Source organism: Sorex araneus, chromosome 2, assembly GCF_027595985.1.
Source record: "Sorex araneus isolate mSorAra2 chromosome 2, mSorAra2.pri, whole genome shotgun sequence".
NCBI lineage: Eukaryota > Metazoa > Chordata > Mammalia > Eulipotyphla > Soricidae > Sorex > Sorex araneus.
Window position 1 is genome coordinate 365,332,490 of NC_073303.1, and position 70,394 is coordinate 365,402,883.

General features: G+C 53.1%; 1 protein-coding gene across 1 annotated transcript; it reads left to right on the forward strand.

The window, feature by feature from the left end:
* The first annotated feature begins 7,607 nt into the window (after positions 1-7,607).
* Positions 7,608-50,451, forward strand: ONECUT2 (one cut homeobox 2). Its single transcript, XM_004601999.3, has 2 exons — positions 7,608-8,838; positions 49,489-50,451. Exons 1-2 carry the CDS (start codon positions 7,608-7,610, stop codon positions 49,773-49,775), a joined length of 1,518 nt encoding a protein of 505 aa, XP_004602056.2. The 3' UTR covers positions 49,776-50,451.
* The last annotated feature ends 19,943 nt before the right edge of the window (positions 50,452-70,394 follow it).

A 70,394-nucleotide genomic window follows, 5' to 3' on the forward strand; every position in this document is an offset into this window, starting at 1 on the left:
GTCCAGCCCCGGCCCAGGCCACCGCGGGCGTCGTTGGCCGCTTCGAGGGCGGGACGGGGCCAGGCTTCGCCCCGGCTCGGGGCTTGGGGACCCGTCCGCGCCCCGGAGCTCTTCGGGGTGTTTGGGGGCGCGGGGGGAGCCAGAAGCCAGGAGGTGGGCGAGCGTGGGGGCGGCTTGGGGCCTAAAGGAGGACAGCGGGAGAGGGTCCAGCAGGGCCACCCAGTCCCCCGTTTCCCGCCAGCCGGGCGCTGCGTCCTGCTGCCCCTTGTCCCGGGTACCCCGCGTGGGGCGCGTTGCCCCCCGTGGGGCCCGCTCGGGCCTCGCTCTGAGCACGCAAAGGGAAGAGGAAGCCCCCCACGGCCCCCCTCGGGAGGCGATTTGCCTTTGAGGAAGATGGAGAGGGACCGAGAGAAGCGCCTAGAAACGGCATTGATTTAGACATCAATCCTGCCGGGCTCCCTCCGCCTGCCGAGCCCGCGGGGCCGCGCAGCCCCCTCCCGCCGACGCTGCTGGGCCCGGGACCCCAGGGCCGGCGGGGACGCGGGCAGCGCGAGGGTGCGGGCGGCCCCCCGCATCCGCGGCCAGGACGCCGGCGTCGCCGGATCCCGCTTTCCCGAGCCAACAGGTCGCCCCAGCGCCCCGCGCGTCCGCAGCGACGGCCGCCAGGCTCCCGGTGGCCGGCGGCTGGACGCTGGCCCCAGCCCCGGGGCCCTGGAAGCGGCCCGACCACCTGTACCCGCCGCGGCCGGGCCCCGCGCGAGCTCCCGCGGGCCGCGGAGACGGGGGTCCACGGCCCCCACGGTCCCCAAAGTCCCCACACGGCCGCCTGGGCACCCTGCGGTCAGCCACACTTGCTTCTTTCTTACACGTTTGGAAGCCACATAATTTCAAATTCCTAAAAAGTGGCACCGAGACCGCTTTTCCAAGGATAAACCGCCCTTGAAATGCTTAATCGGAATGAGCTGTGTTACTTTTGATTAAGTTCAAGCAACGCTCAGCTCGAATTCACTTGATCATTTATTTGGGGACTGATAATTCGAGGAATATTTTGAAAATGTCCTTTTTCTTTTTCTTTACAAGAAAGGCTCTGTTTCGCATGAATATTTGTAAGCCTCTCGGTTAGTTTTGTTCGTTTTCAAAGAGAAATGTCATTGGAAATCGAAAATATTTCTCGACTTTAAAATCTGACCCATTTCCTTTAAAAACTGTTCTTTCTTTCAAAACAAAAAACCATTTCATGGGAGAGAGACAATTGAAATGGTACAAACTGGGATTAAATCCTCCTCGTTTTCATAGAGAGGGTAAGTGTCAGTTAATTGTATTTAATGCCTAAACAATATTGAATCCTCAATCAAAAATGGTTATGTCCAGAGCAAATAAATGATCGTTTCAAGACGGTAATAAATAAAAGGCGGCGTCGTGCTTCAGTGTCTTGGGGCAACTTGAAAACAGCCCCACTTTCAGAGAGTTAAATTTGTCCCTTTTACAATCAACTGCAACTTTTGCCTCCCCTTTGAGAGGACAACAAAAAGATTTCACGCACAACTTGGCCAGAACAAAAGGACCTCACGCCAGTTTTCCTTTTGTGGGACGACAACTGGAGGAGAGGAAAACTTTATTTGAGGCGCACTTGGATGGCACTCTTTTGAAAACGCAGCCCTCTGGGCCACCCCGCTTACAGCCAAGGCCGCTCTAGTTTGGGGGCAACAGAACAGCTTTCTGCAAGTGCAACGGTTTGGGGGCGAGGAAAAGCGTAGTTCTCGCGATAGGCGCGTTTCCTGCTCCCCATACACCGCCCCCATACACACACCCCCAAATAAGAGAAGTCCTCTCATCTTTCTGCAGCTTGAATCTTCCATCCCCTTTGACTATTTCTTTAAAAAATGTAAACCGCCCCCCACCAAGAGTAAAATTATTTCACCCACTGTTTCCGCACTGGCATCCCTCCCAAAACAGCTGAACTAAAGTGGGGGTCCCCCAAAAGGGGTCTGCAGTAGACCACGAATTCGGGGTGGGGGCGTTCTGGGGGGGGGGGAGAACCTGCCGACTCAGCACCCAGATCTTCTCCCATCCTGTCCGACCAAGAGGCCCAATTAGGTCCAAACTGCCTCTGGATAGGGGCCAGCAGGAACGGAGAAGAAGGTGGGTGGGGGGGCGTGTGTGTGTGTGTCTGTGTGTGTCTGTGTGTGTGTGTACAACCTCCCCAGTCCAGTTGGCTCTCCCCTCCAGTGCTGGGGACCAGTCAAGGTGTCCCCGCCATCCCCGGCTTTCTTTAAAATCAAACGCAAGAGTTTTGGCGGAGCTGAGGCCTCACGTGCAGCGGCCAGTGCAAACTCGCCCCCGTGGAGCAGGTGCCCGCACTCCCGGGCTGGGGGCTCCGCCCCTCCCCCAAGCCCGCCCACTCCCGTTTCCGCACCACTGAGGCTGCGGTGTGAGTGGACGCGGGTGTGGGGGTGCAGCCGGCTCTGGGGCGCAGCGCTTCTGCCCACCTGCGAATCCAGACCGTGCTTGGGGGATGGGGGCTCCCCCGGAGGTCGGGTTTCGGCTGCACCATTTTCTTGGCACTAAGAGGTTTGCACGAGGGTGGGGGAGAGACCAGCCGAGCCCAACTCCACCGCCCCCCGCGGCGCTGAGCGCCGTTTTCTCAACCCAAAAGTTAGGGGCCGGCCCCGCCGGTCCTGCACACTGACCCGCATTTTCGATTTCTCTCCACACCGAGGCGGAGCGAGGCGCAGAAGCACCCGTCGGCCTCATCCCCGAGAAAAACTTTTTCTTCTTCCCCTCTTTTTTTTTTTTAAACTTTCCTGGAATCTGTAAAGTGTCCGTGGATTTCCCAGCCGCGAGGCCGAAGGGAGCTCGTGGAGGGTGCGCTTTTGCGCGTCGTTTTCTTGCCCCCCGAGCTCAAGTAGCCCGAGATTTTGGGGCAGAAGAAAACCGAAGCTGATGGAGATATCAAATAGCCACGATTGCTAAGACTCCTATGTCCACCCCGAGCAGCCACCCGGCTCTGCAAAGCAAACCCACACGTGCGGGGTCCCCAGCACCCGGGCCGCGGAGATCTGGGGAGCCAGTGACACACTGTTAAGAGGAATCCTCGATGACCATGATTATTATTTGTATACAGCAACAGAAGAATGTCCCCCCCAACCCCCCTCTCAAAAATTCCCCACAATCCTGCACCAGCTTTGGTTGTCTGATTCATACAAACGCTTGAGGCCTTTCTAGAAAACCATTACCATTCAATGGCTAGAAAATTGCTCTCCTTCCTCTTAAAAAAAAAAAGGGATTGGGGGGGTGGGGGCACGCGCGGCTGTTGCAGCCTCAGCCGCGACAAAAACTTTCTTCCGAATAATCCTCGCTCCTAGAATGACAAAGAAATGATATTGACTTACCCCTGCACGGATGATGCGTTTGATAAGGGGGGGACTTTTTTTTTTTTTTTGAAGATTTCTGTTCGGGAGCAGCCGAGACAGCTGCGATTCATAGGCGACGCTGATTGCCAGAGACGCTATGGATTGGCATGGTGTCCTGGAGCTCACGGATCCTGATCAATACCCCTACACTCACACGCCAGATGGTTTGGGGAAGGACAAAAATAAAATCGCCCAAATCAACCCACCATTATGTCTTTTTTGTATTGCTCTGATAAACGTAGTTGTGGCACAAAAGTGTTCAGTCCAACACAAAACCTTCAGGATTTCGAACACTTGGGTGGAAAGAAGCAATCTCCCCTTGCTGGGCTCTGGCCTGTGGTTACTGTTGTTTAGTAAAAACAAAGATCGGGGACTCCTTATCCACATCGGGTTTACTTGTGGTCTGTTTATTTTTTTTTCTTGAATAATTTATAGGGTTTCTGTTTTAATTGAACACTCACCTCTCTCTCTCTCTTTCTCTCTCTCTTTCTCTCTCTTTGAGCCTCGAAAAAATTTAAAGCATGAAAAACATTTAAAGCTCTGCTTATAAATATTTTCAATATGTCCTTTGCAACTGCTAATTCAAGTTCATATTTTTTCTTTCACGATGCAATAGCCCTCAGAGCCTACTCTGAATAGCAGGTTTCTTTACAGATGTCTTTTGATGCATTTCAATCTTGGATCTTAAAGAAAGTAGCAGCTGCAGCTCTAAGATCCTAAGAAATGAGTATCCTGCTTCTGATAGAATGACTTGTGCAACTGTTTGTCCAGATTCTGATAGTCATGAGCCAGCATTTTCACCACCACATTTCTATACAGTGAACCAAATGCTGAGGGGAAGGAAAAATGGGAGTATGACTACGTATTACACGGAAAAATTCTCGGCTGCAGAACTTCAGAAGGTTGAGATATGGTCGCTAAATAGAGGACAGAAAGAAATCAGCTCCTGCTTTAATTTCCCTAACTATGGAGAAAGAAACACCAAAGATGATTTCGAAACATATTTGAAAATCTAATTAGTACTGGTATTCTTTAAAATTATCTTGAAGTAGAAAATAAATATTTTTTCATTATCAGAAAGAAAGGGGACAGGGCACGGCAAACCTAATTCAGTAAATAATAATAATTTAAATAAATAAGGATGTTGCCTAAATAAGCACATTCATTTTCCATTTAAAGGGGCTCTGGATGGAATAGAAAACCTCAAACCACCATTAGAAAAACAACATGAAAAATCTGCTTTAATCTAGCCCAATGAAATTATACACAAAGAAGCCAATACGATTTCATGATTTCCCTGAGATCGCCAATATTGATCGAGGAAGGAGGGGGGATGGCGGGAGTAAGGGAGAGGGAGGGAGGCAGACAGAATATGCAACTCACCTTTCAACTCCCCAGCACGTGACTGCTCCCAGCACACCGAAATGCAATTCCCAGGAGCAGATTTATCTTGGTGGCCTGGTAAATGACTTTATTATTTTGAAAATGTATTTAAATGACCATTTATGTACTGAAGTTTCTGCATGGGGACAGTGCCTACTAGTTGTGGTCAGCTTGATGTTAGCGGCTACTGCTTGGTCCTGAAACGAGGGCCGAGGAGACTGAGTTCTCAGCCCACCAGACTGATCTTTTCCTTGGCCTTCCTCCTCTCCGGCCCTCTTCCAGTCTCTGAGTACACCTGCCCTATCAGAAGGTTGTAATCTGGGGAACTTTTGCTTAACTTGATGTATATTTCAAACATTAACTAATCCAAATTCTCCCACGTTTCCTTCCAGCCTAAGATGCAGAGGGGAGAGAGAGAGTACAGGTGAAGGGCCCGCATGGGGAGCACAGGGAACCAGAAAATGGAATTATTTCACTTGTCAAGTGCTGCAGCATTAAAGATATGAGCAGCTAGAAACGTAGTTCTTGTAAAGCAAGGCTTCTGCCACTTTCTTGTTTAGGCTTTGATAGTGCAGAGAAGAAGCTATTTGGAAGAATAATTGGCAAGGTATTGGCCAGAGCTCAATAAAGTTGATCTATGAATAACGTCACCGTACATTCCTGCCACAGGATGGTGTGTGTAAGGGGTGGTGTGGGGGCTGCCCTGTAGCTGGAACAGAGAGGAGGGCAGCTGTAAAAGGTCACAGCGAGGAAGAACAGTTTTCCAAATGAATTAAACCTTTCTCTGGAGCCAGGAAAACACACACATGCAGTGTTTCAGGCTATGTCCTTGTTTTCTTATCAAGTTTTCTCTAACAGCTGGAAGTGGTTGGAGGGGGCTGTCTTAAGAAGACCCCCTGCTCTTCTTTTGACAGCTGATCAAAAGAAAATAGGTCACGCTTCTCAAACTTATGTCCACCCTGTCTTTAATTACTGTCTCTTTAAACAAAGGCAACATCTGCGCAACCTCAGCTAGCTTGAATCTTCGGAGGCAAACCGAGCACAACCTGCTTGAGAAGAATCTGTTACTTTTAAGGCTTTCAGGACCGGGCGGCTCTCGCTCTCCCACCACCCCTCCACCCCCACGGCCGGCCGGCCGTTGCCAACGTCTCCACCTCCTCCTTCTACACTCCCAGTCCCGGACCTGGGACTCCCAAAGCCCAAAACACCGAGATCCTGGAAGACGAAGGTGCACTTTTAAAAGCACTCGCGGCTAGGCTAGCGAGGAGTGTTCTAGAACCCGCCATGGCTCTGGTCTTTTCAGAAACAAGGTTTGAATAGACAGATGTCAGCCAAGGTTTCATGTCAGCTGCCCACTGCCAACCCAGAGTGATCTCTCTCTCTCTCTCTCTTCTCTCTCTCTCTCTCTCTTTCTCTTTCTCTCTCTTTCTCTCTCTCCCTCTTTTTTCTTTTTCTTTCTCCATTGAAATTCCCATGTGTGTATGTGTATGAGTATGTGTGAGTATGTGTGTGTGTGTGTGTGTGTGTGTGTGTGTGTGTGTGTGTGTGTAAGGCAAAATCCCCGGGTATTATCCCAGGAGGTTTCCTTACACTGCCTCCCCAGAAGTTTGCTCACTATAGGCATCTGCACCTGCAATCCTCCTGCTGCACGGCCGCCCCCCACTCCAGCCCCCCACTTCTTTGCCAATGGGACAGACACACTTTTGGTCACCTTGAAACCGCAGTTCCAGGATTTCTAGTTCGGTTTTGCAATCTAGCAGGGCCCTTCTGAAGTCTCATAACTGGGAGATTTATGGGCTTGCCGTGTAATTAAACGATGTTATTGTGTTAACTTTGCATGCATTACGGAGGCTGTAGTCTTCCCTGAGCTCTTCCTCCGCGGCGAGGGCGCTGGAGTTCCTCGCGCCGCCGGGTAGATTATGCACGTCCCAGGCTCGGGAATTTACCCTGCATCCGAATACATTAGCGCCAGCATCTTAAAAGGCTCAACTACGGGCTCGGAGCTCGGGACGGCGGGGAAGTGGCACGCCTGCAGATGCGTGTTTGTTTTCTTTTTTACACCAGCCCGTAGAGGAGTCCTTCACTCTTACTACTGTGGACAAAACCTCGGGGCGAGGCGAAGGGAACTGAAGCAATGTCCTTTTCCCCAGATCGCGGCTGCCCAGAGGGACACTGCGCGGCATCTTTAACATAATTTCTCTCCCTCGCTCTCCTCTCTCTGCCCGACTCCCTCCTTCCCCTCCCTCCTTCTCCTTGACGTTTGATTCCAGTGGCAGAGCAGGGAGGGGGGGGAGAGCACAGAGCCGTCAGCCAAACATGAAACGCGCGGCCCCGCCCTCCCCCCAACCATTGGTCGACACGCGCCTCAGGCCCGCCCCCCAGGGCAGCTGCGGCTCCGGAGTGGCCGCTTGCGGAGCCCGTCGGGCGCCGCCCCGCCCCGGGCCCGGGAGGGTAGGTTGGCTGCCCCGGCGAGCGGCAGAGCCCTTCTGGACAGCTCCCGCTCACCCAAACAGAAGACGTCGGCGCCGGAGCGGGCTCGGACATGGCCAGGCAGCGCGCCGGCCCGAGCGGCGGGGCCCGGTGATCCCTCCCTCCCTCCCCGCCCCCTCCCCCTCTCCCGCCCGCACGCCCCGTCCGCCCCCTCCCCGCCCCCACTCGGGGCGCGCCCGCCCGCCCGAGCCCGGGGCGCACACCCGCGCGCACACACTCCCGCACTCGCGCGCCCGCCCCCGCGGCCGCGGCTCCGCTCCGCCACGCGCGCCTCGCCAGCCGGCCGGCCGCCCCCGCCGCCCCCGGGCCCCGATGGACTGAATGAAGGCTGCCTACACCGCTTATCGATGCCTCACCAAAGACCTAGAAGGCTGCGCCATGAACCCGGAGCTGACAATGGAAAGTCTGGGCACTTTGCACGGGCCGGCCGGCGGCGGCAGCGGCGGGGGCGGCGGCGGGGGCGGCGGGGGCGGCGGCGGGGGCCCGGGCCATGAGCAGGAGCTGCTGGCCAGCCCCAGCCCCCACCACGCGGGCCGCGGCGCCGCCGGCTCTCTGCGGGGCCCGCCGCCGCCGCCGCCGACCGCGCACCAGGAGCTGGGCACGGCGGCGGCGGCGGCCGCGGCGGCGTCGCGCTCGGCCATGGTCACTAGCATGGCCTCGATCCTGGACGGCGGCGACTACCGGCCCGAGCTCTCCATCCCGCTCCATCACGCCATGAGCATGTCCTGCGACTCGTCCCCGCCCGGCATGGGCATGAGCAACACCTACACCACGCTGACGCCGCTCCAGCCGCTGCCGCCCATCTCCACCGTGTCGGACAAGTTCCACCACCCGCACCCGCACCACCACCCGCACCACCACCACCACCACCACCACCAGCGCCTGTCGGGCAACGTCAGCGGCAGCTTCACCCTCATGCGCGACGAGCGCGGGCTCCCGGCCATGAACAACCTCTACAGCCCCTACAAAGAGATGCCGGGCATGAGCCAGAGCCTGTCCCCGCTGGCCGCCACGCCGCTGGGCAACGGGCTGGGCGGCCTCCACAACGCGCAGCAGAGCCTGCCCAACTACGGGCCCCCGGGCCACGACAAGATGCTCAGCCCCAACTTCGACGCGCACCACACTGCCATGCTGACCCGCGGGGAGCAGCACCTGTCCCGCGGCCTGGGCACCCCGCCCGCAGCCATGATGTCGCACCTCAACGGCCTACACCACCCGGGCCACGCTCAGTCCCACGGGCCCGTGCTGGCGCCCAGCCGCGAGCGGCCGCCCTCGTCGTCGTCGGGCTCGCAGGTGGCCACGTCGGGCCAGCTGGAGGAGATCAACACCAAAGAGGTGGCTCAGCGCATCACCGCCGAGCTGAAGCGCTACAGCATCCCGCAGGCGATCTTCGCGCAGCGGGTGCTCTGCCGGTCTCAGGGGACGCTCTCCGACCTGCTCCGGAACCCCAAACCGTGGAGTAAACTCAAATCTGGCAGGGAGACCTTCCGCAGGATGTGGAAGTGGCTGCAGGAGCCCGAATTCCAGCGCATGTCCGCCTTACGCCTGGCAGGTAAGTGGGGAGGGGCGCGGCCGGCGGGGCAGAGGGTTTGGGGCGCGCGTCCCTCGCTGGGCGCGCCCACCCACGTCCCTGGGTGCTCTCCTCTCCCGACCCTTCCTAGTTCTTCTTGCATTTCCTCTTTCTTTTCGTCCTTCCTTCTCTTTCTTCCTCCTTGTTTCTCAGCTCCCATGACCCCCCCCCCCATCTTCTCCCCTTCCCCCTAAGTGTGCTAACTCGACTTTCCCCGGTCGCGGGAGGCGGGATGGGCTTAGGCAACGTCTGCTCCAAGTACCGTCTTTCCCAGACTTAAGACCGGCTCTACCCTGAAGTCAAAACCCAGTCAGTGCACTTGAACTCTGCATTTCGCCGGCTGTCCGGCTGCCCTAGATGGGGGCACTGAAGTGGCTTTGCCCTTCAGGAGGGAGAATTTCCCTCTTCTCTCCCACCCATCCTCGCAGGCAAACTTCTTTGGTCATTGGCTGGAGTCACAGCCTGGCCGGTGTAGGGTGGTAGGATACAGCAGCGCTTCCCGAGCCCATCCCAGGCGTTGGCATTGGAACAGGGGGACTTTTCTGGTCCTCTGAGCGTGCAGGGGTCAACTCCCGTGTTACTGCCCCGAGCGTGGTGGGGATGGTGCAAGGAAAGTGGAACTGTCACTTTCGCGGGGGCGGGGAGTGCGGGGACGACGAGGGAGGAGAAACTAAGAGTGAAGAGCTCCTAGGTTCGCTCGCCAGCCGTCCTAGCCCCGCTCTCGGCTTTTGCTAGGATGAATGTGCCGAGGCTTGGCTGGGCTCCGGAAGAATCTCAGCGCTCGCGGGCAGAGGTGCTGAGAAATTAAGATGCAGGTTAGTTAATGTATCTTGGCCGCGGGCTACAGGCTCCGCCTTTGCATTAAGCGAACGTAGCGCGGCGGCGGGGAGAGCTAGCGGCCCGCGGGAGGGGACGGGTCGAGGCGCTGGTTACATTGTTCTGGAGCGGGCTTGGCTCTTTGTGCCTCCTCTAGCGGCCGAGCCGCGAGGTACAGCCCTCTATTGTTCTAGGAGCACAGAAACCTCCTGTGTGGGCGGCGGGAGCCCGAGAGAAAGACGCAGCGGTGGCTGCGACTGGCACGCAGTTGCGCGCTTTTGTGCGCACAGAGCTGGCGCGGGGCGCGTGGCAGTTGCGCGGCGCACAGGTCCGCGCGGCGCACCCAGGGGGCACAAAGTGGCAGGCTCCCCGCCGGGAGCACACCCGTACCCCGCAGCTTGCCGGGATCGGCAGCCTCTGTGGGATGGATGTGATCTCTCCGGGTGGGCGCGCCTTCTGGGAAGCAGGCAGTGATTTACAGTGCCGCGGGGAGCGGGACGCGCGCGGGTCTGAGCCGCCCGCACACAACGCGCTTCCGGAGCAGCGAGCTCGGGCTTCCTCCTCTTCCCGCTCGCGGGTGCCCTGGCAACACGGCTCAATCCGCCTGATGGGGTGCACGGACCGGGCTAGGGAGGCGACTGCGTGTGCGCTCAGTCCTGAGGAGGGGGAGTTTCTTTCTGTGGACAGTTGGAGGACCCTGGGTCACCAGCCTGTCCTCACCCTGCAGTGTGAATCTGTAAAGATAAAACTAGCTTGCCCGCGGAGATCTCCCCCAAACCGGGGTGCTCCAGAGGCACCTTTGCCCAGGATCAGAAATCTACTTTTTCTTTCTCTTTCTGCTTACTTCCTCTCCTGCGATTTCCTTTGATTTCCTCTTTTCGGTTGGCAGCAAAGACGAGGCAGTGAGTGGAGAGTAGTAGTAAGGACATTGAAAAGTAAATTTCTGAGCTGTCTGGTACCCGATTTGTTTTAGGCCCCAGCATTGCACCTCCAGTCCCTCTGGGGTGAGCTGTAGCCCAGGGCCGGCTTCCGGGGCACAGGGGGACGGGGGGAACTTGGCAACCCATGTTGGGGGGCGGGGGTTACAGTGAAAGGCAGGATGACAACTCACCAACTCGCGGAGATCTGCCGGAGCACTGCCGCCCCCTCACGCCCGGTGAGCAAAGGACAGAGCTTTTAGCAAACACGTGCCTTCAGCCTGCAGTGTCTGAGCTGAGCGCTGGCAGTGCGGCTTTCACCGTGGCCCCGAGTCGCAGGGATAAAGGAAGTGTGTGGCGTCTCCTGGGGACCTGCTTCCCACCCACCCCAACGTGGGGAGGTTCCCGGGGATGTGGTGGCCCGCTTCGGGCGCTCGCGGACTCTTCCAGGAGGATCCCCGAGCCGCTGCCTTGGCTGCAAACTGCAGACCGACCGCCTTCGGCCGTGGGAAATTCCTGCCCAGCGCCCTGCTTTGCTTGCGCATTCAAATCTACGTCTGTTTTATTACCCCGAGTTGAAAGGGGACATGCGCTTTTGCCTTTTTATCTGGCCATTTTATCAGCAACTACAAGTGTGTTGAGTGGTTATTATTACACCGGAGCCCTTTCAGTTGGGGGTCAGTAGATCAGTCTCTCCCGAAGCGGGGGCTGGGAAGTAGGTATTATGTGCCCAGGAGCGCTAAGGGCCAGCGGCCACCGAGGAGCTGAGGGAGCGGAGTATTGATCGCAGCCCTCGCCGGGCGCCTCCGCCTCGAAGGGCTCGCACCACGGGGCTCGCGGCTTAAAGAAGCCGGTGGCTCTGCGGGGAGCTGGGCCCGCACGCCCAGCCGTAACCCCCCATCTCTCCCAGACCACCAGGCCGACCCCCACCCCATCTCCTTTTCCTCCCTCCTGGCTCCTCACCTCCTGGCTCTCCTCTGCCCTCTTGCCCCCTCTATCACTCTATTTCTGCTCTCCACACCTTCTCTTTCAACTCCCCCCTCCCCCCTCCTCCCCCCCCCTTCTGGGTGCTCCTGGAAGTCATGCCAAGGCCCAAGCAGGACTGGAGTTTTTGAGCCCTCAAAACTGGTGTCCGATTTCCGAGGGACCCCCCCCCACACACACACACTCACACACACCTTCTTAGGTACTCTCGAGGCACAGTAGGCAGGCCCCAGTCCTCGCACCCGCGCCCCTGTCTCCCAGCACACCACTGAGTGTGCCCACAACCTGCAGGGGCATTTTTTCCAGGCAAGGGCAAAGGGGTCGGGAACCCCGATGGCTCCAACAGGAGGGTTGGGTGGGAGCCAGGGGCTGGAGGCGTGCGGCTTCCTGGAGAAGGTGTTGAGAGTGGCCACGCTGTAGGATCCCAGATGCTCGTTGTTCGGGGCCTCAAGGATTTTCTTGCCCCCGGGGCTGGAACGGTTGAACTCTGGCGGCTTCCAGAACACTCTTGGGCTTGAAGCCCAGCAGGCCTTTCACCGGCACCGGCAGGAACACGAAGCGAATGAGCAGAGTGGGCAGGAACCTGGACGGGCGCCCCGCGGAGAAGAGTGGAGACCCCGGGGGACGAGGGAGGATTTCCTCCAGAGCCGGGAGGCTGCCTCCGTCTCCAACACGATCCCAGGTGCCCGCCGCATGTCCGGCGCTTGCTTGCACCAACCTCTGGTGGAGCGGCCTGGCAGGAGTCCACTGACCCGGCCACAGAACGCGCCCTTCCCCTCTCTGTACCCTCCCCGCGGTGTCCTGCGCCCCAGGCGTCCGCTAAGGGACCGCGAGGCAGAGCCCGGCGGCGGCTCTTCCGGGGCGGCGCTGGCCGCCTGCGGTGTGCGCCCCAGACCTCCGCCCACAGCACACCCCACTCCCCGAGCTCGCTGCGGGGTCTCGGGCCGGCCCAGCCACTCCCCTAGCTCTTGAGTTCAGAGGGCCAAAGGCCGCAGAGCACAGGACGTTTCCGCCCGCCGGCTGGTGGGATTGATCTGCTGAAGCTCGAGGCCGGCCGGGCCGGGTCAAGTCCCCCGGGCCTGGAAAACACTTTCCCCGCCGGCTCGGGGCGGCGCGAGAGCGGGCGGAGGCGCGGGGCCGAGGCCGGATCCGGAGGGAGGGTCGAGCAGCAGGGCGCAAAGGAGACCCAGCGCCGGGCGCCCTCGACGCGCGAGGCTGCGCGTTTATTTTTATTCCAGGCTTTCCACCGTGTGGTTATGTCACTTGCTCAAACAAATGTGTATATGGAGGGAGATCGATGCTGATAATGTTTAGAAGATTAAAAGAGCATTAATGCTGGCAACAATAACGTAAACGTGTGGACCCAGATTTCATTGATCTGGAACCTGATCCGGCGCGTTTCCAGTAAGCCCGACGGCGCGCGCTGCTCTTCCCAGCAGAGCGCTCGCCAGAGCCCCGACTCCCCAGCGTCCTGGCTCCCGGGCGCTCCCGCCTCCGTGCCGCGCTGCCCCGGCCTCTCCTCCCCCGCTCCACGCCGGCTTCTTCCCCGGGCTTTCTCCGTCCTCCCGTCTCGGGCCGCCTGTCCCGGAACGCGCGCGCGCGCGTACCCCACTGCCGGCACTCGGGATTTCGGCCTCGCCGGCGGCGGGTTTTCAAGCAGGTGCCTAGCACAACGAGCCCGGCGCCCGAGTTCCGCAGCTCCCTCTCGAGGGACCCTCGCCACCGACTGTCGCCCCCTTTCCTAGCAGGAAACCATTCCGGAAATTTCGCTCTCCAGAGGCTACAGCCTAGAGAGGGCACAGGGTCCCGTTTCCTGGGCCTCCTCCCATTCACGGAAGCCCTCCCTCCCAAGCCCCTCATACTGAAGGTTCCGCTTCCCAGAACTCCCACGCGGGGTCAGAGGCCTAGGAACTTCATGCCTGCATCCACCCACTGTGCTTGGGACTAATCGGATCGGCCCCTGGAGAATTGTTCTCCTACCCGCATAGGAAAGCCTGCACTGGGGATCCCCTCTCCTCCCCCCAAATCTGGAGAGGATTTGTGCCCCAAGACCTGGGAAGTGTGGCTGTTAATTGCCAGCCCTCCCGGCCCTTCAGAAACTCCTCCCGGAGAAGTCTCTGTCTTCAGTGAGTTCCCCCCTCCTGATGAACCGGGAAAGGTGGCCGGAACCAGAGAGGGAAAGGCCAGCATTGTATTCCTCCGCTATGGGCTGCAGCAAAGTGCCATCATAGCTTCTTCCCACCTTCCCCTGAGATGGGGCTCACCCCACAAGTGGCCTTCCTTGAAGAAGGGAGCCTTGATCCCTCCCCCCTCTTTTTCCCAAACTCCCCAGGAAAATTGGGCAGCAGGTCAAGGAAGGGGATCAGATAGAGAAATGGGGGAAGGGGCTCGAGGCTTCCCCTACCTGAGAGACAACTGCCCCCCTCCCCAGAGGCCCCATGTGCACTGCCTCTAGGGTCTGGGTGGGGTGAGTGGATTGTGGGGTGCAGAAAGAGCCTTACGGACTCCCTGCCTCCATCTTAGAGTCCACAGATAAATGAATGGAGGAGGGGGGGAGGCTGAGATTTCCCTGCAACCCCCCCCCTCCATTCTCTGTGCCCCTTATAGCTCTGTCCAGCTTTTGGAGCTCCAGCCCTGAGCTCCAGGGAAAGGGACACCCACTTCCTCCGGGATCCTCAGGCCCAGGCTTCCTTGCCCAGCCTGAAAGGAAGGGCAGAAAGAGCCTTCTCAAGCCCAGATAAGCAAAGGGCCCCAGGGGAGTTGCTTTCACCCGTTTCCTCTGGGGAATCAGCCTCACCTCACTGGATCTCTTGGTTTTCAGGCCTTTGGAGCCATTCCCCCCCCCCCCCCCCGCCACACTCCACCCCTCCCCCACCGGGATCTGGGCTCCCTCCTGGCAGGGCTGGGGACCTTGCCTGGTGCCCTGGGTTGAACCTTGGCTCAGCTGTGTCTGCTGTCCTCTTGCCTTTCCTAAATGGCAGATTAGAGGAAGGGGGTTGTCCAGCTGAAAGGCCCGCCCGTGACTGCTGGTGGTGTTGGCAGAAGCTGTGTCAGGAAAAGTGGTGTCACATAGGGGACCCCTGGGGGAGTGAGCGCCTCAACGCAGAAGCAGCGAGATGCTTGATTTTTGTGTCTGGATTTTTGCCAAAGGAAGGGAAATGAGCCAGAAATGAATAGAATGATTGCCTAGAAAAGGAGCAGGGGGGCCATGGAGGCACCCCAGGCCTTACAGTTCACCTGTAGACCCCATGGGTTCTGCTCACACACACACACACACACACTCCCACCCTCATTCTTCCCAAGGTGGAGGAGTGGGCACGTCACTTCCTTCATCACTTCCTTCCGGAAGAAGCTATCCTTTGTGGAGAAAGACGGTGGGTTAGGACACCCCCTTGGCACCCCGTCTGTCTCCCGAAACCACTTTGGCTTCTAGGTTTCACTCTAGACAGAGTTGAAAACACGCATGCCCAGATGTGAAAACACAGATCCATTGATTTGCATTTGTCAGAGAGTAAAGTTAAAGGGGCAGGCAAGAAGGAGGTAGTAGGTTGCAGGGTGGGCACGGGTGCAGAGGGCCCGGGCCGGAGGCAGCTGTGGGTGGTGTCCATGGAGAGAGTCCCACCTGGGAAACAGGCTTCCTAGAAGCCCTGGACGTTTGTTATGAGAAACTGCCCCACACACATTGTCCCAGAGGGGAGAGGAGCTCTGCATTCCGCCTCGGCGCCTCGCTCGCCATTTGAAGGTCCATTACTCTTCAGTAGCAAGCAGACTTTGTTTGGGTTGGAAGCACACCTCCAACGTAATTTAATCAGCATTGGACTTTGGCTCGTGTAATCAAATATACATATACTTTCTCCTGCAGGAAGAAAAATAATTTCTCAGTAACTGGTATCGACTTGAAGTCATGTAATCTCTGCAAAGCATCACATTTTTAAAAGGAAAGGGAAAATGAAGGGGGAAAGAACCCATAGTTTTAGTGATTTACCTTGTCGTTGCTAAGAGAGCCAGTTACCCCCAAAGAGAGGTCGAGAGGAACATGCTCAAGCCCAGATACTCCGACCGCCCCAAGGGTAGACCATTGCACCCGGGTTTCCTCCAGGTGATCAACCTCACCGATCTGATGGGAAACAAGGCTGATTGGCTTGCCAGACCTCAGGAATCTGGCTGAGTTGGTCAGGTTGAGACTGCCTTGCAGGAACCTGTGTTCCATCTTCCCACCCTCTTTGGAGAAGCCACAGGCCGCAGCAGCAGCAGCAGCAGGACTCGCCACCCCTGTGGGCAGCTGCCCCTGTGTTAAGGATGGAAATGGCTTCCTACCCCCATCAACACAGTCTTGGTCCCCCAGAGCAAGCTTGGGCTCCCCACCCCCAAAAGGGAGGCTCTGGGCTTTACCCAAGTTGAGTCTGTTAGGGAATCTGTTGTAAACACAGATCCATTGATTTGCATTTGTCAGAGAGTAAAGTTAAACCAGTGAAAAGAGAAGCCCTTACCCTTTTATGCAGGGCCAGGGAAACCTTTCATATTGATCCTATTGATCCAACCTTTCCCTTTAAGGAAACCACATAGTTAAAGACCCTCGTTCAATAGATTTACCCTTCGCGCTTGTGATATTCCTTTAAGTGTTCTCATCTAGGATAGCTGGGCATTAAGCCCACACTCCAAACCAAACAAAAATGAAAGGGGGTTGTAGGGGAGGGGTCAGGAAGCAGAATTGTGGGAAGTGAAATTAAATCAGACTGAAATGGGCTATGACTGGTTAAGGATGTTTTTCTCCTTCTTCTAAGAGGATGTGCCGGGATAAGAACAAAGCAAATGCATTCAGCATCTCTGTCTCCCCCACAGCCCTCCCCCTGCAAAAGAAAATCTGTTTATATTCATAAAACAGGACCATCTTGGGATTTCATTCTCTGTTAAATTCTTTAAATCAAGCCACTAACCTGGCTCTCTCTACTTCAGCTCACAAGGAGTAATACTTTCACAAAAATTATTTTGGCTCATTTGTAACAAATCAGTACTAGAATTGTCCTAGAAATGCAATATGTTGGACTCTGTGGTAGGCTGTGTAGACATTGAAGCCACTTGAGATGATCGAGGGCTGGGGCCTGTGTGCTCGGATGGAAATGGGAAGAAACTACACTAAGAATAAGATACTTTCCAGCGTACCAGCGCAGCTGGAACAGGAATCACGAAGTATTGCTCGGTTTCCCTCTTGCAGATATGAAAATGAAAGTACCCTTTGTTTCCAGAGCTGTTGGAATAATTCATTTCATTTCTTTCTTAACCTCTTTTAGTTCTGCAAATAACACCCATTTCTGATCCCCCTCTGCCCCCAATGGGGTCCGTGCGCTATTCCTAATTGGCCATCTCTTGGGTTGTGTGCAGCCATTCATGTTTGTTTTATGTGATTGAAAAATATTAATGATTCCTTAGGTGAACTAATGTATTTATCTTCTGAGTGAGTTCAAAGGGCAGAGTTCAGTTCTGGTTCAGGTTAATTGAACAGGAAGCAGTGCGCTCTCCAGGCCCTGCGGAACAAGGGACCCAGTCGCGTAAAATATCACACTCAGCAAACACACGGTCCCACCATCCTCATCGTGGAGTCTGATGTAAGCGCTCCAGAGCAACCGGGCTGGCCTGTTTAAAAACCCAGCGCAAAGCCCAGCAACTACAACAGAACCCTCAAGGCCCCCTCCAGGGAAGGTGCGTTTTCTCATTGGCTAATTGCTTTATTGGTCGCTCTGACCTGCAGTGCAGCTGCGGGCCTGGGATGGAGGCTTGCGCCTCAGAATAATGTGCTCCATTAGGACAAGGCAAGACATTTTTTGTTTACTCAATTGGAGCTCCTGCAAAATGCCATTAACCCCAGCCCAAATGTGTCAGTGCTACCGAAGCCAAAGGTCACGCCAGTGGGACTGCGGGTGAAGCCAGTGCAATCCTGGTGGGAGGGAGGCGAATCCTACTGGCACTGCTCTCCCAGGCTCGGCCAGCCCCGTGGGGGGCCCCCTCCCCGGCTCTGACCGAAGCCTGCAGTTGCACAAGTTGTTTACATTTCCCAATTGCTGAATCATGTTATTGATGATTAAACAGTTTTGTTCTGAACACCATCCATCACAGCAGGCAAAAAAAAAATAAAAAATAAAAGTGCTCCTACTGACCCTCTCTTTTCTATTTATGTCCCTTCATCACTGTGCATTACAGTAAAAAGGATTGTGCAAACGGTGCTTTTTAGCAGGAATGTCGTCTGGATAAGTGCTCAGATCGAGAGGAAGACAGCCTCCAAACATAGCTGGGGGGTGGGGTGGGGGGGAGGTTTAGGCTGGAGCGCCTTGAGCGACAGTGCCACCTGCTGGTGTGCCTTGTACCTGCTACCTAGCCTGAACCCTTCCTTCACGGGCCTCCAAGTCCTTGTCTGCCTACCCCACCCTCTGTGCACTGCCCTCAGCTCCCGGAAAATGTCCCAGAAACTTTTCCTGATCCTTTGGGGCTCAGCTGCTTCCAAATCCATCCCTTCGGCTGTGAGGAGCGATGGTTAGAGCCACCCCTATAGCTCGAGGTAACAGCTTCCTGCTGTGTTGGAAGGGGCCTTGGGGGGCTGGGAGAGAGGGGAGACAGCCCCGCCCACGGTGCCGCGGGGGATTGTCTCCGCCGCAGGGTGCTCTCAGGAAAGGCGAAAGAGTGTACCTAGGAGAGGCGTTGGGGGAGAACCCTGTGGGCAGGGAGGACAGCGGGGCGACACCTGCAGGGAAAGCCCCCGGGCAGAGGAGGACCGCTCTGGTCCTTGGACCACTGCATGGGAGTGAGCCAGCCCGCCAGATTGGAGTGGGCAGATGGGGCTGGCCGGAACCCCGTGGGCGGCGACTGTTTGCAGACTCACCTCCCCAGAGCCGCGCGAACCCCTGGCCTCAGCGGGCCCTGCGGCTGGTCGCTGCCGCCGTGGGCTTCAGCACCACGAACAGCGCCCCGTGCCCTGCGCCCGCCGTCTCCGGAGCCGCACTTGGTTGGTTGGTTGATTGGTTGTTCGCATCCCCCAGAAGGTGAAATCCCACCCACCCAGAGCTTCACCGCGCCCCTGCCTGGGCCCAGTAGGACCTCTCGCACCCGCGGCTATTTCAGTGTAAGGTCAGCGATGATCAAGGGGAAGGAGGCTGGGGTCGGGGGTGGGGGTGGGGGGGTCACTTATAGAGAGAGAAGGAGCAAACTATTGGAGGAGGGGACTGGGGAATCTAATTTCCCTGTCATTGTGGGATTTCCGGTGGGTCCTACCAGTTCACCCCGGGTAATTCAGATTTAGGACTTCCTTACATTCTGGTTGGCCTCTCTCTTCCCACCACCCCTGCTCCCCACTGTACACACACAAAGTGTATTTGTGTTCACGTCCTTTGCTACTTGTCCCTGATTGTCGGAAATAGGTTCTTTTTATTGGACTAAGCAATAGTCTGCCACTATAGCAACTGTCACTAGCAGGGACCCAACTAGGGGACATTCTTACTGCCCCTGATAAAGCTCAGAACCGTGATTGGACTCTTGAGACACTGCCTTGATGGGACATTGTTGCAGGGGATGGGTCCTTTGTCACAGCCAGGGGAGCTCCGGGCTTCCTTCTGATCAGGGTCGCTCCTGGTGAGGCTTGGGGACCCAAACCAGAGCCAGACCGTCGAGAGAGTGCATCAAAGCATATAGATACTCTCCCCACTGGACTGTCTCTGTTATGCGACACTCTTTAAGATGATGCCTCTGTCTGTCACTTCCTCCAGGCCACAGGGCAGAGCCGCACATGTGGTCACATGGCCCTGGCCAGAGTCAGAGCTGACATCAGACGCTGACCCCGGACTCCGGGTGTTTTCCTTCTGTTGTTCTGCTATTGTTGTTTTTATTCCCAAGAAAAGAGGCAGGTGGATCCTTTGTTCGACATTGGACCCAACTCACATCTCTCGCTGTCTAGTAAAATGGCCCTTGACTTCTCAAAGCTAATTAAAATGTAAACCTTTTGCTTTATTTCAAGGAACTTTAATTCCATCCTAATTTAGTGCTAAAGTGTTCTCAGGAAGGTGGAGCATAGGAACAGACAAGTGTGTCCCCTTGGAAGGAAAGTCAAGGGGGTGATAAATGAGTTTTTACCCCCTGTGACAATTTATCTTTAAATTCCAAATGTCTAGGGTAAAAGGAAGAAAAATCCAACCCCAAACAGAGAAAATCTGGTAAAGCACTCAGTCTCCATACCAAAGAAAAAAAATTCTCTAAATACCTAAAATTTTCCCTAAAAATAAGCAGGTTTATTTTAAAATAAGATCCAATAACTGAATTCAGATCTATGAAATAAACGCTGATTAAAACAGTGTCTTCAAGCTGTATGATGCCTGAATTTGCAGACATGCAGTTCTTTTTTTTTTTCTTTTTGGGTCACACCTGGCGATGCACAGGGGTTACTCCTGGCTCTTGTACTAAGGAATTACTCCTGGCAGTGTTCAGAGGACCATATGGGATGCTGGGAATCGAACCCGGGTCAGCCACGTGCAGTGCAGATGCCCTGCCCGCTGTGCTATTGCTCCAGCCAGACATGCATTTCTTAAGTAGTTGTTAGGTCGCGGAACCAAAGCCTTTCCCAGTAAGACGCAGGTCTGACAGCGGTCCAAGCTTTGTGGTTTGCTTTATGGGCACCGCTGTGTCTTACTCAAACAAGCCCTCTCTGTCCCTGCCACTGTTGCCCTCCCCGTGACCACCCCCAGCTCCAGCCCGTCCTGACTGGCCCCACCCCCATGCCCAGTGTTGCCTCGTCCTGTCCAGTTCCCAGGCTGAAACCTGAATGATTTTTCTAGAACCCAATTCGAACCACATCACACCCCAGTTAAAAACCCCTTATTAGCTCCCTGAGGCCCTCTGAAGGAGGTCACCCAGCACAGGGGCCCCCACCCCCCTGCAGCCATGTTCCCTTCTGCTCTGTTGCTGCCCCCCTCGTCCTATACCCACGTTAGCCACAAGCACGTGGCCAGGAACCATCCAAGCTAGAGCCCGGTTTGGTTGCTTCTTTTGCAAAGCTCCAAGTCCTCGATGTCCCTCCCCGCCCTCCATCCCCTTGAAGCTACTGCCAGGGTGTGTGCGCTATAGAGGAAAGCTCGAGGAGGGATCTGGTCTTCCCAAAGCTTCGAATTTCCCGAAGGAGACGAGGGATGTGACGCTAGGCAGTAGAGGCTGGACCAGTTTCCCCACCTCCCTACACCAGCACGGAAGCCTGTTCCAGCCAGATAGGTCTCCTTGGAGCTCTCTTCACACACGGCCCCCGTAGCCACATCTGCCTTTGCACCCTCTGTTCCTCCTGCCCGGAGCACCTCACCTCATCTGCTTCTCTCCAGTTCTCAACCCTTCCGGACCACCTCACATCTTTTTCTGAAACCCCTGTGACTAGCACAGTACTGTATGGAGTTGGAATGTGTTGAATGCCTGAAACTCTATTATTAACAGCACTGCATATCACAGAGCTTGAATTAAAAAAAAATTTTTTTTTCAAGCTACGAGAGTATCTCGCCCACAGGGCAGAGCCTGGCAAGCTACCCGTGGCATATTTAATATGTCAAAGACAATAACAAAAAGTCTAAAAAATGGAGACGTTACTGGTGCCCACTCGAGCAAATCAGTGAGCAAGGGGATGACAGTGGCAGTGATACAGTGATAAAGAAAAAAATGTGGAAAACAACTAGCTTTTATTTATTTATTTATTGCTTTTAATTTTATTGGATTTTAAAGACTTGAGTGAATATATCCTTACCTTCCTTTACAACATTCACCCTGGATTATGGGAAACCACATTTTATCATTCTCTCAACTCCAGTAAAGTATTAAGCTAAGTTCCTTTTCTAGACATCTCAAGTGGGAAGTGTGTCTTGCTTTGCACGACTTTCTCCTGTTACTGTTAGGTTTTGGTGTCCATACTTGTGTGCCTAACAGACTCTGGCAGCCGCGCCTGCATGAAGAGAATTCAGGGGGAAATGAAAACATCACAGTCTTTTTTCCCCTGCAACCTTTAATTGGATGCATTGCTCTTCTGCATGATAATTAGGTGTGCTCCGTAAGCAATTGACTTGAGTGACTGTCACTTGTGTGACTTGCAAGCCAAACCCAGCTTCCTCTGACACCCGGTGGAGACAGGCCAGGCTGCGCAGAGCTGGAGGGAACTTGGAGGAACTTGGAGGCCTGTGCATCGCCGGGTGTGACCCCCCCCCAAAAAAAAATAAAGGAAAAAAAAAACAACTGCTGGGGGCCGGAGTCATAGTAGAGCAAACGGAGCTGGCCTTGCACCAGGCAGACCTGGGTTCAATCCCCAGCACGCCACCTGGTCCCTGAGCACAGAATTTCTAGACTTATCTCTCCCTGACAGTTCTCTACCTCGAACTTCTCACGCCTTCCACGGGGCTGTTCCACAGAGCCCATTAAAGAAGTCCAGATGGGGAGTTGGTAGGAGAATGGGTTGAAGGGAAAAGGGAGCAGTCTCCATAGTAGACATTAGTGAGGCTTTTTTTTTTTTTTTTGCTTTTTGGGTCACACCCAGCGATGCTCAGGGGTTACTCCTGGCTCTGCACTCAGGAATTACTCCTGGCGGTGCTTGGGGGACCATATGGGATGCCGGGGATCGAACCCGGGTCGGCCGCGTGCAAGGCGAACGCCCTACCCGCTGTGCTATCGCTCCGGCCCCATTAGTGAGGCTTTGGTACGTCTAGGACACAGACCCCTTTCTCCTGGGCTGTTGGGGAGGGGGCGGGGCACCAGGCACTCCCTTACACCCCATTTCCCTTCTCCTTCCCATGCCCTGTGCCCCTCCAGTCCCTTACTGAAGAGGCTGCCTCAGTGTCTAGCAGGCAGAAGCGGAATGGTGGTCGCTGGCGGTGGACTCAGACAGCTGGGCTCAGTGCTCACTCAGTGCTGGCTCGTTATATAGCAGACCTGTCTGAGGCTCAGTTTCATGACTGCCTTGGAAAGCAAGTGTGAGTATGAGAAATGGTCTGGGTCAAGGACTTATCAAGAGGCAGACCGAGGGGCTCGAGGGATAGCACAGCGGGGAGGGCGTTTACCTTGCACGTGGCTGACCTGGGTTCGATTCCCAGCATCCCATATAGTCCCCTGAGCACCACCAGGGGTAATTCCTGAGTGCAGAGCCAGAAGTGACCCCTGTGCATTGCCAGGTGTGACCCAAAAAGCAAAAAATAAAAAAGGCAGACTGAGGAGCTGTCTTCAGGATTTCCCCTTCCAGCCTCTCTCCCACAGCGTGGTCTGAAGGACCAGAAGGCTTTGGATATTAGGAGGGAGTACTTTGGGGCACCAAAGTACAGATTCCTCGAACATCTGTTACTTTTAGTGTATCGGACGCCTAGTGCCATTGAGGGTGGGGGGGGGGGGCATACCCAGAGGTGCTCAGGACTGACTCTTGGCTGTGTTCAGGGATCATTCCTGAACTAAACTTGGGGGACCATATGGGACGCTGGAGATGGAACCTGGGTGCTGGGTGTGCCACATGCAAGGTGAGTGCCCTACCTGCTGCACTCTGTCTCTGTCCCCAGCCTGTCACCATTTCCAGCCTGACCAGCAAACTAGCCTAGTCTCACAGCCTCCAATGGCAAACGCGCGTTGCCGACGCGTCTGTGGGACTTGGCTGGTCCAGGCTGTTCCTGCCCTCGTCCTTGCACCTGGGGCTCCTCCAGCTTGAGCCTGTGTTGGCCGTGGCTCTGCTTGCCACCCTTTCCGTTCTGGTACTTCTGGGGTGGCCGAGGCGTGCCCAGCTCCGAGTGATGGCAAAGCAGCCCCCACATCCTCTGACGGTCCCCCAGTAAAAGCAAGTTACGTGAGTGAGCCCAGCCATAGAGAGGCTGCGTGCCACAACAGGTGACGTTGTAAGGAGTTTGAGCACGGAGAAAGGTGAATTGGGGGGGGGGGGTCTTACAACGACATTCACCATCTGCTACATACGCTTTTACTTTGATGATTTCAGAGAGATGTGGGGGTGATCTCCCAGGCGTGGCCCCAGCAGCCCCTCCAGACAATTCTTGGGAAATTGGACTGCAGTGAGGGCCTGAGGATGCCATGCTGGGGGTTACCCAGGCCCACCCAGGGGTGCTCCAGATCTCCAGGGCTGTGCCCAGTGGAGGGATCATGGTCCCTGAAGCTCGAGGGACCGTGTGTTGCCAGGGACTACACCAGGGTCAGCTGCGTGCCAGGCCTGCACCTGAACTCTGTCCTGTCTCTCTGGCCCCACGATTTCTCCTCAGGAAGCCAGGGCTGGGGGCTGGAGAGACAGTACAGCGGGGAGGACACTTGTCTCACATGTGGCCGACCTGGTTCTCTGCCCAGAGCCCCGGAGAGTTCCCTGAGCTCTGCCAGGAGTGACCTTGGAGTGTAGAGACAGGAGTAAGCCCTGAGCACTGCCAGGTGTGGGCCCCCAGGAAGGGGAGGCCCGATGGCAGGCAGGGTGGCAGCGCAGTGCCAGGTGACGGAGCAGAACAGCAGGCTCTCAGGGAGGAAGCGGTACCAGCCCGAGAGGAACCAGCTTCTCTGTCCACAGTCTGAGCTGCTGCCCGGGGCGGAAGCGGGTGGCATGACACATGCTTTGCACACAGCTTCCTGTAGTGCAGTTGGCGTCAGGAAAGGCGGCAGCCAGAGGAGCCAGGGGTCACACTGACCTGTCACCTGTCAGATGGTCTTTTCAGTGGCCTTCAGAAGGTCTCGTCTGTAGCCTATCAGATCAGGTGGTCTCTTCCGTGGCCAACTAGATGGTCTCCTCCTCGGCCTATCAGAAGGTCTATTCTGTGGCCAATTAGACAGTCTCTTCCGTGGCCTATCAGACGGTCTCTTCCATGGTCAGACGGTCTCTCCCGTGGCCTATCAGACGGTCTCTTCCATGGTCAGATGGTCTTTCCTGTGGCCTATCAGATTGTCTCTTTCACGGTCAGATGGTCTTTCCTGTGGCCTATCAGGCGGTCTCTTCCACGGTCAGATGGTCTCTTCCGTGGTCAGATGGTCTCTCCCGTGGCCTATCAGATGGTCTCTCTGGCCACATTTGGTGACTGCTTACCGCTTGACATAATATTCAAACCAGACTTAATTTTCAACTTTTCCCCACCAGAGTAGCAGTGTAGCACCGTCGTGCCGTTGTTCATCAATTTTGCTCGGGCGGGCACCAGTAGTGTCTCCATTGTGATTCTTGTTACTGTTTTGGGCATATCAAAGACGCCACGTGTAGCTTGCCAGACTCTGTAGCAGGATATTCCCGGTAGCTTGCCGGGCTCCCTGAGAGGGGCGGAGCAGTCGAACCCAGGTCGGCCGCACGTACAAAGCAAACATCCTACCCGCTGTTCTATCTCTCCAGCCCACCCCCACCAGTGTAACCACGAAAAATCTCAAGCAAAACTGCTGGCCTCAGAGCGTCAGTCATCCAGCTCAGAGCTCGGCTGTAGGCTGCCAGTAGCACTCCGTGGCTACGGAGTGCAAACAGCGTCATTCTACACGACTCGCCAATAGATGAGTTGCAATTTGGGAACCATAGTAAAAAGGTGTGGCCACAGGTTTTCTGATCTCCAGCACTTCCGGTTCCCCCAAGCACTGCTGCGAATGACTCCTGAACACCGAGCTAGGGGGGCACCGCCCCCCACCCTCAGTAAAGATTTATTTATTTTTAACTATAACAAATGAATTGAAGGTGTGTTTGGTTGTCTGTTCTTAGGTTCTGCCAGTGGGGCATGCTTTTTCTTCTTATTTTAATTTTTTAAGTTTTTTGCTCCTTAGGATCACACTCAGCGATGCTCAGCAGTTACTCCTGGCTCTGAACTCAGGAATTACTCCTGGCGGTGCTTGGGGGACCATATGGGATACCAGGGATCGATCCTGGGTCGGCCATGTGCAGGCAAAGGCCCTACCCACTGTGCTATCTCTCCGGCCCCTTTCTTTCTTTTAAACCATAAGCAGTGTTAAAAGTGCCTGACACTGTAGTGTGGGTTCTTAATGTGGGTATGAGGAGAAGCCTTCCAGTAGCAAGTGTGCCCCAGATAATGTATTTGTACCTTCCTTCATTTACGCCTGTCCCCCATTGGTCTGGCCCGCAGAGGGCTGCTTGAGCTGATTTATATGGAGCTCTGCGGCTCTTATTTGTGCATAGTTAATTCAGAGAGGCGATCACATCGATTTCCGAGCCCCGCTTCTCAGGACATTGTAGATATCTCCGCGGCTCTAACTACATTGTCTGAAAAAGGAAAACATTAAAAAAAAATCCTTTGGAAGCAATTTTGATGGACATTTCATTGTGTTCTAGATTACGTGCCTAATTAAGTTTCCTTCGCATTGAGGTCTGTTTAAAATTAAATTGTAAAATATTTTTGAGTTCCATTGGGCGGATAACTTGGTTTAGCGGGATTCATTCTGCATACATATGAAATGGCAGCCTATGAATCAATACCCAGCATCTAGCCTTCCAGTGGCTGTGAAGAAATCACACCCTTTGTAGGGGGAGAGAGAGTCTCGGCTTATTCACGACCGCCTGTCCCCGATGACTGGATCTGTTTACCCAGTGATTCCACAGAAGCACTCGCCTCCCGGTGCCACGGCTGGAGAAGCTGGGCACTTCGGCTGAGGTGTGTTGTGAACGGAAGTTGTCCTTTTGTGCGTGGCTTAGCTGGAATTCCGGGCTCCTCTTTACAGGCACATCATCCAGCTTCCTTTCGGGGTTCCCACTTAAGTCTTTTTTTTTTTGGCTTTTGGGTCACACCTGGCGATGCACAGGGGTCACTCCTGGCGCATGCACTCAGGAATTATTCCTGGCGGTGCTCAGGGGACCATATGGGATGCTGGGAATCGAACCCAGGTCAGCCTCGTGCAAGGCAAACGCCCTACCCGCTGTGCTATCACTCCAGGCCCTCTCACTTAAGTCTTATCTGCACAGGCGAGGGGACAATAACCCTTACAGGGGTTGAAAGCAAGTAGGGTGGGCTGACCGTGGATTCTTCCCCGAGAGAAGATGTGGCTGGGAGACACAGGAGCAAGCTCTCCTCCCGGCAGCCCTGCCTGCCCTCCTTCTGGAGATCAGGAAAACAGACTCTCTTCCTCTGTTGGCAGGAGACCTGGGTGGAGAATCTGCACTCCACAAGCACCGCTTTTCTATTCTTTGTTGGATTTTTTTTGTTGTTGGATTTTTGTGTGGGGGCCACGCCCAGCTGGGCTCAGAGCTTAACTCCTGGCTCTGCATTCAGGGATTGCTCCTGGCTGTGCTCAGGAGACCATGGGTGTGCCAGAGATTGAACCCGGGTCAACCGCGTGCAAGGTTAGTACCCTATTCACCATACTATCTCCCCGGTCCCTCTATTCATTTGAAAAAAAAAAAATAGTCCCTGGCCACTTCAGATTTCATGAGAATCCTCAACATTTATCTTGTTTCTTTTTTGTCCATGCAGGTAGCCATAATAGTAAAGATTTGATACCTTTGGGCCATAAAACAACAGCGAGGCCGGAAGTCCAAGACCAGGGCGAGTGTGGTGGGGCTCAGGCCCTCTTCCGTATGGTGGAGGGCCTTAGTTCTCTCCAGAGTCTTGTATCTGAAAGACAAATTCTGTTCCTCAGCGTTCCCCTTACCCACTTCCTGAAGACCCACCTGCTGCTACAAGCACCTTTGGGAATTTCAGTCTTTGAAATTTGGGCGTCACAGACATTCAGTTTGTAACAAACCGGTCATCAGATATAGTGAGCTCCCGAGAGAGGCCAGTGATCGCGAGCCGCAAGGAACAGAGGCACCTGGACGCCCAGAGCAGCTGGTGCAGACGGAACAGTTGCTCACTTAGCTGCTGGGGGCCGTTCGCTCGTAGCGTGTTCTGTCACCTCCTGTGCCTGAGCCAGAGGTTGGCCATGTGTTGCTCACTGTCCCCAGAGTGTGGGTAGTCAGAATTGTGGGCCAGAGGAGAGCCCAGAGGGCTGGCGTGAAGCTTTGTAGGCAGGCCCAGGCTCAGGTCCCCAAGTCAGGAGGGACCCCTGAGCATAGCCAGGTGTGGCTCATACCTCCTCCAAGCATAATCATAACTTTTTTTTTTTTTTTTGCTTTTTGGATCACACTTGGCGATGCACAGGGGTTACTCCTGGCTCTGCACTCAGGAATTACCCCTGGCGGTGCTCAGGGAACCATATGGGGTGCTGGGAATCGAACCCAGGTAGGCCGCGTGCAAGGCAAACGCCCTACCCGCTGTGCTATTGCTCCAGCTCCAATCATAACTTTTAAAAAAGGGCATTGTTCGTGTTGTTACTAAAAGCCTGAGCTGTCGGCCTAAACCGTCAAAGTGGCTCTAAGCTGCACCATTCCCCTAGCTCTGTGGCCTTGGACAGGCCCTGGACTTGGACGCCCTCAGTGGCCCTCTCTCTTACAGGGGGTAGGGTTAGGGTCCATGTCACCCAGTCCAGGGGGAGTTTAAGTGACTCCAGCTGAGCCTCTTGGCCCTTCGTCTCCTGCCGTTTCACACAGACGCATCAGGAGCACCATTTCTAGGTGTTCTCAGAGCTGGACGCAGTGACTGAGGAGTGTCCCTGGATTCCACATCAGCCCCAGGATCTGCTGGTGGCCACTGGTCAGGCGTGCAGCTGGGCTTTTCACCCCCAGCCCGCTCTCGTAACTCGGGCACTGCCCTGAGAAGTCTGCTCAGCTTCATTCAGTCTCCCGGCCGAGTCCCTCCTCCTGCGTCAACTGTGCCGAGACGTCGTCCATCCTGCGGGCGCTCTCCGCTGGACAGAATGAGGCCAGTTGACGTGGAAAGTTGCAACTTGGGCCCCCAAGGCACCAGCAGGTCGGCCAGTTTGGGGGCTTCTCAGAGGCGGTGTCCCGCTGGTTGGGAGGCTGGAGGCGCTAAGGAGCGCCGTGTCCTGGTGAGGCTCTGGTTCCGGCTTGCGTTCCCACCACCATCTCCAAACCCATCCACTGTCGGTGCTCTGGGGCTCTCCTCAGACTCCCTGAAGGCTCCTGTCCCGGTTCACACCTCCCTCTTTGTTCCTGAGGCCAGGAGCCTGAGCAAGAAGTGAGAGAAAATCCCCAGGTGCCTGCCCGTTCCTTCTGAGGTCGCAGCGTACCTGCCAGTCGGGGTCAGGTGCCGAAGGCGGGGGCCTCTGCCTCCTCAAGTCTATTTAAACAGTCCCTCGGATCCCTCCCTGACCCCAAATTACTCCCAGGCATTAATTGTCCTAGTGGTTTCCTGGCCACATTATTTTATATTCATTAGTGTTTTCATGAAAAATTATAACACTAATTAGAACGGCTTCCAGTTAATTCACTGGGTGATTCATTACTCTCTCCCCTCTTGGTGCTCTGCATGTGGTCATCCTGGAGAAAGCAGCCAAGGGGTAATTGCAGCTCTATTCCCTGAGTGATCGCCTAATGCCATTAGTTCTGATCCACAGGCCCAGCTTGGGCAGTGCTGGTGGGGTCTGGTTACAGCTGCACCAGGTCCCTTGCCCGCGCTGGCGGGAGAGGGCAGCCTGCAGCGAGGCCCTGACCTCTGCTGGACAGGGCAGAGCAGGGGGAGCATCAGCTTGGGGAGAGAAAGGGGTGGAGGAGAGGGAGGGAAGCACCCCTGCCATCTCTTCCCCACCCCGGAGCCTCTGGCAAGGACCGGGGGTGTCTGGCAACATTGGCTCTGAGAACGTTTTCTGGGAAAGGAGATCCGTTCTCCATGGTTTAGCAGCCATCTAGCCAAGCCCTGATGAGACTCTAGAAACCCTTTTATCTCTCCAGGCTCTTCAGTCCAGTTCTGTTCATAGCGTTTATTTGACCTCATACCTCGGGATGAGGCCATACCAACCCATCAGCCAACAGAACACACACACAGGTAGTAACAGGTGTCGGAGGTGGAGAAATTAGAACCCTCCTGCGAGGTGATGGGAGGAAGGAAAAGTGATCCCGCTGCCATGGGAAGGAAGATGCAGCTGCTCCAAAGGTTGAACGGAGGATGACCTGGGGAGGGTGGAAGAGTAGGGGTCAGGCGCTTGCCTTGTGTGCAGCTGACCCCGGGCCCATCCCTAGCACTCCATAGTCCCTTGAGCACTGCCTGTATGCCCCTTCGGAGACCCCACCCAAATAACTGTAATACTTCTGGTAATACCTCCAGTGGTAGAAATCGGGGTCAAAAAAGAGAGATTTGTACATCTGTGATTGTAGCAATATTATTTTATAATAGTCAAGAAGGTGGAAGAGATTCAAATGCCCATCAATGAATGACTAAACAAAATATGATACAGACATGAAACGGGACATTATTCATCCTTTAAAAGAAAAGAGATCCCCAGGCATGCCGTAGCATGGATGAACCTCAGTTGAGGATTTTATGCCCAATGGAGTTATCTAGTCACCCCCAAAACATGTACAGGTACCTGCAATGGCCGAGACCTAGAAACAAGAGGTAGGAAGGTGGTTGTCAGATGCCGGGGGCAGGGGTTGCGAGGGGCTTTAGTGGGTATAGAGTTTCCTGTTTTACCCAGTACCAAAGTTCTGGAGATTGAGTTCATGTTAATGCTCACACACTTTGTACAGCTGAAGTGAATGCTTGAAACTGGTAAGATGGCAATATATATATTCTGTGAACCTCAAATTTTTTTCGTTGAAGATTATCAATGTGGGGGCTGGAGCGATAGTACAGCGGGTACATTTTGCCTTGCACGTGGTTGACCCGGGTTTCATTCCCAGCATCCCATATGGTCCCCTGAGCACTGCCAGGAGTAATTCCTGAATGCAAAGCCAGAAGTAACTCCTGAGCATCGCCGGGTATGACCCAAAAGGAAAAAAAAAAAGATTACCAATACAGGGGAGCAAGGACTGGTCAGATTGGTACAGGGGTTAAGGCTCTTACTGAAATTTCCTTTGATGGGGCCAAATTAATCTGTTGTTTTACTTTAATGTTTTGCTTCTTGGACTATTTTAAACCATGTCTATCTTTCCTCTTAAGAATTTTCTTTTTCTAGAGAGGTGATGGGGCTGGAGCGATAGCACAGCAGTAGGGCTTTCGCCTTTCACGTGGCCGACCCCTGTTTGATTCCTCTGCCCCTCTCGGAGAGACCGGCAAGCTACCGAGAGTATCGTGCCCACATGGCAGAGCCTGGCAAGCTACCCATGGTGTATTCAATATGCCAAAAACAGTAACAATAAGTCTCACAATGAGAGACGTTACTGGTGCCCGCTCGAGCAAATCGATGAGCAACAGGATGACAGTGACAGAGAGGCGATAGATTTACGGCGTAATTGAGAGAGAAGTATGGTTGTTTTCCATCCACCTCCCTTCTACCCTCACACACGAATAAGCTCCCCACGTTCAACTCGACTCGCCAGAGAAGCGTCTCTCGTTGGCCTTGCAGGCATGGGTCTGTACTGACACGCCATGATGCCCCAAACCACTGTTGATTAGTGTTGTTACTAGTGTCGCCCAGCCTGTGAGTTCAGACAAATGTACACTGACTTGGACTTTCCGTATCATAAAAAAATGGTACCTGGGGCTGGAGTGATAGCACAGCAGGTAGGGCGTTTGCCTTGCACGCAGCCGACCCGGGTTCAAATCCCCGGCATCCCATATGGTCCCCCAAGCACTGCCAGGAGTAATTTCTGAGTGCAAAGCCAGGAGTAACCCCTGAGCATTGCTGGGTGTGACCCAAAAAGCAAAAAAAAAAAAATGGTACCCTCGACCCTCTCCCCGCCCCCCACCCCCCAAAATTCTCTGTGCTCTTAATTGTTCGTCTCCTCAGCCTGCTTCCCCTGGCTCTCTGCTGAAGCAGAGAGCCACTGGATCTCTGCTCTCTCTTAGGTTTTGTCTCTTCCAGAGTGCCGTGTACGTGTGGCTCTACGTAGGTAGCCACTTCGTACTGGCCTCTTGCACTCGGTGACACGCACCTGAGCTTCCTCCATGTCACTTCCTTCTAGTGATGAGCAGGAGTCTGTCATCTCGATATACCGTAGCTTGTCCATTCACCCACTGGGCACCACAGCTGCTTGTGGGTTTGGGCAGTTATGAAAAACATCTGCTGTGAAAATCCATGTGTGATGTGTAAATACATTTTCCACTCTTTTGGGTAAACACCAACGAGGCAAGTTGTTGACTTAGAGAAGAGAATTTTTTTCTTGCAACAAACTGGCAAACTGTCTTCAGCGTGCACGGACCAGGCTAGGTATGAGGATTCGTGTTGCTTTCATCCTTATCAGCATGTGGCATAATGCATGGTCCAGATGTTGGCCCTTATATCTATCACTGTATCACTGTATCAGTGTCGTCCCGTTGCTCATTGATTTGCTCGAGGAGGCGCCAGTAACGTCTCCATTTGTTCCTGTTGCATTCAGGGTCGGGGCATGAGGCCCATTATTGTTACTGTTTTTGGCATATCGAATACACCACGGGTAGCTTGCCAGGCTCTGCCATGCAAGATTCTCCTTATATATATTTTTTTATGTTTTTTTTAATTTTAATTTTTTAATTGATTCATCGTGAAATGCATAGTTACAAAGATGTACATGATCAGGGTTCAGTCGTACAATGATCCAGCACCCATCCTTCCACCAGTGTCCATTTCCCACCACCAGTGACCCCAGTTTCCCTCCCGCCACCCCTCCCCCACAGCCTGCCTCTCTAACTCTATGGTAGGCCCTTTCCTTCACTCACGCTCTCTCTGTCTCTGTCTCTGTCTCTGTCTCTGTCTCTCTCTTTCTCTCTGTTGGCCCTTTTAATGTGTGTGTCATCATGTCTCAGTTTCACTTTAATTTGCCTTTTCCTGACAACATAGCCTGTGGGACGTCTTTTCATATGCATATTTGACACGCTCTCTCTCTTTTTTTTCTTTTTGGGTCACACCCGGCGATGCACAGGGGTTACTCCTGGCTCTGCACTCAGGAATTCCTCCTGGCGGTGCCCAGGAGACCATATGGGATGCTGGGAATTGAACCTGGGTTGGCCAGGTGCAAGGCAAATGCCCTACCCGCTGTGCCATCACTCCAGCCCCTTGACACTCTCTCTTGAATTCCTTGGTGAGGTGTCTGTGAACTTTCCTTTTTATTCTTCTTCTTGTTATTGTTTGGGGGGCCACTCCTGGCAGTGCTCGGGGGATACTCGCAGACTGGTGCTTGGGGGTCACTCTTGGTAGTTCTCAGGGGAACATGCAGTGCTCGGTGTAAAGTACCTGGGGTACTGGCATGCAAAGTGCATGCTTAGACCACTGAGCTGTCCCCTCAGCTCCTTTGCCTTACTATGTTTTTGGTCCATATCCAGTATTGGTCAGGGCTTACTCCTGGCTCTGTGCTCAGGAATCACTCCTGGTAGGGCTCAGGGGACCCTATGTGGTGCCGGTGCCAGGGATTGAACCCAGGTCAGCCGTGTGCAAGGCAAGCCCCTACCCACTGTATTATTGCTCTGGCCCCCTTCTCAACCCCATTTTAAAATTAGGGTGTTATCTTGTTACTGAGTTTTAGGATTTCCTTGTGTATTTTTTTTTTTTGCTTTTTGGGTCACACCCGGCGATGCTCAGGGGTTACTCCTGGCTCTGCACTCAGGAATTACCCCTGGCGGTGCTCAGGGGACCATATGGGATGCTGGGAATCGAACCCATGTCGGCCGCGTGCAAGGCAAACGCCCTACCCGCTGTGCTATCACTCCAGCCCCTCCTTGTGTATTTTGAATAGTATTTTTTCATTACAGTTGTCTTTCACAAATAGTTTATCAAGTTTGTGGTTTATTATGTCATTTTCTCGATAGTGTCTATTGCGGAGCAGATGTTATTTATTGTTGGGGGGTGTTTTTTCGGAGGTCACACTCAGGTGTGCTCAGGGCTTACTCCTGGTTCTGTGCTTGGAGATAACTCCTGCAGGCTCTGGACCAAATGGGGTGCCAGGGGTCGAAGCTGGACCTGCCACGTGCAAGACAAGTGCCTGGCCGCTGTGCTATCTCTGCAGCCCCGAGAATTGATACCTTGGCAATAATAAGCCTTCATACTCATGTGCATGGAATCTCTCCATTCCTTTCTCTGATGATTTTGCTCATCAGAATATTGATGTTTTCCTCCTAGAGATCTTAAAGGCATGCTGTTGTATTTGAGCCTATTTAATTTTTTTACTCTAATGTGTTATTGTAATTTTCATTTCAAATCCCTGTTTTTCACTGTTGGTATGCAGGAAAGTAATGGACTTTTTTTTTTTTTGCTTTTTGGGTCACATCCAGCGATGCTCAGGGGTTGCTCCTGGCTCTGCACTCAGGAATTACTCCTAGCTGTGCTCCGGGGACCATATGGGGTGCCAGGGATCAAACCTGGGTCGACTGCGTGCAAGGCAAACACCCTGCCCGCTGTACTATCACTCCGGCCCCAGTAATGGACTTTTGGCTCTTAATCAGAATCATTGTTTTCTCTGAAGGAAATAGATTCTCTTTCTTGCCCATATTTCTTGTCCTTTGATACAGAATCACTTGCCATAATCAATTCTTAGTTCCAGGAGGTTTTTCTGCTTAGTTCCTTTGGATGGTCAACATAGATGATCATATTATCTGTGAATAAACTTTTACAACTTCCTTCTCAGTCTTTTTATACCTTCCATTTCCTTTTTTTTTAAGTACCATTTTACTCACTGTGGTTCACAGTGAGACCATGAGAGGGTCTCAGGCACACGACAGTCTGACTCCACACCCCCACCGCTGTCTCCTGCTTCCCCCACCCAAGATTCCCTCTCCCATCCCTGTCCCCTCATAGTTTTAAGCTCAGTGTTGTAGATAAGCTTACAGATTCTGTTGCTTTGGGCCAGTTGCTGTCCCTTTCTGTGCTTCTTTATACCCCACGTGTGTGACCGTCCATCTCCTCCCTGCCGACTGCACTCAGCCTGATACCCACGAGCTCTATCCCACACAGTGGCAAGTTGCGTGATTTTATCTTTTTGTACAGTCAAATAGTATTCCACAATGTATATGTATCCTAGTTTGTTCATCCTGTCACTTGGTCTTGGACCTTGGCTTGTTTCCAGAGGCTGGCTGCTGTAACAGTGCTGCAGTGACCAGCATTACAGGCACATGTTGTGTTACTTTTTAAAATCCCACCAGCAGCATCAACTCCCCCCCAACTGGTGTCCCCAGTTCCCTCCCACCCCAGCCTGCCCCCCTTGACAGCACATTTTCACATCTGCTTCTTGTAACGTGGGGCTCCTCCTGACAGCGTGGGTGGCTCTGAACCTCAGCTCTACCCTGCCGGTCTGCCGGGCCCTGAGCCTCCCCCTGACTCCCCCGTCCCTCTCTTCCGATCAACCCCCTCGGCGTCTTTCCTTCCGAACTTCTCATCCCTGTGCTCCAGGGCCGGGTGGTCTGGGCATCCCCACTCTGAGACGGGGCGTTTCCACTTCCTGCCGCTCTGTAGAGCACAGGTCAGTGGAGTGACCTGTGCCTGTCCCTCTGACGCCCTTGGCGAGACACCCTCCATCCCGGCTGCAGTGAAGTGCGTGATTTCATCCTCCCTTTCCCTTCATCATATTCCACGGTGTCTCCATGCCACCTTTCGTCCCGCACTCACCTGTTGTCGGACACCTGGGTGGATCCCGTACCCTGGCTGTTGTGGGAGTGCTATGATGAGCATCCTGTGCATGTGTCCTTTTGAATGTTTTTGTGTCCTGGCAGTACATTGCTGGGTCATAGAGGAACCCTGTTAATACTGGTTTTTTTTGGGGGGGGCGGGGGGGAGAAACACAGTGGTGCTCAGGTCTTACTCCTGGAATCTGCACTCAGGAATCATTCCTTCTTTTTTTTTTCTTTTTGCGTCACACCCGGTGATACTCAGGGGTTACTCCTGGCTCATTCACTCACAAATTACTCCTGGCGGTGCTCAGGGGACCATATGGGATGCTGGGGATGAAAGCTGGGTTGGCCGCATGCAAGGCAAATGCCCCGCCCACTGTGCTATCACTCCAGCCCCATCAGGAATCATTCCTGATGGGACTCAGCCATATGGAGTGTCAGGGATCAAACCCAGGTGGGCTGCGTGCTAGGCAAGCCCCCTACCTCTCGACTCTCACTCTGGCCCCATATTCTTGCCTTTTTGAGTAATTTCTTCCATTTTCCATAGAGGCTGGAACTGACACTGACTGTGAGTGACCGTACCCACTTGACAGTGTACTCGCCAACACTGGCCGGTTTCCAGTCTTCTCGATACCGGCCATTCTCGCTGGCGTGAGATGATCAGAAAATAGACACAAGACCACAAGGCCAGCTTTTGAAAAGCTCGGTCTCGTGAAGCGAAACACGTGTGCAGGGAGTGCATAAACTGTCCGTGGACACTCACAGAGCTCCTGTGAGGCGTGTGAAGATTCCGCCTTGCAGAGGCCTTTCCCCTTCCTGTGTCCAGACTCCCTCCCTAAACCACAGCCGTGGACACCGGCTGCTGTGATAGTCACCTCTCGGCTCTGTTTCTTAGTTCTGGACGCTCAAGTTTATGTCTCATCACGATCATCTCCTTTTTCAGCTTTTTTTTTTAATTTCATATAGACTCAGCGGTTGCTTAGTGTGTCTGGCTTTTTTCTTTCTTTTAAGAATATTTTCTCCATCGGGGCTGGAGAGATAGCACAGCAGGTAGGGCATTTGCCTTGCACGCGGCCCACCCGGGTTCGAATCCCAGCATCCCATATGGTCCCCTGTTCACTGCCAGGAGTAATTCCTGAGTGCAGAGCCAGGAGTAACCCCTGTGCATCGCCAGGTGTGACCCAAAAAGCAAAAAAAAAAAAAAAAAGAATATTTTCTCCATCTTGTTATCTTCCTTCCTTCCTTCCTTCCTTCCTTCCTTCCTTCCTTCTTCCTTCCTTTCTTTTCATCTTTCTTTCTTTTCTTTTCCTTCCTTTCTTCCTTCCTTTCTTCCTTTCTTTCTTTCTTTCTTTCTTTCTTTCTTCCTTTCTTCCTTTCTTTATTCCTTCTTTTGCCACACCTGACGGTGCTCAGGGATTACTCCTGGCTCTGCAGCTCAGAAACCCTGGAGGTGCTTGGGGGAACTATATGGGATGTTGGGGATCTAACCCAGATCGGCTGCATTCGAGGCCAACGCCCGACCCACCGTACTATCTCTCCAGCCCTTCACATTTTCTTCCAGGCTCTTTCCTCCTCCTCCCTTACCTTACTCATTTCTCAAGTGGCGTGCGACTCCTAGAGAGTTCTTCTCTGCTTCTCTCTTGTTGGGTATTGGGTGTTGTTGGGGGTTGTTCCTGCTCCAAGGACCCTTTTTGCGTCATAGTATGATGACAGATGCCTTTGATATCTCCTTAAGATCCCTCCAGCCGAATTTGCTCTGATTTGCACACCGTGTCCTCTTGTGCTGTTTCCTGTGGTTTCCTTTGCTCTGTTCATTCATCCTCTGTGGGCCGGGGTCGGTCAGGTCTGCTGGGTGGGTGGGGCGCTGGGGGGGGCTGCACTTTCCTCCCAGCTGCCTTAAACCAGGTGCTTCCGCTGCCCAGCCCTGCGTTGAGTCAGCCCGTGGCGTCGGACTCCCACGCTCTGAAAGCTTCATCCCCGCGTCCACTCCAGTCTGCAGGGCAGCGGGCCTCCAGACCACCCCCGCCGGCCCCCTGGCCCACCGGGCGCATTCTTGGAAACTGCTGCTGCAGGTGCAGGTTGATCTTTCCTCCCCGTGTCCCTCTTCCCCGGACACCCCCCCCAGCCCGGGTTCGAGCGAGTTGAGCTCCAGTTCTCAGTTCAGCTGACTGGAGCAAGGGGGCAGCCCCTTGCCACCCGCCGGGCAGGGCAGGGCAAGTGGTGGCCCCGGGATCAGAACATTTGGGCTGTTGGAGATGGGAAGGCGTGTGCCCCGAAGCCCTGATCGTCAGCTGGGCAACTCTGACCTTTGAGTGCAGGTGTCCGAGCGTGCCGGGAAGGAAAGTGAGGTGCTGCCCTCCATTAGCCAGGTGCCCACGGCCGCACTCAGAACTGCCCTTGTCTCCAAGCCGAGTGGCCCCGGGGCATTTGCGCCACGCATGAGGAAAAAAAGGTCCCTGAATGCGAAGGGAATGGCCCTGGGGTCTAGGGGCCCTGTCACTGCCCGTCATGTCCCTTCCCAGAGGTGGCACCAGAGAGAAAAGCCCAGAAAGGCCCAGAGAGATCCATCGGGAGCTATGGTTCCTGCCCTACGCACAGCTGACCCTAGCGCCATCCCCGGCACCACAGAGGGTCCCCCTCGCCCATCAGGAGTGATCCCCGAGCACAGGGCCGGGCGTCAGCACCGAGCACTGCTGGGTGAGGCCCCCAAACCCAAAACAATAAACAAATAAAATGTAAAAAAAAGTGAAAGACTGGGCCCTCCCCGGGAGCACTGCTGGCGGGAAGCTGAGGCTGGGAGCAGCATTGCTGCTGGAACACCACATGTCCAAAGCCCAACTGTGACTAGCTTGGTTGGTCACGGCGCTTTGATGAAATACCATTCAAAACCAGGAAAGGAGAGCAATGGAACGTGGGCATGTGACCCTGTGGACGTGGGGTCATGGTGCTCTGCCCTTGGAGCCTGTCCTTGTCTGGGCAGGGACTGGCTGGAACAGGGTGCGAGCCTGTGTGCTTCGGACCCCGGGTTCCCTCCCCAGTCCAATCCCACCCCTTAAAGTCAGAGATTAGACTCGGGAGTCCCTTGAGTGCTGCCATGCTAGGGGTCGGCGCCTTTGCCAGGTCCCCTGGAGCATCTGCGGTTAGAAACCCCTTTCTCGGGGCTGGAGCCATAGCACAGCAGGCAGGGCATTTGCCTTACACGTGGCCGACCCGGGTTCGATTCCCAGCATCCCATGGTCCCCTGAGCACAGGCAGGAGTAATTCCTGAGTACAGAGCCAGGAGTAAGCCCTGTGCATCGCCAGGTGTGACTCAAGAAGAAAAGAAGAAAGAAAGAAAGAGAGAAAGAAAGAGAAAGAAAGAAAGAAAGAAAGAAAGAAAGAAAGAAAGAAAGAAAGAAAGAAAGAAAGAAAGAAAGAAAGAAAGAAAGAAAGATGCTTCTCGAGGCTCCAACCCCCTTTTGCTTTCAGAGTTTCCGAAGGAGAGTCGGAGAGAAGGTGCAGAGCCCTGACAGGGGGCCCGGGGCCCTTGGGAGGGACAGGGGCAGGCCCCCAGGGGAGCCGCCTTGGCAGGTTCGAACCCCCTAAGCACCTCCGTTCCTGGGCCCTGTGGTGACGGCGTCTCTGTGGGCACTGAGCGGGGGCCGCCTGCCTGCCGCTCACTGACCATGGAGGGGGTCACTGTGCCACTCAGCCCCCAGGGAAAGCAGAGGCAGGGTCGAGGGAGCAGAGGAGAAAGGTGCGTGGGAGCAGGGGCCCCTCGGGCAAGCCGGCACCTGCCCCCTCCTCCTCTCTCCCCCTTCCTTCTTGCTCCCAGCCACCCCCACCCCCACCCCAGAATGCCCGATCTGCTGGTCAGCAGCTGTCCCTGACCTGCGGGAGCAGCCCGGGCGTCCAGGAGAATGTGCCAAATGGACGCGAGGTTTTCGGGGCCAGGGCCCTGCCTGCACTCCCGGGCAGAGGCGCCGAGGCTCGCAGGAGCCGAGTCCATTTGCAAGGTCCGGCCTCCCTGTCTCTGCCCCGGGCCTCCTAATGGCCTGTGGGTTAGGACGCTGCCCCCGAGCCCCGCCCGAGCAGGTCAGCCCAGGGCCGGGGGAGGCCACTTCCGCCCAGAGACAAGAGCCCTTCCGAGGCCCGGCTGCCCGCGAGAGGTTTTGGTTTTGTTTTTAAGATTTTTCTTTTTTAATTGAATCACTGTGAGCTAGACCCTTACACGGCTGTTCATGGTTAGGTTTCAGTCCCAGAGTGTTCCGACCCCCGTCCCTCCACCAGTGAGCATTTCCCAGCACCAGTGTCCCCAGGTTCCCACCCACCTCCCACCCCCTGCCTGTCTCTGCGGCAGGCGCTTTTCCTCTCTGTCTCTGTCTCAGAGACACCGTCACCACAGGGCCCAGGAACGGAGGTGCTTAGGGGGTTCGAACCTGCCAAGGCGGCTCCCCTGGGGGCCTGCCCCTGTCCCTCCCAAGGGCCCCGGGCCCCCTGTCAGGGCTCTGCACCTTCTCTCCGACTCTCCTTCGGAAACTCTGAAAGCAAAAGGGGGTTGGAGCCTCGAGAAGCATCTTTCTTTCTTTCTTTCTTTCTTTCTTTCTTTCTTTCTTTCTTTCTTTCTTTCTTTCTTTCTTTCTTTTTCTCTCTCTCTTTCTTTCTTTCTTTCTTTCTTTCTTTCTTTCTTTCTTTCTTTCTTTCTTTCTTTCTTTCTTTCTTTCTTTCTTTCCTTCCCTCCCTCCCTTCCTCCCTTCCTCCCTTCCTCCCTTTCTTTCTTTCTTTCTTTCTTTCTTTCTTTCTTTCTTTCTTTCTTTCTTTCTTTCTTTCTTTCTTTCTTTTCTTCTCTTTCTTTTGGGGTCACACCCGGTGATGCACAGGGCTTACTCCTGGCTCTGCACTCAGAAATTACTCCTGGCAGTGCTCATGGGACCATGGGATGCTGGGAATTGAACCCAGGTCGGCCACGTGCAAGGCAAATGCCCTACCTGCTGTGCTATGGCTCCAGCCCCGAGAAGGGGGTTTCTAACCGCAGATGCTCCAGGGGACCTGGCAAAGGTGCCGACCCCTAGCATGGCATCACTCAAGGGACTCCCGACTCTCTGTCTCTGTCTGTCTGTCTGTCTGTCTGTCTGTCTGTCTGTCTGTCTCTCTCTCTCTCTCTCTCTCTCTCTCTCTCTCTCTCACTCGCTCGCTTTGTGTTTGCAATACAGATAGATTGTGTGGGAGAGAAGGTAGGTAAGGGTAGGTAAGGTAGAGAAGGGAGCAGTATGGCAACCATTGTTGGAAACGATCACACTCAACAAGAACTGTGTTAAAGTGGGGAAGGGGATAGACACGCCGCCTGGGAGAGTGACAGAAACCAGGACGCTGCCCCCGAAACCAGGTCCACAGAAACCAGGTCCACGGTGGACTCAGGGCACCAGGCTGGGCACCAGCGCCCGAGACTGCTGGTCTCCAAGCCTTGGAGGGCAGCAGCTCATCGGGGGGGGGGGGGATGTGCCAAGTGTCCGTCTCCCCCGGCAGCCCAGCCTCCCACAGTGAGATGTAGCACCCCGCCCCGACACCCTCAAGCTCGAGTGCTCCCCTCTCCCCCGAACCCCTCCACGGCCTGCAGCCGAGCACCTGCACCTCCCTGTCCCTTTGCCGGCCTGAGGTGGGGGGTGGGAGTCAGCTGACTCCGTGGCCCTCAAAAACCCGAGAGACCCTCGTCATGGGTGACTGATCGTTGCAGCGTGCTCCAGCCCCTGGCTGGTTCACTGTGCCCGGAAGGTCGCTCCCTCTGCTTTACACTGACCCCTGGCGCAGGAAGCCGGGCTCAGTGAGGGACCCAGCTCCCCCCCGCCATGTTTGGTGGTCAAGTCTCTGGGCTCGCCGATGTGCCCCTCATGCCGTCCTTCCGCACCCCCTCCCCAACAACAGCCCTGCAGGATGGCGTTGGATGGTTCAGGGAAAGTATTTACTGCAGCGGGAAGCAGGGCCGTGCATTATTTATCACGGGCTAACAATACCAGCCTGTGTGGGATGTATTTGGCCATAAATTAGTGATGCGAGGAAACACGGGTCGTCCAGGACCTCTTAGGATCTCTGACACGTCTGTGAAGATGTGAGATCTGAGAGGACCGGCAACCAGACAGCCGCCCCGCGCGCACAGCACAGCCATTAGCCGTCGGTCGGCCATTAGCCCCCTGTCCCGTCCACCCCCCGCGAGCCACTCAGCTGCCACTGGACACGTCCTGGGAAGTGGGATCACAGATTCCTGACGTTGCCCTTGAGACGTCTTCTGTCGTCTGGTTTCTCCATGAAGGGCTTACGGACAGGGGGCGTGCACGCCCGGGGCCAGCTCCCCTGCCCGGCCGTGGGGACTCTGACCCAGGTCCCCACTTCCGGCTGAGGCTTCTCAGCTCGGGCTGGTCTGTGGATGCAATGGTGCCTGTGGGGAGCAGCTCTGGTGCCCCCCATGTCGCAGGGTGGGCTGGGCAGGAGGAGAATTTGGACCGTTTTTTGCAGGGAGCTCATCTCAGTGTCTCCCCGCCCAGCCCCCCCGGCATGGGGCGGCTATGCCCATCTGGGCCCCCTCCCTGAGATGGATTCCTCCTGCCCTCTGCCCTCACAGCCGCTCCTGCCGCCTTCTCTCCTTCCTACAGGGGCACTGCCTGGTTTTCGTTGTTGTGTTTATTTGAAGGTTTGGGGCCACACCCATTCGTGCTCAGGGATCGCCCTGTCAGTGCTCAGGGGACTTTGTGTGTTGCGAGGAATCGAACCCAGGTCGGGCGCGTGCAAGGCAGGTGCCCTCTGGGTCGGTTTTAAAGGAGCTTTTGCCTGCGCGGAAGTGGAGGACAGGCCAGCCGGCCGGATTCAAGCCTTCGGCTGTCCCCATTGAAGCTCTGGCAGGAGGGGTCCTCAGCGGCCTGCAGGGGCTGGGCAGCAGTCTGGGCAGATTGGGTCCCCTCTGCCCATTTTGGGGTGGGGAGGGACCCTTGGGATGGTCCTGATGCTGCCCTCGGGTGTTTGCTCACGGGCAGGAAGTCTCCTCCTGCCGCACCTCCTCAGCAAGAGCGTGTGGGAGGGCGTGTGCCAGGGCCGTGGCGAGGGAAGAGTTGGGAAGAAGCCGCTTTCCCAGGACTCGGTGCACAGGATGGGGGAGAGGTGGCGGTGGAGGCTGCGGGACCAGAAAGAGCAGGACAGAGGAGGGAGAGGGAGGAGACGGGCCGGGGATTGGGCTTGGCTGGCAAGCACGAGCTTCATCTGCAGGCGGCCCGGACTCGAGCCCAGCGCCACAGACTCCCTGAGCACTGCCAGGGCCCCCGCCCCCAGCACAGAGCAGCCCCGTGAGCCCTGGCGGGGTGGCCCCAAACCAAAGGTGCAGAGTGGAGCGGAGGCGGGAGAGCGCGTGTGACCGCCCAGGGTCAGCCTTGCGGGCAGGAGAACCAGCCAGAGGAGGCCTTTCCCGCCCCCTCTTGCCGCTCCCCTGCTGTCACCCGCGCCTCTCCCCCCCCAGGGGTGCCTGGAGGCGAGTGATGCCCCGGGCTGAAGACTTGAACCCCCGAAGCATCCAGTCTGGGAGGCCAGGCCCCGAAAGAGGGGGACCCCTAGCCGCCTGCGAGGAGCCCCAGCTTCCCAGACGGGCCTGCCGGGCAGGGCAGGGCAGCGCCACTAAGACGGGCTCAGCCTCCCGGCCTCGAGTCTGGGCACGTCAGTGGACGTGGGGCAGGTGGAGGAAGAGTCCATCCCGGGGCCCAGAGGCAGGCCTGTATTCGGTGGGGGGGACCCGGCCCAAACTTGGGAGGGGGTGAGGGGCAGGCTGAATGGCAGAGCTAGTCCTGCACTTCCGGGGCTGGCGTGAAATTCTGGGGCTGGCATGAGCTTCCGGGCCAACCTGCACTTGCAGGGTGTAGGGGCCAGGGGGTGCCCGTGCCTTTGCACCTCCAGGGGCCAGCCACCACCTGCCAAGAGTAGGTCCAAGGCCCTGCAGGGCCCGCAGACACCCAGGGGAAGCCTGATTGGCTGGGCGCTGGGGGCGGGGCAGAAGAGGGGGCAAGGGGCAGTGGGGAGGGGCGGGTTCTCTGGTGCCCACACTCAGGAGCTGTCCCCACCCGTTTCAGACAGAGAGGGAGACACGGGTGGCGGGAGGGACGGTCACGTGGCGTTCCCGGCCTGGCCTCAGAGCTCCTCTTTCTAAGTCGCCCCCGAGACCCCTCAGGCTCTGTCTCTCCAGGACCCTGGTGCCTTGGCCAGTCAGTGGTGGGCTCTGTCTGTCTGTCTGTCTGTCTGTCTGTCTGTCTGTCTGCTGGGCCCAGCTCACCAGGAGGGGCAGCCAAGCCCCGTTAGAGACACACAGATGACTCCTCCGGCGCATTGCCCGGAGCCCTGAGAACCGGGCTCGCCAAACGCTGTGGCCCGCACAGGGATGGCTTCCCCGTGAGAGGAGGGGCAGCAGGGGTAGCTGGGCACTCAGCCCCCCACCCCAACTTATTGCGCAACCAGCACCCAGCACCCAGCCATGAGCCTGCTTTTTTTTTTTTCACACCCTGCGTTGCACAGGGGTTACTCCTGGCTCTGCACTCAGGAATCACTCCTGGCGGTGCTTGGGGGACCATATGGGATGCTGGGACTCGAACCCGGGTCGGCCGCGTGCAAGGCAAATGCCCTCCCTGCTGTGCTATCGCTCCAGCCCTCCGTGCGCCCGCTTTGCTCCTCGCAGCAGTGGCCCCAGGGGACAGAACACGCCTGGCGGAGCTGATACCTGGAGAGCCACGTCCACACGGGACCACGGTGCGCCGGTCTCTCACGCGTGTTCCTGGGTTGCAGGGAGCCAGCTGGCCTGCTCCAAGCTGTTTAGACACGGGGAGTTGACTGGGGAGTGGGATGTTTCGACAGCCCCCCTCCCCGACCGCTGTCACGGTGCCCGTGGGAATGGCTGGCCTCACTCCTCGCTTCTGAGCGGTTCTGAGGCGCACGGGCCCGGCCCAGCTTCCGGGCCTCCTTTGATCTGTCCCAGCCTTCCACAGCAGACATCTTCCGTCTTGTTTTGTTCTCCTTCAGCTCCTGCCCAGCTGCTCGTGTGCATGTCTCGGTACCTCCCGAGGGCAGAGGGCGTGCAAAGAAATGAAGTGAATACTTATCACCAAAAAAGAAATGTGGGCTAGGGGCGAGGTCCGCCGCGGCCAGCGCTCGGGGCTCTGGTGCGTGCACCCGTGGGCTCATCCCTTTGACTCGTGGGCTTGCCGTGCACTGGCAGAGGATGGAGCGTCCCTTTGAATGTGCTGGTGTGGGGTCCGGGGGTCTGAATGCCGCTGGGAACAGAGGCAGTCGATTGATCTGTTCTTTCTCTGCAGTTTGCTGAACACTGAGCCTTGAACGTTTTTCTCTAAAAGTGTGTGCATGTGTGTGTGTGTGTGTGTGTGTGTGTGTGAGAGAGAGAGAGAGAGAGAGAGAGAGAGACAGACAGACAGACAGACAGACAGACAGACAGAGACAGAGAGACAGAGAAAGAGAAAGAGACAGGGATCAAAATCAAGAACCATCTGAGGGTAGGGCATTTGCCTTGTGGCTGACCTGGGTTCGATTCCCAGCATCCCATATGGTCCCCTGAGTGCCGCCAGGAGTGGTTCCTGAGCACATGAGCCAGGAGTAACCCCTGTGCAATGCCGGGTGTGACCCAAAAAGTTAAAAAAAAAATCTGTTACTAAAATACAGAAATCCAAAACTATACTGCTGCTAGTGCAGCCTCCTGACTTCATATCTCTTCATTCTCAGCAATGGAAAACAAATCACCAAATGCTTTCTTTTCAGCAGATCGACTTTAGGGGGGAGAAACTCCAAATCAATAATAGTGAATTTTTTTTGTTTAAATATTGAATGTAATCAAAGTAAAGTGAAAGTAAAGTGAAATTTACCAGTTACACATGCGGGGTGGGGGGCTGGGGAGGTGGGGGGAAGGGGGGAGGTATATCCTGATTCTTGGTGGTGGAATATGTGCACTGGTGAAGGGATGGGTGTTTGAGCATTGTATAACTGAGACTAAAACCTGAACGCTTTGTAACTTTCCACATGGTGAATTAATAAAAGGATTAAAAAAATAAATTAAAAAAAATCTGAGATGCACCGGCCGTAGCTGTCTGGACATCCTGTGAGAAGCACGTGGCAGGCATTCTCTGAGCTCTAGCCAAGGGCAGGATGAAATTTGAGGGCAGAGTCCACATGCTTTACCTGTAGGAAGTCTGGGTTCCTTTCCTGGTGTCACATCGTTCCCTGGCACTGTCCAAAAAAATACAAAAAGAAAGAAGAATCGAGGGCTGGGCGGTTAATCCAAAGGAATGTGAGTTGGCAGAGGACCTCAGCCAGGGTTGGTAAAAGATTCTGACTCAGGTTTAGTTGATAGGTGATAAGCAGGTCCCACCGTAACTTCAAGAATCTCCCCATAGAATATATCCCAGGGTACAAAAAAGCATAATAGAAATGACATCTGCACCTGTATGTTCATTGTAGCACTGTTCAAAATAGTCAGAATCTGGAAACAACCTGAGTGCCCAAGAACAGACAACTGGCTAACAGACAACTTTGGTACATCTACTCAAGGGAATACTATGCAGCTGTTAAGAAAGATGAAGTTATGAAATTTGCTTATAAATAGATTATCATGGAGAGTATCATGCTAAGTAAAATGAGTCAGAAAGAGAGAGACAGACATAGAAGGACTGCACTCATTTGTGGAATATAAAATAACATAATGTGAGATAGTCACAAGGGCCAGGAAAATTGCTCCGTAGTTGGAAGCTAGCCTCATGAGCTGGGGAGAAGGCAGCTGGGATAGAGAAGGGATCACTAAGTCATTGATGGTTGGAGGAATCATTCTGGGTGGGAGATGTGTACCGAAAGTAGATAAAGGACCAAACGTGACAGCCTCTCAGTACCTGTATTACAAACCATAATGCCCAAAAGTAGAGAGAGAGAGTATGGGGGAAACTGTCTGCCATGGAGGCAGGGTGAGGGTTGGAAAGGGGGGGGTATACTGGGGACATTGGTGGTGGAGAATTTGCACTGGTGGAGGGATGGGTGCTTGATCATTGTATGACTGAAACTCAGACATTAAATTTTTGTAACTATCTCACAGTGATTCAATAAAATAAATAAATAAAATGTAAAAAATAAACATGAAAATTAAAAAAAAAGAGTCCCCACCTACAGGCAGGGGACCTGGGGGCTGGGGCAGGGACAGGAGCTGCCTGGGAAGTTTGTGTGTGCATATGTGTGTATTGTCTAATGTGTGTATCTGTATATGTGTGTATTTGTATGTATGTGTTAATGTGTATTTGTATGTGAGTATATTTGTGTAAGTGTGTGACATGTCTATTTGTACATGAGTGTATTTGTATATGTGTGTGATATGTGTGTAAGTTATGTGTGTATGTTATGTATTTGTGTGTCTGTAAGCGTAATGTGTTTATGTGTGTGACGTGTCTAATTCTTTACGTTGTAATGTGTATACTGTGGTGGTGGTGGTGGTGGCAGGAGGGTGTCCAGGCACACTGCCCCATGGCCCAGACAGGCCTGAGGCAGCCTGTCATGTCCCGTGTCCCAGAGCCCTGCCCCAGAGTCTCTGGGGGGGGGGGGAGGGCTGAGAGGCACCAGGCACAGAGAATCCTTTGGCCAAGGCCCGGGGGAGGCTTAGACAAAGAGGCAGAGGCTCTGCAGCCGACTTGTAACCCCCCACCCCTCTGAGTCTCCAGGGCTGTTTGTCGTCTTACTTTCTCTTTCCACAAAGGTCACGCCTGATGGCTTGCTGGTCGCCGGCCCTGGGGACAGGGGACCAGACTTGGGGCCTCACAGCATGGCACAGGCACGGCCCGGTGTATGTCATGTCGGGAAATGAAACCGAGTCCGCCTGTGTGCCTGTCTCGGGGTCCTTGTAAGCCCCCGCTGGCAGGGGCCGCGTCTCCAGACCTGAGCCTCGGGCCGGTCGGTCGTACAGAGGGGCACGAGCGGGCGTCGAGAATCCTGGAGGGGATGGCGCCTCTGCGGGGTGTGTGTGGGGGGGGTGGTTCAGGCACGTCTGGCCGCAGAGAACGTCTCTGCTGTCGGGGAGCAGGTTCCTGAGAGCAGCACAGAGCCAGGGTGCCTGGGAGAAGCGCAGGGGGGCCGAGACACACAGCAGAGCAGGCTGCAGACCCAGGGCTCAGCAGGGAAGGGATCTTCCCCCCCAGGGGGCGTGCAAGGAGGCCATGTGCCCCTCCCCTCTGAGCGCCCCCTGCCAGGGACCCGCATCTCCCCTCCTCCCCCCTCCACCCTCCCCCGACCCAAAGCCCAGACCGCCCAAGAGAGTGGGTGTTAGATGGAAATGAATTGTTTGGGGTCGGGTGGGTGTACATACAGTGTTTTGGAGGGGCTAGGGTAGCTTTGACTTTCTTTTTTTTTGGTTTTTGGGTCACACCCGGTGATGCACAGGGGTTACTCCTGGTTCTGTACTCAGGAATTACTCCTGGCGGTGCTCGGGGGACCATTTGGGATGCTGGGATTTGAACCCGGGTCGGCCGCTTGCAAGGCAAACGCCCTACCCGCTGTGCTATCGCTCCAGCCCCAGCTTTGACTTTCTTCAGACAAGAAGAGGAAAAGTCAGGAGAGTTCCACAAGGCTAACCCAGCGCCCCTCCCCCTCCTCAGGGCTCCCCCTTTTCTGCCCTTCGCCTTGGCTCATGATGTGTCACTGATTTCAGGAGTGTTTCTTTGGGGTTTGGGCTTGGGTTTGGAGCCACACTCTGCAGTGCTCAGGGGTTACTCCTGACTCTGCACTCAGGGTTCACGCCTGGCAGATTCGGGGGACCCTATGTGATACCGGGGATTGAAATTGGATCGGCTTCTTGCAAGGCAAGTGCCTTATCCCTGTGCTATCACTCTGGCCTGGGAGTGTGTCCTTGTGACAGGAGGATGACCTTGGCTGTGGGCACGTGACACACCTGAGATCTCTTCAGTGAGTGAGGTGGGTCCGCAGGGCGCGGCCTTGGTTGGCACCCTGTCAGTCCACACACATTGGGCTGCACCCCCTCATGATGCTCTTCTCTCAAGAACCTGCAAAGAAATGCCCTGACCCAGGGCTCCCCAGGGACACTTCCTGGCCGGGCGCTGGAGAAGCCTTCGGAAGCCAGCAGCCTTGGGGAGGGCGGTCCAGCAGTCAGCCAGTGGGAGGAACGCTCCGCCCTGGGCGACCCCCAGGTCTGCTGTACAGCTGCTGAAGGCCCCAGGGTCCAGTGATGTCTTGCAGTGACCTTGGCACTGTTCTCACTGACACTCGGCTACTTTTCCATGCACCATATTATTCATCCCTCGTCAGACACTTTCCCTGCTGTCGCCCGAAGCTGAGACTGCAGACACCAGTGGACGGGTCTGAGCCCCCCCCTTCTCCATAGTCATTACTGTCCATGCTTCTGCCACCCTCAGCCCTGCCCTTTGCTTTCTCTTGCGTGTGTGGGGGAGGGGAGGGTCCCACCTGGTGGGCTCAGGGGACCATTCAGTGCTGGGAAGTGAAGCCAGGCCTTCCCCGTGCAGTGCGTGACCTCAGCCCGTGAGCCTTCTCCCCAGCCCGTGGCCCTCGGCTTGTGCCGACTTCACTTCATACTGGTCAGATTAGATGCCTTTTTTTTTTTTTTTTGCTTTTTTGTGTCACACCCAGCGATGCTCAGAGGTTACTCCTGGCTTTGCACTCAGGAATTGCTCCTGGCAGTGCTTGGGGGACCATATGGGATGCCGGGGATCAAACCCGGGTCGGCCGCGTGCAAGGCAAACGCCCTACCCGCTGTGCTATCACTCCGGCCCCTAGATGCCTTTTTTTTTTTTTTTAAATAAAAATCCCAAAAAAGCCCCAAGGAAGATTTTTTGGGTTTGGGGTCGAGATGATACTGTCCCTCCGTCACATCTGATTCATTCCGTTCCGAATCCTGCAAGTTCTACGGGCAGAAGTGTTGATGTTGAAAAATCCCACACCTTTCCCCGCTTGATCTCAGAACGTAATTTCAGCTCTGCTGATAACAATTCTAGAAGGTGAATGGAAAACAAAACAAAAAAAAAAGCTGGCCTGATTCCCCCCTCACCTTCCCCACTTGCAAAGGCCCTGATTTCACAGAGAAAGTCTGTGAAGGGCGCATTGGGAGGATACGTGTGGATAAGGAGAGGAGAGGGGGGCTGCCTCAGACACCAGCAGGGCAGAGTGGCCCATCTCCCCTCCCCGTCTCCCGCCGGTCTTCCATCACCAGCAGCGAGCAGGGCAGCCGGGTATCGACAGCAGGGCCGCTTGCACAGTAAAGCTTAACGGTTTACATCCCTTTGTACGGCTCTGTCGATGCTCCCCCTGGATCAGCTCCTGGGTGCCTCTGCTCCCCCACGTGCTAACGCGCCTCCTTCTCTGTTCCCTTCCAGCCTGCAAACGCAAGGAGCAAGAACCAAACAAAGACAGGAACAATTCCCAGAAGAAATCCCGCCTGGTGTTCACCGACCTCCAGCGCCGAACACTCTTCGCCATCTTCAAGGAGAACAAGCGTCCGTCCAAAGAGATGCAAATCACCATTTCCCAGCAACTGGGCCTGGAGCTCACCACGGTCAGCAACTTCTTCATGAATGCCCGGCGCCGCAGCCTGGAGAAGTGGCAGGACGACCTGAGCACGGGCGGCTCCTCGTCCACCTCCAGCACGTGTACCAAAGCGTGACGCTCGCTCGGACTCTCCCTGGGGCACACGGCACCCTCCCCGGACGGTCGGCAGGTACCAGAAGGAAACATCAAGGGGGAAAGAGACGCCGGATGCGGAGCTGGGGCCCTTCACTGGTGATCTGAAAGCACAATTCTCTTGAAAAGAAACTTCTAGCTGTAATCATAGGCCAGGTGTTCCTGTTTTCCTTTTCAATGGCTACGGAGTCCACGTGCAAGCTGAAAACGCATCTCTCTGAACCGGACATTGTCCTCTGAGCACGCTGAGCACCCCAGAAACCCAAATGAGGCCTTCCTGGAGCAAGTTCATGTCAGCGTCGTGCCAGCCAAGCCAGTGTCATCAATCTCACCCCGGGGCCATCAGACTCTTGAAGTCGGGTCGAGGCGGGGAACTGGGCCCGTCCAAGATCACTCGAGTTTGGGCCTCCAAGATGCTACCGTAGAGAAGAATCTAGCAACAAGAATGACCTCGTTTGCTTTCCAAGCGCTTAGCCTCATATTCCACAGTCCGCCCAAATTCACAGCCATAACATTGAAAAACATCAGAGATGATAATTACTGAGCACAAATTTAAATATGGGAATTAAAAAAAAAATCCAAGGACCTGTTTTTCCAACTCAGGCATCTTTTCATTGAATGATTTAGAAAGCTTTAAGTTGATCCAGTTGACAATTTTCTTTTCCTTACCTCCTGGAAATCTCACGTGGTCTTGGATCCATCCAATAATAATAATAATAATAATAATAATAATAATAATTAATAATAATAAGTTCCCTTGAGCTCAAAGTATCAAGCACAACGAAGAAAAACAGCAAGGAAGGAAGGTTCTGGATTTGCCACTTCTGGATTTTCAAGACGCCAATTGTGAAGTCATTAGGGAATCGATGGTATATGGCTTCAAGCACATTTTGCAGTTTGCTACAAATTGTTTGTACATAATACAGACGCACACTCAGGAGGCCAACTTAACTGTTACGGTCCATGGAGCAAATGCAGCATTTTTAAAGATCTAGATTATTTTAGATCAGCAATGGACCCTTCTTGGTTATCAGTCACCTGGTTCCTTCTCTCGTGCATCACAGCCACCTAGTAGTTCATTCTCACTCGTTCAGTTTGGGGGTTCTTCCCATGCCCATCACGTTGGTAGCGACGTTTCCAGTGTTTTCTAGTGAGGAAAAGAATTCATAATCAAAGAACTCAAAGCACTCTACATGTTACTCATGATTGTCATCGCTTCCCACATCCCTTCCTTCGTTGAGTCATCCTCGTGAAACCTCTGACGAAACCTGGAGAAAACACAGCACACCAAAGAAGCAGAGTCCTGCAAACCAAAGACACTTAGTACTTGCCATTTTCTAGCCTAAAGATACTGTGATTACCTTGAGAAATCAGAAACCCTCTGCAACTCCAAATGGCATTCAGCTCTTGCATTTGGCCCACCATCTGGCTGAGCGGACCGGCCACGCCACGGACCGACGCCAGAGCCACGTGGGGAGCGGCCACGCCACGCCAGCTCTGGCCCCTGGCTGCCACCTTCCCACTGCAGGCGGAAGAGCGCCCACAGAACTCTGGGAGATTGCGATGGTCACAATGTGCATATTTACCAGTGAATGGCCCCACCTGGGCACCGTGGGGGTGTTCCAAGCAAGCCAAACGCTGCAATGATTCTTTACAGACACTTGAGACTGACTTTTTTTTTATGAATTACTAATCGAAACCAAAGAAAAATTTTTTTCTGCACCTACTTCTGCAGCAAACCAATTGTCCCAGTAAAATGGATCAGTGGATGGATACCTACGTCAACAAGAACCACCACCGCCGAGAAGGAAGGACGCCAGCTCACAAAGCGAATCCAAACACAGGAACAGTGAGACGCACTGTGTTCAGACAGACCTCTTGGGACATCTTCTGGAAGCAGATTTGAAAAGAAAGGGTTGAGACAAGACTAGGGATAAGGAAGAGCCTCCGCGGCCACTGCCTCATCGGACGACTCACGCGGTAATCGTAAAGATTGTCTTTAATTTGTGCCTATGCAGTTTTTTCAAAAGAACACGGAACAGAGCAACAGAAACCTCAATAGCTACAATACCAAAGATGAGGATTTCTCACACCTTTTGTTTTCAGTTCATTATCTCCTCTTGCCTGGCTAAAATACTAATAGCGCCATCGATCAGTGTGAAGGTAATCAATTTTGTTTCTGAGCAACACAAGGAAAGGGTCATTTAACTTGATTTCTATTGTTTCCCTTTAATTTTGCTTTATGGCTTTCCACCCCAACTTGGAATCCCTCCAAAAGGTTCCGTGGACTCCAAGTTGAAGACGTTGGGATACTGAACAGTGATGCTCCACAGAGCAGGGGAAATAGTACTGTCACTTGAACGTGCTTGGTCCTTAGACTTGGCTCTTTCTGTGTTCAGAGTCTCACATCAGGGGAGGGGAGGGGAATGAGTGAGGATCAGGGGTAGGGGTCTTGGGGACACATTCTTTCCCGAGCCACAGAACCAAAGAGTTTATATAGAGGAAATGATAGCCTCGTCTTCGTATGGTTGTTCCATCCTAACAGGGCTTCATTCGTGGGTAGGGAGACACGTGTAAAAAGAATTGCCAGTTTCTACTTTTCTATTCGCTTTTTAAGAATCAGCTGTAAAGTTGCATTTCTAAAGAAAGAGAGATATATATAATATATGAATACGTATATAGATTCAGCCTGACATCGGTGATCACCCAAAATGATTGCTGTCCGAATCCATGTCTTCTTGTTTTTGTCAAGTGCTTCTTCTTCTTCTTCTTCTCCCCTTCTTCTTTTTCTTCCTTTCCCCCTCTTTTTGGCTAAGTATCCTGTTCAGAACTTTTCTCACTTCTCATGCCATCTCTGCATTCATTTGCCGCAACGCATCAGTGGGAATTCAGATTTCAACCCGGAAAAGGTGGACCGTCACGCTGAAGGCTTTCCACGTTGAACGGGCTGATGAATGGCACCGTGTCTGAAATGAGTTTTGTTTGTGCTTGGAATCATGTCTCGTCTATGCCTCAGCAAGGATGGGGGTGGTGAGGTTTGCAGGGCCGGCTGCAAAGACCAGTGCTTGGCTTGCAGGAAGTGCTGGGACGGAAGGCGGCCCTGCCCCGGGTGATGCTATGGAGATGAGGCCGGCCCTGCTCTCCAGGAACATCCCTGCCCCCACCACCACCCCCGCAGGGGTTCGGGGGGCCCCCTCAGTGAGTAGACCCAGCACGGGGACTTCTCACAGAGGAGGTCCAGTTCTTGTTCTCATGGCTGAGCAGGTTTCCTCAGGGTGCTAATCACCAATGCGTCCAGTTCGGGCTCTGGGCTGAGTTAGTGTTGTCGGGGGTCGTGGGAGGGGATGGAGTGGATTCCAGTCCTGGGGAGAAGTCACAGAACAGGCGGGGGTGGGGGGTCCCTCAGCTGGGCCCTAGGGGGAGTCATGAGTCTTACATTACTTCCCGGTGCATGCCCTGCGGGGTCCTCCCTCTGTGGGAGCATCGCCGGAAGGAAAGAGCTCTCTCTCCAGCCTTCGGGCCCTTCCCTCGACTCTCCCCTGCGCCCCTCTGTCCCTGGACCAGAGCCCTTGTCACCTTCGTCCGGCAACCGAGGCAAAAAGCCTCTTTCAGCCAGGGAATCTTCCCAGGTGGGGGACTTGGAAGTGAATTTCTGCCTGGCTAGTTCCAAAGGGATCCCCGGGGCTCTGGGCCAGTGGAAAGGGGTCTTGCCTGGAGATTGGGTTGTGGAGTCCCCGGGCTCCCTGCGGGCAGTGAGTCTCCCTTAGGGTGTCAGGGCTCCTCTGGAAAGGCCGAAAGGAACAGAGGTGCCCATGTGGCCTGAGGTTTCAGTGCTGGCCCAACCAGACCGTGTCACCTGGGTGCCCTCAGGGTTCTGCTAATTGGAGGAAGATTCCAGAATGTGGGACAGGGACAGGCCAGAACTTCTCTCCCCACCCCAAAGACGTGGGGCAAGGTCTCATACCAGATAATGTCATATCGGAGAAAAGTGCTTGCTTTAAAAAAGATCAAAAACACATGATATATTGATATATTTATGTGTCAAAATTTTAATCCTGTAGAACTTTGGTACAAATTGGGTGTGGGGGGGAGTTGTTAATTGAAAGGTATGAAATTTGAACCAGTGAGTTTCCTCAAGCATTTTAAAACATCTGTAAAATTAATAACTTCAGAGAAAAATACCATTTATACTTGGTTGTCATTTAGGACCCATTTCCTCAATGCCCCCCCAAAATTCAAGCTTGCCTCTCTAGCAGCAATAAAAGGGACAGAGAAGGGCCAAGTGGGAATCCAATTCACATTTCTTACGAGAGAAAAATCTAAATGCACTCTCTAGTGGACAAATAATTCTCTCTCCCTCTCTCTTTCTAGGTTAATAGACATGTTTTAGTTTCATCTTCATTATAATTTTGCTAGCGATACAATTCTTTCATTTCAGGATGTTTAAAAAGGAGCCAGTATATCTCATTTTTTTTAAAGAGGAAAATAGCAACAATACAAACTCCACCATGACGCAAAGGCTTTTCAGCATGGGAAACTGATGTTCCGACTTAGCCACACAAGGGCTCAGGGGGAGGGAACCTCAGTGAAGGGAAATCTCTCCCACCCGCTTCTCCCCTCCCCTCTCTGTCTCTCCCTCTCTTCCTCCTGCCCTCTTCCCCTCTCCCTCTCTCCCCTCCTGCCCTCTTCCCCTCTCTCTCTCTCCCCCCTCCCTCTCTTCCCCCATCTCCCTCCACCCTCCTCCTCTCTTTCTTCCTCACTCTCTCTCACCCACACACAGAGACATGCATGCATTTTGTAAAGTCAAATACTGCGTTTCAAAGTCAACTCCAGATGTCTTTCAGATGACCCATCTTTTTAACCTTCGCTCTGCAGGGTGCCTAGGACAGGGAGGGGATAACTCCCTGTTTCTGGAACCGCTGATCAAAGCGTAGCCCTCTGTGGTGAACTCTGATTTTGAGAGTCTGCCTAGTTGTCATTTAAACTACCTGTGAAAGGACCCGGTTGGATTCCAGTGTGGCTGAGGCCCTGCAAACAGTATTTAAAAGTGGGTGGGGGGAGAACTAACTAGGTGCCGTCCTGGTGGTGTGTCACGTCAGACGCAGACCCTTGGAGAGAGTTGTTCAGACACAGAGCAGAGCCCAGTTGACTTCTTGTCGTTGTTGTTGTTGCTGTCCTGAAGTGTGGATGGCACATTCTAGCCCAACGAGGAAGACAGTGGAGCCTGGAAGGGAGAGAGCTGCTGTTCCATTCCGTTCTGGTATTAAGCTCCAGACTGGATAATGGGATGATTTTGTACCTAAAACTGAGAGCAGAACCCCTCTGAAACAACAGGTTCCAACTGCTGAATGAGGGAACCCGATCCCCGATCCTTGCTGAAGGAATGTGGGTGCAAGTCCCAGCACCCTTCCTCACCGGGCTTGATGTCTGCCATTTCGTTCTTTGCAAGGGGGAGGGGAGTTTAATTTGCTTTAGAAAGTCTCAGAATGCATTGACACAGGATAATACAGGATAATTGTTGAAATAATATCTAGGACCTCACCTAAGTAGGTAGGTGCCAAGCTTCTGAGGCAGATAGGCCATCTATGAATCCCAGTGGACTGGAAATGTTCATCCTTCTCGAGTACCAAAAGTGACTCTGACCCGTGGGCGGCCATGAAAGTGACAGCCCACACTCTCCTTACAGGTCTCTGTTCGTTTCATTGGGCTTCACTCAAGGGTACCTTTTCAACCGAGAAGGTGTGGAAGGGAAAGTCCATTGCTAGAGGTGGGTTCATTCCATCACAGTCTTCCATGCTGCAGGCATTTCACTAGCAAGACCTCCACAACTACATTCAGCCTGTACAGTGTGTCACGTCATGTCTATGGGTGTACCTTGTACATGCGTTCTCATAGAGGAGACACACCCTACTATGGGCGTAGAGCGTCTCCTGCATAGACATCTGGGTCCTTATGTACATACAGACAGACATACCGCCATCTGCTACAGATGGCTACCATAGACATCAAAGGGTCATGTAACATGCATGTGGCACTCTTACAGTGTACACTATTCTCATTATTTACTGTCACATTGATAACTCAAGTGCAGGAGGAAAGACCAAAAGTATCCCAGCATCTTCACTGAGTGCACTTGGAATCACTTTCATTCAGGCACCTCCAAGACAAACTCAACGGTCAGAAAACCTTAGCTATTATTTCATCATTTGTGTATGGATGACATATGCTTGATGACTTCGGTTGAATAGCTTTATTCTGGATTTCTCATAACTACAGCTAAATCCAAAGACCTGAAATAAAGACACCAAAAAAAAGGGGGGGCAGGGGGGAGGGTGGGGGGAGAGAAAAATAATGGGAAAAAAATGGCAAAGTAAAACTCAAACCAATAGGGGGAAATGGGCTGTGGTTTCCAGGGTGAGACAATAGTGACATGATATTGTGGGGGCCAGGCAGCCCGGGGTGGGGGGTAAGTGATTTCTTTTAATGCTTGTCACATCTCAATGGTCTTGATGAATGTGAGAACATTTTATACTTTATAATTTTCTGTTTTAATCTTCTTTAGACTGTCACGAAAAGAGGTTACATGTTTTGTCCATCACCAAAAAAAAAAAAAAAATGAAGACAGTCGAAAGAAACGTTTTTCCTTGTCTCTTTGGGTTATGACCCAACAATTTTGAGTATCATTAATATAATTAATTTATTTAAGTTAGTTTCTAGTACACAAATGTATAGAGTTTGGGTAATTATCGAATCATACTTCCTTAGTTTGATTTTATTCCTTCTCCTCATTTACCTAAGTAGACCGCATCAGAGGTGCGAGATCCCTTTAGAATTCTCTTAAAAATTTGTTTGCTTTATAAAGCAGTGAAATTCTGTTACAGACAGGGAAGAAATACAGGTTACAAAAAAAAAATTGAGGTATTTTTCCTTCTAGAATTAACTTTTAAAAAATAGTTTTAATGCGTATTAAATTATTTAATTTAAGTTCACAGCCCCACCCAGAACCAGGCGACCTTCACCTTTTAATTATTGGGGCCCTCCGCCTTCTTAGTGTAACTTATTTATTTAACTTATTTGGCATCTACCGAAGGTGCCCTGTATAGTTTGTTTGTTTTTATTTAAGACAACGGAGACCACTGCAGTTTGTTTGCTGTCAGGACAACCAAGCGAAGTGTGTGGACAAGCAATGACTATTCAGCCCGAACCTGTGTATTCAGGAACTGTAAGCCGAGATCCTGCTCTACCAGCCTGGACATCGGGGCTTCTAGACAGAAACTGGAAATTTAAAAAAAAAAAAAAAAGAAAGAAAAAAAGAAAAAAAAAAGAACTACTTAAAAAAATATCTTAACAGCAAAAAGAAAGGAACCCTTACATAGCTGCTTCCAAGAATGAACTCTGTGTGTAAAACAACAAACAAAAAAGGAAGAAAATTTTAAAAAGCAGAAAAAAAAGGAAAAAAAAAAAAAGGAAAAACTTTCTATTTCTAGTGAGAACCAAAGAAGGCTACCTCACTGACTTTTTCCATTTGTAATTTTAATCGTGTTGATGACACCAAAGATACCAAAGATTTCTTTCTCTGTGCGGTCTGCGGCCTGCTTGTGCTCTTTTATGATTTCCACTCTTCTCCCTGACGTCCGGCACGCAGTGCCACAGCTCAGAATCCCCCAGGAAAATCCCCACCTGTGCGCCAGCGGCTGCTGATTCGGAACGGAAAGTTTTCTGTGTTGCCCTGTGTGTCTCCCCGTGCCCCGGCCCCCCGCCCCCCCCCCCCCCGTGCCCAGGATGCAAGTCCCCATGCTGCTGTAATTGGATTCCTAAAATCCCAGTTCCAAACTGGGTGGAGAAGACCGGTTGGAAGCGAGTGGCCTTCAGTACTAGCTGCACCCCTGCCCCCTCCCCCTTCCCTTCTGGAACCTTCACAGCAGAGCCTTCCCAGCACCCGACCCCACAGACCCCCATCACTGTACAGCCGGGCGGGGGGGGGGGGCCAGAGGAATCGTGGGAGCCCAACCCTCCCTCGGAGGCTCGAGGAGAGGTCCAAGGCCAGTAGGACTAAGGCAGGGTGGGGACACGGACCCAGCGTCTTGCTCCCTCTCTGGGAAATGTGCCAGGGCAGTCCAAGCAGAGGGGGCCATTCCTTAGCAACGGGCAGGGCTGGGGTCCATCAACACCTCCACACTACCTGAATAGTCGCCCACCTGCCCCGTTTAGAATCTCAGTGTTGAGCCCCACGTGCTTGAGAAAGTGGCCGACCTTGGCCGTATGTAGAGCTCACTCAGGTGCTCTGGCCAGGGCAGAACATCGTGGATCGAGGGTGACCCCTTGAGCCTCCTCGTTGCCCAGTCCACTAGAGCCAGGCTTTGAGTTGGGCTGCAGAAGGCAGCTCGCTCTAGCTCTGCTGAGTGCCGTTGTTGTGACTGCTTCGGCTCCGTGTTTAGCAGGGAAAGGAGTTTGGTGCTGTTGGCACCTGCGGCTCTTACACGCTTAAGCTTTTCCTCTTGACTCGCAGAAGTGATTTCGCTTCTATACCAGCCCTGGAGTTAGCAGAGGACTACAAAGCCCCACATCACTGGTGGCTGAAAGAGCCAGTGTTGTAAATGAAAATTGAGTCCCGAAAGTTTGCGGCATCAGTATGCCTGTTTGAAGAAATGACCATTTGTGGTGGCTTCTCTCTTCCCTTCTCATAATGTTAATTGGTCTCCTTGGAGTTTCCTTTGATCCCATCCATCCGAGTGGTTTGTATGTTAACCAGTGACTCATTCTCAGCTTTGGGCCAAGATGGCCTTAGACACGGGCAAAGATGTCCTGCTCGTCTCTGGAGCTGTTGAACCCAAGGAGTTTGCATTTCACGCCTTAGGTTCCATCTGAACTCCTAAGAGATCATTTAGACAAAAAGCAAAGGAGGGCAGAGACCAGTCAGCTCTCTTCTGTGCTTCAGCAGAGAGGGAGAGAAATCAGGAGGCCGAGGGGCTGACTCAAGACACTCTGGGTGTCCCCTTTCCGTCGCAGCAGACAGACACCCCAGCACCTCCCCAACCTGCATGCAAGGTCCAAACCCATCCCCCTTCCCCTCGAGCAAAGTACTGGTAAGGCTCTCCTTCCACACGGCAAATTGCTTTGGTTTTCTCCCCCAAATTCCTATTGGAAATAGAAAGTTGAGAGTCTGGGGCACCACGCCCCGAGATGACCCAATCGTTGAACAGCATAATCGCTCCCAGTCCAGCAACCTCTGACCTTTCCCAGCCTTCCTCTGGCGGGGACCCTCCGGGAGGGAACCCAACAAGAGGGAGGCACAGATCAGTGTAACACAGAAAACTCCCCCAGTTGGCAGAGCCCTCCTCCTCAGCAATCCCCAGCCTCATGCTTCACTTGCAAAGTGTGACGTAACCACGGGACGAGTGCCTTGCTTGAACCAAAGCAACGATTTAGCCTGTCTGGACCTCTCTGTGCTTTTTTTAATCCTTCCTGTGAATACCTCAGCTTCACCTGGGCCTCCATACAGTAAATTGGTGGGCTTATTGTACTGTGGTGCTTTGCAAAGCTACCCTGCAAGGAACAAGATGTGTACTAATACCAAAGGTTCTTTCTCTCCTCCTCCTCCTCCTCCTCCTCCTCCTCTTGCCTCCTCCCCTCTCCTCCTTTTTCTAATTCTTCATGGTTCCAAAGCTTTAATATGAACCTGGGCATGTTGGCAATGCAGACCGCACAAATTCCTTACCGACTTTTCTCAGATATACCTCATAGATAATAGTGTTTAGAGTAATGTTATTATAGCGTATGTAATAAATTATTCACTGTTTCTTTTGGTAACTGTGATTTAAAAAAAGAAAAAAGAAAAAAAAGCTTTATACGTTTTAGGTTGTGCTTTTGTAATAGACGAAAAGGTGCGCTTAAAAAATAATAATGTATGTTCTTTTCCCCCCCCCTTTGGATTTTATTTATTCTGGATTGGGGAAAGTTGCAGAATGAGCCCAAAGTTTACAGTTTCATATTTTGCTGAAGAAACAATCTGTGTTCATTTGCTCTGTTGAAAGAAATAATTATTTTCTACATTTGTGCTATTTGGTCTGAACAATAAATTGTTCTGTGTTAACAGTGTAGTATTATAATTAGCAACTGCCAATCAGTGCTATAATTTTATGCATGAAGCTAAAAATTTAGCAGTGTGATGCATTGTGGTCTTAATAGCAACACTTTTCATTTTGAACTAGATCTTCCCTTTGGTTCAATGGACTTTCTTTATGCATGGACACCTCTTGTTTGTTAGCCGTTGTGGAACAGTTGTGTATACATTAAACTGTGAAAATGTACACAGTTCAGCCTCAGACAGTGGTCCTATTGGTTTTATTGGGAGATGTCTCACCTTGAAAATACCTTTCCATTCTGTTGGGATTTCCAAATGAGTCAGACTGAGCTGAGTTCAAGTTCTCTTTCCAAGTTGGAGTGAGCTGACTTGGAACGTACACATCAAGATCCCCGCCCCACCCCCCCCCCCCCGACCCGGACGGCTCATTCTATGTGAGAGGGTTTGAGAACAAGCATTGAAAAGCTACTCAATTAAACATTTTTCGTTCCCACCAAGAGTTGTCATTTTGGTTTTATGTTGATGCCCTTGGACTCCCTGGCCACGTGTGTGGAGAGGGGGGTCTTGCCCAGCTCTGGTCTCTCCTGGAGGTCTGCTTGGGAGTGCTCACTTTTGTGGTTGGCTTCCTTGAGTCTTTGGTGGGCAGGCCAGGTTTAAGTAGAGGCTCAAGTGGCATCCGGATGGTCATAATTCTCTGGCCCTTTTTTTGACCACTCCCTGGGCAACTCCCACAACTAATCCCAGTGATCTGGGCAAAAATCGATGGCCATCCCTCTGTAGCCCCCCATGTGGTCTCTGTGTAGCTCTTCCCCCCCCAAAGTCTAACATCCCCTTTCCTGTCCACCACTTCCACCCGAAAGGGCACTGGGGAAGAAATTTTGAGACCGAGTTTAGGGAAACCACCTTGTTTTAAACTCTTCAATTATTCCAAGGCCTCTGTAGCTCAAAAGGCTGGGTTGGGTTTGTTTGGGTTTTTTTTTTTCTCATTTCAGGGCACCTGGTCAGATTTGTTCTTTCTTCTCTTTAGGTTCTGAGACCCATTCCCCAAACCCATATGCTTAACATAAAGCCAAACCAACAGCCAAGCACACTTTATTTTGCACAGGATAATGCAGCTTTGGAAGTAGTGTTGGGAAAGCCGCCGTCTGCTGTGCAAAATACGGGAAATCCCCGACAGGAGAGCGTTCACGTTACCTGAGAGTATGGGAGCAGACTGGGAACGCGGTCTCATGAATAAGACAAAGAGACCTATCTTTCGTTTGGCCTTATAAACTAGATTGTGATAATGAAAACTTTGTAACATATAGTCGGCTTTATTTCCCCCGCCCCTTATTAATTTGCCAAAGATGGGAATGGATACAGGAATTTTTAAGTTGGCTTTTGTAAGACAGTTAATGATTGTAATAGTGTTTAATCTTCCAGAAAGCTTTATGTGTTCTTCCGCAATAAACCAAATCGATATTTGTTTCAGTGACGTTCTCCTCACACTCACAAGCCCACAAAGAGTTCCTCCCCGATGCACGGCTTGTAGCATCTACAAAGTTCAAGTGCATCGTCCACCCCAGGGAAACAGAAGGGTGTTTGAGACATGAGCATGCCCAGCCCTGCCCCCCTGTTAAAGAATGATCACGAGCATGGGTCTGGCTCACCACGAAGACTTGTCCTATGAAACTTGAGGTCTATTTTGTTATGCCATTTTGTTGTCTCTCTCTCTCTCTCTCTTTTTTTTTAACTTTGTGCAAAGTGCTATGTTGAATCAAGTGTAAGCTGAGTTTTCCAGACAACTGAAGTAGCTACATGGTGAATGTTATTTTGTTATTAAAGGGTTTTTACTCAATCCTTTGTGCTGGTGCATGTCCTTTTCCTCCAAGACACCTCCGCTGGGCCTGAATTTCTCTCCCGCTCTCAAGAGGGAAGGTGGGCCTGGCTTTGAAATGCAAGTCGAGGCATTAAAAAGTAGTCATTGGCGCTGGGGTGAGCTCTCCATCACCGTTGGCTTTAAAGAGAACTGGACCAAAACTCTCCACCCCTCGCTCCCAGGACCCCAGCATCCCGCAGAGCCCCTGGCCTTGAGCATGGGCCTGCATGAGGCTAGAGCTTAATTCTCACAGGGGAGAGAAGCAAGGGAAAGCAAACAGCAACTCGACCGTCTGTTGTCACCCGGCCCCTCTCCTCACTTACAAGCTGGGCTCCACCCGGCCAGGCAATGCACGTTGCATCTGGTCAACCCTACCCGCACCCTCCCTGAGAGTCTCATTCTCTGCAAAGCATCCAGGTCCTCACAGTCTTGTGGGACTCTTCCAAAATCAGAGGCTCGCTCCCCCCCACACCCTTTCTCTGGATCCCAAGTTAGTTCTCCCATCTCTCCCTTTTGGAAAGGCTTTTATTCCTTCAGAGACCATCTAGGCTTTTTATTTCTGGTTTTGCTTCTGCGTTACATTTGAGCTCCGACTGGAAAGCTACAAGAGGGAAAGGAGACACCTCTACCCCGCTGTGTGCCTTCCTCCGGTCTCAGGGAGCCGTGTGCATTGCCCTTATTAGTGACCTTGCTTGGGGACAGCTGAACCACAACGATGAAGCCAATCAAGACCCATTCATACTTCCTGGAGCTCTGCTTGAACATCCCACGTACAAAGCTGTTGAGGACTGGAGCCATAGTACTCCCCTCCACATAGTACTCCAGGGTACTCCCTTTGCATGCAGCCGACCCAGGTCCAGTTCCCCCAGCAACCCCTATGGTCCCCCCGGCATCGCCAGGTGTAATTCCTGAGTGAAGAGCCAGGAGTAACTCCTGAACACAGATAGGCCAGATAGGCACCCCCGCCAAAAAATAAATAAATAAAAAACTGTCGAACTTGAGATTTTGGTTCCCTCTCCCTTGGTTTGGCACATTTGGGTGTTTGGCTTGAGTCCGTTTATTGTCTAGGCAAGTTTTTTGGGTTCTTACACTCATGGATGGGAACCTGCTACCTAGAAAGAAATATTAGTTAAAAAAAAAAAAAGACTATTTACAGACTAGCTGCTGGGTAGGTCACCTGAGTAAGACACTCCGGAGTTAGAATATTGCTCCCTTTCTCCACCAGCTCATTTTGTGGCACAAGTTGAAATGGCGTCAGTAAACTTGTTAAGCACAGAAGCTGCTAAGAAGCCTGGCCGGTTGAAATATCTGGAGGTAGGCCACCTTCACGCTGGCCAGTGACCAAGAACATCTTCCCATGGCAGGCAGGGACCCTGATGCTCGTGGGACACTGGTACTGGCTTTCTCCCTTCATCCATCTCTAATCTCCAAAGTTTTTGCCCCCTCAATCTTAAAGGCCTCTTTTCTTAGGATACCAAAGAATTTCATTAGCAAATATATTTAGTAACTGAGGGCCAGACAGATAGACTAGGAGCTAAGGTACTTTCCTTGCATGCAGATGGTTTAATCTTTGGCACCACAAATAGTTCCCTGAGCACCACCTCTGAGCACAGAGCCAAGTGTAGCCTGAGTACCACTGGATGTGGTCCCCTCAAAAAAGAAGATACTAGTACTAAACAACATTTGTATTTGTTGTCTTCTCCTTTGCTTTTCTAAAAAAAAAAAAATTTAATCCTGATCTCAAAAAAGAGCCCAGTTCATTGTTTGACTATTCCCTAGCCTAATATTTCTACCCAAATGAATTCTTTCTGAGCACAACCTGTAAAATACTAGTTTGTCAATGAATTCTTACTGGACAGACTATCCCTCTACCAACCTGAGTGAGAACAAGTTCAAATATCATTTCTTTCTGTGATTTTCGAGTCAGTCTTGACTGTTTTCTTATTATAGACCCTGACCTCAGGTTTATTTATTGGGGTGGGGGGGCATTAGAAACACCCTTAAATTTTCCATGCTGGCTGGTGGAATTGGACTCCTTGCTTCTAATAGGTTGGTTCCCTTCTGATGTTTAATAGTGATACAGTGTAGAGAGGGAAGAAGTAAAAAGTTTTGCCCCAGTTCTATTTAAAGCTTTTAAATGGAAGAGACTCATTAAGCCTCAGCGTGGTTAGCCGGGCCCATGCTTTGGCACGTGGCTTTCAGGCCAGCTCTTTGAGAGACCCAGCCCTGGGCAGGAACCTAGCTCCTTCCCAGATTCACAGGGAACCAGAGTGCCAAGACTCCAAACACACCTCTTGCTCTCTCCTACGGCTATTATTCCCTGGAAAATCAGAGAGGGCAAAGGGACTTGAGCCCTGTTTTCGGTCCAACCCAGGCCTTGGAAATGACCTTTCCGATTTCAAATCAGGAAAATGCATTCTTCAAATTAGCTCTCCCTTGTGTTTTGAAAAAGAAGACCCCGCATTAGTTTTGTAACTGACATGCTCTCTGGCTCTCGCTCTGAGCTAGATTTCCAAAGCCTATTGCAACCCAGGTTTTTCCTCCTCCTCTCAGACTCGTGAAGTCAAACTCAGCTGAAAGATTTCCCGGGGATGGGCCACAGGGAAATCTTGCTTATAGGCTACCCTGAAATCCTGGTGGGAATGAGGGTCCGATGCGGTGAAGGGGCTGCTCACCCCCTGGGAAGCTTCCAGTCCTGTGGGAGAGTGCGTTGACTATTAACCACATTTTCGTTTCGCTCACTGCCCGCCCTGATGTTCCGTCTGCAACATTGCTTACACTGGATTCTTTCTATTTTTATTCCTATCATTAAATGGTAGTGCTGTAAATTCTGCAATTATTGTCTAATAAACTGCTTTCCTTCGTTGGCCCTGGCTCCACTGGCTTCTTTCTCTCTTCCCCGGACTGCATCCCAAAGTGGGTTCCAGAAAGAACAGCGCTGCCATTCTGCCCAGTGGGCGTGTACGCCACCCCTTTCTCTGACAGGTGCAGATTCTAGTCAGCAGGTTCCTCACCCACATTTTCAGTCCCAGAGGTTAGGACTCAACTTACTTGAACTCATTTAACTCCAGAGATAACCTCTCCTCACCATGACTGTGTACAGATTCCGCGCAAACTCATGGGAGAGAGGGGAAGGTTATTGTCACCAGATAGAAGATTTGAGTAAAACAAATTTGTGACCAGGAGAACTCACCTGCAATTGCGGGTTGGCCACAGAGCAGTGATGTGGCTTTGCACCAGTCATTTAAACTATGGAGGGAAGGAAAAAAGAGAGGAGTGTAGAAAATGAAGGTAGGGGCCAGGAGCTAGCCCAGAGAGCTGGAGTTTTGCACGTCAGAGTCCCGGGTTTGATTCCCAGCAGTTTGAAACTGCTGGAAGAGCCGCCCCGGGACCACCAGCTCTCCCGCCACCCCAAAATAGAAAAAGCAGGGTAGGTTGTGGCTTTTGGGGTGACACCTGGCAATGCTCAGGGGGTTTTCCTGGTTCTGCACTCAGGAATTACTCCTGGCAGTGCTTGGGGGACTCTATGGGATGCCGGGGATTGAACCCAGGTTGACTGTGTGCGAGGCAAAGGCCTTCCCCTGCTGTACTAATCGCTCTGGCTCCAAAAAGTAGGGAAGGGGGACTGGAGCAATAGCACAGTGGGTACGGTGTTTGCCTTGCACACGGCCGACCCAGGTTCGATTCCCAGCATCCCATATGGTCCCCTGAGCACTGCCAGGGGTGATTCCTGAGTGCAGAGCCAGGAGTAAACCCCTGTGCATCACCGGGTGTGACCCAAAAAGCAAAAAAAAAAAAAAAAAAACAGGGAAGGTTGGAATGCCCTTCTAATGCTGCCACCAAGTGGGCATACAGCTGTGGTTTATGGCTCCAAACATGTCTGTGTTGTCCAGTCTCCACTTCCAATCTGGGACTCCATCCAGGACACGTGCGTGGAACCCCACAAGGCTGGCAACCACTGACCGTGGACTTCCCACAACGCAGAGAGACCGGGAGAAGCACAGGTAAGATTTCACTGTTGGCTCCGTGTCCTTCAAGTGCCCACAAAAAAAAAAAAAAGCGAATGTGAAAATGATCCTTACTAAGGGCTTCGAAATTGAAACCACAGAGAAAGTAGCTGGTGTTGTTATGAAGCCGTGGCTACAAATCCCTCTCCCCACAGAATTCTCGGGAGTGACCTCTTTTGAGCTTTAAACGGTCTTCAGCATCATCATTGTTTTTATTGTCATCGTCTTCACCTTCACCTCTCTGCCTGGAGACCAATAAATCACCTTTTCATCTTCTCCTCCTGAGTTCAGAACTAATTGAGAAATAAGACACAAAAATGAAACCAAGACCTTTTTCTCAATCCATTTTATTGGTAGAGCTGAAGTGAAGGACAGGGATAGGATTTGTGACCAAGGGGCTTCCTAATACAATTCTCCCGAGTTGAACCGACTGCCTCTCCTTCAGAACAAGCAGCCCACTTTGCCCCTGCTCAATCCTCACCTTCCCAGAGGTTGCTCCCAAGAGAACCTCCCAATAAACCTCCTGCACATGAACCTTGAAAGCTCAAAATCTGCTCCTGGGGAAATCTAACCAAGAGTACTTATTTATCTTTCTCTGCTCCATCCTGCCCGCCCCTAAAAAACAAACCAGGCACTTGGGGAATGGGAAGGGAAAGGGAGGAAATAGGAAAGACTTAGCTATTTCCTAAAACGGGTTTTTGTAAGCCAGCAAGAGTCTGAGGTACCAGAAAACGGATAAGCTGTTTCTGCCCTGTGGCCGGGGAGGTGGCTCAAAGGGCTGGAGCATAGCACACAGGCATCGCATGTGGGGATCCCTGGGTTCAATCCCCAGCACTGCATGCACCCACACACCACAGGGAGTGATGCCTGAGCACGGATGGGTATGGCAAAAAAAAAAATCGTTTCTATAATTTCCCCAAGTATTGTGGCTTTTGAAGGAACATTAGAGATTAAAAATTGAGAGATAGTTTTCTTTCAATATCTAAGATTTAAACTGAATTAAAGATGATGCCTTCCTGCACAAAATGGGGGAGGTCAACACTGGGCAAAGACTGCAGGCCCTGGTGTTCAGGGCCCCCCGCAGGGCAGACTCGCACACTCGTGTCCCGCCCACTGGCAGGTGTGAGGATGGGAATGACCCTGTGCCTGGCAGAGGATCAGGACTAGGACACAGTCACGGTTTCTGAGCACAGCTGCCCAAAACTGGAGCCTCCAGCAGTGATGAAGCTAAGACGTTAAGGCAATGACTGAGGGGCCAGAGCGATAGTACAGCGGGTACAGTGTTTGCCTTGCACGCAGCCGACCCGGGTTCAATCCCTGGCATCCCATAAGGTCCCCCAAGCACCGCCAGGAGTAATTCCAGAGTGGAGAGCCAGGAGTAACCCCTGAGCATGGCTGCATCGCTGAGTATGATGAAGAAAGAAGAAAGAAAGAAAGAAAGAAAGAAAGAAAGAAAGAAAGAAAGAAAGAAAGAAAGAAAGAAAGAAAGAAAGAAAGAAAGAAAGAAAGAAAGAAAGAAAGAAAGAAGAAGAGACAATGAGTGAGACCCAGGCGAGTCAATGGTAGAAGGAGCCACGTGTGGCCCACACAGGAAAGGCAGCCAGGACCAGCTGAAGAGGCGGCGGGCCTCTTGCCACACGCTGGTCATCAGAGAGCAGGCTGCCCCCCACGCCAGCACACCCAGCCTGTCTCCCTCCCCTCCTCCCTGTCATTGAGAAGAGGGATGGGGAGTGTGAAGAAGCACCCATGGCTGGGTGGCACCCTCAGGTAGCATGCCCTGGTCCCTCTCACTGTCGGGGGGCCCGGCGTGCAGGAGCGTTGGCCACGCCAAGCCTGCGCTGAAGACCGTAGGGCCAGGTGTGTTCCGGGCTTCCCGCCCAACTTTTGCCAGGGTGCTGGCAGCACTTTGCATCCACTGCTTGGAAACACATCACCCTGGATCTCGTCTTTGCCTGCTTTGTATGTTCCGTGTGTGCCTGGGCTCAAAGTCCCTCTTTTTTTTTTTTTTTCGTAAGGGTAAAAATCTTAACTCCTGACTTCAGCCATTCCCTGAGTCAATGACACTGTCGGCTGAAGGCAGTGTGCCCACCATCCCGAAGCGAGAGGGACTCCTTCCTCCCGAGGGTGGGCAGAGAGCCTGGCAGCCAGCCCGGTGGGCGATCGGGGAGCCAAGGGCGGGGCACGGCTCTCGGATGGTGTCAGGGCACTGCAGGGTCGAGGGTCAGGACAGCACCTTAGAACAAGCCCCTCTGCAGGTCAGGACAGGGTCTGTGAGACTCCTGGGTGCTTGACATCTGCCCCAGGTCAAAGGGCAACCATGGTTCATCCCCATAAATGTGTTTCCACAAGACCTGGGGCAGAGTGGGGGGGGGGCACAGAGGCCACTCCTCACCCAGCCCCCCAAGCCCGATGCTCAGTGAGCAATCACCAACACAAAGATTTCTCTGTGGTGGCTGGCACAGACGCCAGCCCCGGGAGGGACCGCCAGGACCCCCGTCCTGCTCCGTCACCATTTCTTTTACAGGGTTGAGAAGTCAATATGCTGAAGTCCTTGCTTCTATTTTGTCTATTTTCTTTTTTTTTTCTTTTTTTTTTTTTTTTTTGCTTTTTGGGTCACACATGGCGATGCACAGGGGTTACTCGTGGCTCTGCACTCAGGAATCACTCCTGGCAGTACTCAGAGGATCATACGGGATGCTGGGGATCAAACCCGGGTCGACTGCGTGCAAGGTAAACGCCCTACCTGCTGTGCTATCGCTCCATCCCCCTATTTTCATTCTTAAAAAAAATCACCATTGAGGGCCTGGATCGATAGCACAGTGGGTAGGGCTGTTGCCTTGCACGCGGCTGACCCGGGTTCGATTCCCAGCATCTCATAGGGTCCTCTGAGCAACACCAGGAGTAATTCCTGAGTGCAGAGCCAGGAGTAACCCCTGAGCATCACACACCAGGTGTGACCCAAAAAGAAAAAAAAAATCATTGTTGAGGGTGCTTCAGAGCTACTCCCAGCGGGGAGCTCGTGGTTGCTCCCTGGCAGGGCCAGGGACGGAATTCGGGCCTCCTGCAGGCAAAGCCCCCATCCAGCCCTCTGAGGCGTCCTCCCTCCGCCAGCAGTCCTTGCTTCTAGACAGGGCGGCACAGAAACACATAAATCACGAAGCCAACGGATATGCCGAATAATAACTGCAAGGTCTAAGTGCAGAGGAGAAACGACGGGGGGTGGGGGACGGGGGTGGGGGCGCAGATGGTGAGGATGAGGATGAGGCCAGCCCTTTACCTGCCTGGGCAGTAGACAAGAGCTCCTGCGGACAGGCTGGGCCAGTGCGGGGTATGGCGCGTGTCTACTCTGATCTGTGCTGCCCGGAATTTCCTTCCCTGCTGAGTTCTGGGCGGAGGGTAAACCGCTGGAGGGTCTCAGGTTTGAAAGACGGCAGCTAGGCAGCGCGAGGTGCCCTTTCTCACACCAGGGTGCAGGGTGCAGGGCCCTGCCGCTGCTGGGTATCAAACATGTGGCCAGATCTCCTGGGTGGCACACCCGGGACGCTTCAGCCCCCCCCCCCAACCCCAGATTCAGGCCCAGCGACTCAGGGCAGAGGCTGCCCGTTCTTTCTCTAACACCGGAAGTTTGTGATTTAGAGCCAGTGAGAGGGGTGTTCGGGGAGCCTTGGGTTAGTGGCTTCCAGGGCCCTCTCCAGGGACGGGGTCACAGTGAAGGAGGGAAGTGGGCATCTGGACCAGGTCTAGCTGCTGAGAGGCAGTCACGGCGGGGGGAACCACGGTGCCTTGAAGGGAAAGAAGGAAAGGGGGAAAAATATAAAATATAAAATAACAGAGTAGGAGATATACTGCAGAATATAAGATAACAGAGTAGGAGACTAACACCCAAGAATAGTAGAAATAAGTACCAGGAGGTTGTCTCCATGGCTTGGAAGCTGGTCTCTCATTCTGGGGAAAAGGCAGCTCAGTTAGAGAAGGGAAGACCAAGTGAAATGTGGTTGGAGGCCACGCGGGAAGGGAGATGTGTGCTGAAAGTAGACTAGAGACTGAACACAATGGCCACTCAACACCCCTATTGCAAACCACAACACCCAATTGGAGAGAGAGAACAAAAGGGAATACCCTGCCACAAAGGCAGGGTGGAGTGGGGGGAGATGGGATTGGGGGGTGGGAGGGATACTGGGTTTATTGGTGGTGGAGAATGGGCACTGGTGAAGGAACGGGTTCTCGAACATTGTATGAGGGAAACACGAGCACGAAAATGTACAAATCTGTAATTGTACTCTCACGGTGATTCACCAATTAAAAAATAAATTAATTATAAAAAAAACAGAACATTCTCTGTCAAACATTCTCTGGCCTATACCATGACAGTGGAAAAAGAAAAAAGCCAATGAATAAGATGTCATTTTATCTACATTATATAGACACTGAATCCTGACATATCATACCTTTTAATATTAATTTTTATAATATTAGTTAATATATTAATTAAAATATTACTAAATATAAAAAAATAGTTCCTGCCACAGAGACAGGCTTGGGGACAGGGAGGGAATGGGGGACACTGGTGGAGGGAAGGGAACAATGGAGAAGGGACTGGTGTTGGAACATTGAAAGCCTGAAACTCAGTCACAAGTCATTCACGATGATTCA

Coding starts and splice junctions, on each gene's coding strand:
- ONECUT2 (XM_004601999.3), top strand. CDS start 7,608: ATGAAGGCTGCCTACACCGCTTATCGATGCCTCACCAAAGACCTAGAA. Junction 8,839..49,488: donor GTCCGCCTTACGCCTGGCAG/GTAAGTGGGGAG, acceptor GTTCCCTTCCAG/CCTGCAAACGCAAGGAGCAA.